This window comes from Prionailurus viverrinus, chromosome E1 (assembly GCF_022837055.1).
Source record: "Prionailurus viverrinus isolate Anna chromosome E1, UM_Priviv_1.0, whole genome shotgun sequence".
NCBI lineage: Eukaryota > Metazoa > Chordata > Mammalia > Carnivora > Felidae > Prionailurus > Prionailurus viverrinus.
Window position 1 is genome coordinate 34,880,669 of NC_062574.1, and position 61,413 is coordinate 34,942,081.

The window sequence follows — 61,413 nt, forward strand, 5'->3', positions numbered from 1 at the left end:
GCACTATCAACAATAGCCAAAGTATGGAAAGAGCCCAAATGCCCATCGATGGATGAATGGATAAAGAAGATGTGGTATATATATATATATATATATATATATATGATGGGGTATTACTCGGCAATCAAAAAGAATGAAATCTTGACATTTGCAACTACGTGGATGGAACTGGAGGGTATTAGGCTACGTGAAATTAGTCAGTCAGAGAAAGACAAAAATCATATGGCTTCACTCATATGAGGACTTTAAGAGACAAAACAGATGAACATAAGGGAAGGGAAACAAAAATAATTTAAAAACAGCTAGGGGGACAAAACAGAAGAGACTCACGGAGAACAAACAGAGGGTTACGGGAAGGGGTGTGGGAGTGGGGATGAGCTAAATGGGTAAGGGGCACTAAGGAATCTACTCCTGAAATCATTGTTGCACTCTATGCTAACTAATTTGGATGCAAATTTTTAAAAATAAAAAAATAAACAAAAAAACAATACACATTACCTCTCAGATCTGGAGGTGGGGGAAGTCCAAGATCAAGGCGCCAGCAGATTCAAGTGTCTGGTGAGGGCCCACTTCCTGGTTTGCAGTCTTCCACCTCCTCTCCAGGTCCTCTGGTGGCGGAAGGAGCAAGAGAGCTCTCTGGGGCCTGTTTTATAAAGGCACTAATCCCATTCATGACTCCCGGCCTTGTCACCATCTGAAGGCCCCACCTCCTAATACCATCACCTTGGGGATTAGGTTTCCACTGTATGAATTCCTGGGGTGGGGGTGGAGGGGGGATAACACAAACACTGACTCTACAGCAGTCCTATTAAAGTCCTTTTCGGGGCGCCTGGGTGGCTCAGTCGGTTAAGCGTCCGACTTCGGCTCAGGTCATGATCTCGCGGTCCTGTGAGTTCGAGCCCCGTGTGGGGCTCTGTCCTGACAGCTCAGAGCCTGGAGCCTGTTTCGGATTCTGTGTCTCCCTCTCTCTCTGACCCTCCTCCATTCATGCTCTGTTTCTCTCTGTCTCAAAAATAAATAAACGTTAAAAATAAATAAATAAATAAATAAATAAATAAATAAATAAAATAAAGTCCTTTTCTTTGCAGAATGTAGTTCTGTCCTAGGAAGTGGGTGGTCTCACTGTTGGAGACTCCACGGGAGGGAGAAGAGACACCCAGTCTAAGCTGCTTGTCTACGATAGCCGCTTCAAGCCTGAGGCGGAGAGGCCTGAAAGAGGTCAGAAATCTGCCTAATTTAGGAGGCAGGTTAATCGACCTGGACCCAGGGTAAGTTTAAAACCACAATGTAACAGAAAGTTCTGGATGTCCAGAAGTGTTATGCCAGGTCTGCTACTTACCACTCATACGACCTGAGATTCAAGACTCTCTCTGAATGTCCCCGTATGTAAAATGGAAATTAAAATACCTGCCCCAGGGGCGCCCGGCTGGTCAGTCGGTACAGCATGGGATTCTTGATCTCAGGGTCTCGAGTTCGAGCCCCACAGTGGGCGTAGAGCTTACTTTAAAAAAGATTAAAACAAAACAAAACAAAACAAAATAAAATAAAACAAATTAAAGGGCACCTGGGTGGCTCAGTCGGTTGAGCATCCGACTTCAGCTCAGGTCATGATCTCACGGTCCATGAGTTCGAGCCCGCATTGGGCTCTGTGCTGTCAGCTCAGAGCCTGGAGCCTGCTTCGGATTCTGTGTCTCCCTCTCTCTCTCTGCCCCTCCCCCACTCATGCTCTGTCTCTCTTTATCAAAAAATGAATCAATGTTAAAAAAAAATTAAAAATAAATAAAATAGAATAATAAAACAAAATAATAAAGTATAAAATAAAATAAATAAAATAGCTGATCTGCCTACTTCACAGTACGGCGGGGGGGGGGGGGGGGGGCGTGGCTCAGTCTCAGGCTTTAAAACTGTAGAGCTCTTGCACGTGGAAAGTTTGGTGCTTCAAGCTGTAACCACACACTCCCACATATTACATTTCCCCAGCTCCTCACATCGCTTCGTCCCCAAAGTGGCTTGTCCTCCCCTTTGGTGTTCGCGTGCTCCCAGTAAGGGGTGGGTGAGGTGTGTGAAAAGATGACAACTCAAATCTCGATTCGGAGGAGGAGGAGAACCCCTCTGATGGCTGAGCCACGGAAGGCCTGGGCTGCAGAGGGAAGGGCCCCACTCCACTTCGTCCCGTCGAGAAGTACCCGTGTCCCCCCCTTGTTCCTCCTGACTCCAGCCTCTCAGGATGGAAGGCACGAGATGCCAGGGCTTCCCAAACTGGCCTGATCGTTTCAAAAGCGAGCTTCCTGGGCTCCACCTCCCAGAGATTCTGATTCACCTGGTGAGGGTGGGACCAGGCTGAGTCACTGAAGGTGATCTGTGCCACCCCCACCTGGTCTTGGTTCCCGTCCAGGCCCTCTGCATGGGCCTCGTGAGGTGCCCCAGCAAGGCAGGGCCCAGACATCTCAGGTGGCAGGAGCCCTGGCAGCTGGGAGAAACCCGAGTGCACCCAGGTTATCTGATGGCTCACCTGCTCCGGCCCTGTGTTCACTTCTTGAATATCAAGATCAGGGGAAGGCTCTGGAAGACAGGCTTCCCCCCACCCCTCGCACAGGTCACCCCGCAAGCCGCCCCAGGGCCAGAGGAGGTAGTGAAAAAATATACTCCCCCTTCCTGCTCCCAGCCCTTCAGAACCAAATGCACTGCAGGCTTCCACAGCCTGCTGGCACATCTTTACAGATAACCCGGGGATTTATCTCTTGACACATCTATCAACAGGCCAGTGAGTTCCTCGAGGGCTGGGACAGGTCTCACTCCTCCCTGCGTGCCCTGCACAGGGCCAAGCGCCCCATTAGCGCGTGCTGAATATTTCACGAATAATGGAGAGGCAGTAACACTAACCATGTTACCACAGGGTCACAGAAGGACTGATATTCACACCCACTGGGCACCCAGGGAATGCACGTGCTCACCTCTGAGGGGTGGAGGGAACCCCAACCTTAGTGCCCCAGCTGGAGGCTGAGCTTCCCCTGCCCGGATCTGCAGCAATAACTAAATTACTTTTGACATCACAGTACCCTTTGATGTGATAAGGTATGAAAGTTACAGAGCCTCTGTACAGGAAAATGCCCCTTTCTCTCTCTCCCTGTCCCCCACCCCTCTCTGCCTGTCACAGGCGCACACGCGCGCGCGCCCACACACACACACACACACACACACACCCTGCATACAACATCTAGGTGAAGAGTTTCAGCCCTTCAAAAACAGGGAAAGCTGGGACGCCTGGGGGGCTCAGTTAGTTAAGCATCTGACTTCAGCTCAGGTCATGATCTCGTGGTTTGTGGGTTCGAGCCCCGTGTCGGGCTCTGTGCTGACAGCTCAGAGCCTGGACCCTGCTTCGGATTCTGTGTCTCCCTCTCTCTCTGCTCCGCCCCCCACTCACACTTTGTGTCTTTCGCTCTCTCTCTCTCTCTCTCAAAAATAAACATTAAAAAGAGAGAGAGAGAGAGAAAGCTCCTTTTTTTTTTTAATTTTTTTTTTTCAACGTTTATTTATTTTTGGGACAGAGAGAGACAGAGCATGAACGGGGGAGGGGCAGAGAGAGAGGGAGACACAGAATCGGAAACAGGCTCCAGGCTCCGAGCCATCAGCCCAGAGCCTGACGCGGGGCTTGAACTCACGGACCGCAAGATCGTGACCTGGCTGAAGTCGGACGCTTAACCGACTGCGCCACCCAGGCGCCCCAAAGCTCCTTTTTTTTAAATAGATGAATGCCAGTTAACGAATGTCGATAGAATGTTAGAGTCAAAAATGAACATTTTGCATCTCCTACTCTAGTCACTGATTTAGGCAAAGGGTCATTAATGAATGCTAAAATCATTGGGGCAATGATTGTCAGAGAACAGGGCATTCATTTGTCTCAAGGTATCACGCTACTGATAAACTATTAACTTCCAAGGTGGGGGGAAATATACTATGGACAGATTGGACATCTGCCACTTTAATCAAGTGGTCAAAATTAGTATTATCGCTAGGGGCCTGACCGGGCATTATGTACCTTGAGCTACACAATATCTGTATGTATTCTTGCCAAAAATATTTCACCCAAACCCAATCATTAGCAAAGAGATACACTCAGAATGTGGGACATTCTACAAGACAAGCGGCTTTGATTCTGAAAAACCCAGTGTCATAAAAATAAGCAAAAAGGAAGGGGTCTTTAAAAAAAAAAAAAAGAAGAAGAACGAGGAGACAGAACAGCGAAAGGAAAGCATAAAACTTTATTGGAGTCTGTGTTCCCCGCACCCGCGCCCACCCCCACCCCCCCCCCCCCCCCCCCCCGGCCTCCAAAGAGAGTTACAACGTTTTGGAGACATTCGGGAACATTTGAAAATGGACCACACAGTATTGCACGAACATACACTTTCTTAGGTTGGTGATATTGCTGTGGCTATATTGGACAATGTTCTTTTTCTTAGGAGATACAAGCTAAAATGTTTGATGTCTACACCCTTCTTTCAAATGGTGCAGCAAAGAAAAAGAAAGAAAGAAAGAGCTAGCTAGCTATTCAAAGGTAAAGTAAATGTGGCCAAAATGTAGCAACCGCAAACTCTACAGGGTGAGCACAAAGTCTGGAAACATGGCTATTTTATTTTTTTACAGGTTGAAGATGTCCTTGATGACATTATGAATCCTTCCTCTTTCCAGACTGTACAGGCACCCTGCAACGAAGGCTATGTAGTTTACATTGAACTATCCTTTTAACTTCCCTGTAGGTTTGAAATCTTTTAAAATGGAATGTACAGTGGGGGAAGGAATCTCGGCTCTAGACTAAGCCTCGAGCCCCCAGATCAGGATTCTACTCTCCAGGGAAGGAACCTAGAAAAAGGAGCTGACGAAGGTCAAGGCGGGCTCCCTCCCTGGGCTTGTTGGGCTGTTTAAATAAAACCAGGCAATCGTTTGTGCAGGTAAAAGGCCAGGGGAAAATTACCAGGCTCTGGGGCTTTCCTGAATTCTTTTCCCCTCCCCTTTCCCTGCTTAGCTCCCTGCGACCTTCACTCTCGTGAGAGAAGGGGAGGGGAGGGGAGCTGGGGACGCAGGAGGGTCTGTGTGGCTCTGGGACCCCAGACATAACCCGGTTGCCAAAAGAGAAAGGGTAAGGCTTGCTCTGATCTTTCCCACTGTCCTCAGAGTCCAGCAGGTGGCTGTACTGGACATGGGCACGGGTCCAGCCGCACAGGTCGGGCCCTCTAAGTCCTGCCCTATGTTGGAGGGGCTAGAAGCCTGAGAGCTAGATTTCTCAGAATCTTCTGCCAGCCAGGATTTCCTTTGGAGCCCACTAGTGAGAGGCACTTGCAGAAACCATTACTCCTTCTCTGGCAGCGGAAGGCAAACTCAATGTCAGTTTGCAAACCAGCAATGTCCTCTCACGCACCTCATGGTAGCCATACCCCCTGGGGATACCAAGGAAGGGCACTGACTGGAGCTGGGACGGCACCTGCCAGTGGAGAGCATCAGTCCGGCCTCCAGAGCCCACCTGGCACTGTCCTGGGATCACAGAAACATCTGGTCATCCCCCTTGCCCAGGGGAGGGGGCTCTCTGCAGCCAGGCCTCTTGGAGTCGGGGCAGGAGGGTCAGCAACAGAGAGTCTAGTACAGCCAGACCCTCCCAGGAACACCGAAGACCCCTGGAAAACCAAGAAGCCTGGATGTGACTGCCTCAGTTTACCAACTTCAATCTTCACCATCCACCGGTACGAACGCCCCAGCCCCCACAGGCCCCTCCTCATGGGTCTTTTGCGTTTTTCCTGGGGCTGTGGATCTGTAGTCAGGGCTCCCGGGGACTCCTGACATGCCCCCCCCCCCCAAACGCACCTGTGATCCAGCAGCAACAGGCCCTGTACCAGCAAGGCCTTCACCTCCTGGCTTGATCCAAACACGTCCCATAGGCTCAGCTGGGATGCAAACCGCTGCCAGTGCTGGGAAACCGGAAGGGTGAGAGGGACAGGGACCGCAGGGTGGGTGGCTGGCTAGTCTGGGCACACGTCTGGGGGTGTGGTGAAGGGCAAGGGAGGGTCCCGTCCGCACAGGGGTCTCTGCAACGGACTCACACACACCTAGAGCTGGGGTGGGGGTGGGGGTACCTGCGGCCCTCGTCCAGGGTTCTCACCACTGCCCCACACTGCCCACCGCTTCTGCCCATCAGGGCTCGGCTGGGCCAAGGCCAACCTCCAGCTGCCAGCCCCAGAGGAACAGATGTGCGTATGTGTGTCTATGTGTGAGCACAGAAGAGACAGTGATTCTGAAAGACCCAGGAGAAGGAAGTGATGTGCCACAGCCCCCCCAACCCTTACCTGGTGAGTGATCCCCACGTCCGTACGTAGCCCCATGGCCAAAACTTCCTCTAGCCTGGGAGAAAAACCATCAAGGTGTCTTGGAGAGGAGACCTGGCCGCACCCCCATTCTTCAAACCCTATACTGGGATGTGTGTACGGGGGCTCGTGAGGCCATGCAGGACAGGGAGGGAGGGGGCAAGGCAAGGCAGGAAATTAAGTTGCGCCGGTAGGGATGGCTCTGGGGGTGCAGGCAAAGCCGGGGTGAACAGCCCTGTGCTCTCAGATGCTCACAGCTCCAGCTCGCCCAAGGGAACGCGCTTCCGGGTGCCGTGGCCAAACAGCGTCACCTCTTTCATCCAGTTGTCGGGCTCCAGGGTCTGGATCCGAGCCTCCCGGGTGTGGCCCCCGGCCCCCTGGGGCACAAATCGCCCGTGGGCCCCTGACGACATCAGCAACCTTTAGTGGCAGCTTAATGCTGTGTGTGCTCACCAGATGTTAAATTGGTGGCTCTCAAAATGCGGTCCCTGGACAATTAGCCTCTAATATGCTGGGAACGTAAATTCTTGGGCCCTACCCCAACCCACCCTGCCCCACCAAACTCCGGATGCGGGGCTCAGCAATCCGAGTTTTAATTCTGATACACACTAACGAGTGAGCACTACAGTGCCACAGCCACGATTTCAAGCATCTCGAAATACATATTCATCAGCTCTACAAAGTATTATTTTTTGCTGCACTTCACGTATAAAGAAACAGAGGCTTTGAGAGGTTAATAAGTGGCCTGAGATCACACAGCCGTGACATTTGCTCCTGAGTCATCCCTTCTATGGTTCTCGGGGGACTCACCGGGCCCAACGCCAAGGTACTGACCGCACTGCCAGTAAGTCCAATTGTGGGTACTAAGCGCCCCCTGTGGGGAAGGAGGGAATAGCCCGCTCAGCGAGAAGAAGGTGGGCCCGCATCTGCTCAGGTAAGGGGCACCTGGCTAGAATGTCCCGTCTCAGGCCTCGAGAGCACCCGGCAGCAACCTCCCACCCCCACAATTCTCCACTCCCGGCTTAGGCTGCCCATCCCCCAACTTCAGCCAGCAGCCCAAGACTTACATTGCGGGCGAAGTTGGAGACCTCATACTGGCGGAAGCCTGCCTCCCGGAGCACCGTCCGTCCCTCCTGATACATCTCAGCAGCCACCTCGGGGTCAGGGGCGGGAAGGGTGCCCCGCTGCACCTGGGTGAAGAGTGCGGTGCCCCGCTCCAGGGTCAGCTGGTAGAGGGAGATGTGGTCGTCACAGTAGCCCAGCAGTTCCTGCAGCTGCCGGAGCCACGGCCCCGACTTCTGTGCCGGAAGCCCCAACATCAGGTCCACAGATACACGTCTGGGAAAGAGACGTCGGGCCTCTGCCAGTGTCTGAAGCGCATCGCTGGCCGAGTGTGTCCGCCCCAGCAGCTGGAGCTCCTTGTCATCTAGGGACTGAGGAGAGAGGGCCAGGTATAACACGGAGGCCAGCTCAGAGGCAGACAGGAACAGGTGACCGACCTTACTGTGGACAGATACACAGGACACAGCAGGGAGCCGCAAGCCAAGGGTACCACGGGCTCCGCCTCACTATGGTTCGCTATGTGCAAAGCATTTTTAAGTACTATCTAATGCATCCTTCTAATCCTCCAACATTAGCTCCATTCTACAGATAAGAAAACGGAGGTTCAGATGTGTTACATAACTTGCTCAAGGCCATACAATGGCAAAGTCAGACCTGGAATTTAGGACTGTCTGACTCCAAAGGCAAGAGTGTTTTTGTTTATTTATCTATTTATATTATTTTAAAAGTTTTTTTATAAACGTATTTTATTTTGAAAGAGATCGAGAGGGTGGGCGGGGGAGGAGCAGAGAGAGAGGCAGAGGGAGAATCCTAAGCGGGCTCCGTGCTGTCAGCGCAGAGCCCCGTGTGGGGTTCAATCTCACGAAGCCAACGTGAGATCATGACCTGAGCCGAAATCAAGAGTTGGGACGCTTAACCGACGGAGCCGCCCAGGTGCCCCCGAGAGTATTTTTAAATTTTACTTTTATTTTATTTTTTAATTTTTTTTTAATGTTTACTTATTTTTGAGACAGAGAGAGACAGAGCACGAACAGGGGAGGGGCAGAGAGAGAAGGAGACACAGAATCTGAAACAGGCTCCAGGCTCTGTCAGCACAGAGCCCGACGCGGGGCTCGAACTCACGGACCGTGAGATCATGACCTGAGCCCAAGTCGGACGCTTAACCGACTGAGCCACCCAGGCGCCCCTTAAATTTTACTTTTAAAGATACTTCAAACTTACAGACCGTTTGAAAGCCAAGTACAATAAACACCTTCATTTAGATTCACCGAAAAACATTTCACCACATCTGCTTTGTCTCTAAATATACGTGTATGTGATTACAATGCTGAGCCACTTGACGGTAAGTTATAGACCAGCACCGACCAAAAGAATTTTCTGGGATGACAGAAGTGTTCTCTGTGTGCACTGTCCAATGCTGTAGACACTAACCACATGTGGCTACTTAATTTCAAGTTAGTTACATTTAAATAATCACATTCCAAGTGTTTACTGACATGTGGTCAGTGGCTACTGTATTATTGGTCACTGCAGATATAGAACCTTTTAGGAGAATATGGTAGCCGCGGACCACATGCTAGAGGGCACTCGCGATGTGGTTGCTTAAATGTAATTAACTTAAACGTTATCCCTCAGTATTCCTAAATACTTAAGTGTGCATTTCCTAAGAACAAGGACATTCTCTTACATAACCACAATCCAATTACAGAGTTCAGGAAATGTAACATTGACACAATGCCATTATCTAATACACAGTCAGAGTCAAACTTGTCCCCATAATATCTATTGGAGTAATTTCCTCTCCCCAGCCAAATCCAGGATCCAACTGGGTCACACATTACATTCAGCCCTCGTTGTCTCTTTCGTCTCTCAGGCTGGATACACCGCCTTTGTCTTTCAGGCCATGACGTTTTTGATGAATACTGGCTGGTTGTTTTTAAAATGTCTCTTAATAAATTCTAGAGACCTGCCGTACGACACTGTGCATATAGTTACCAACACGGATCTGTCCACTAAAAAATATGTTAAGAGGGTAAATGGATCTCAGGTTATCTGTTCTTACCACACACACCAACATTGTTTTTTAAGTTTATTTAGTTATTTCAGTAATCTCTACACTCAAGGTGGGGCCTGAACTCACAACCCCGAGACCAAGAGTTGCACGCTCCACCGACTGAGGCAGCCAGGCACCCCCAAAAAGTCTTTTAAAAAGTTTTTTTTAATGTTTATTCATTTTTGAAAGACAGAGAGAGAGCGCACAAGCAGGGGTGGGGCAGCGAGAGAAGGGGACACAGAATCTGAAGCAGGCTTCAGGCTCCAAGCTGTCGGCACAGAGCCCAGACACGGGGCTCGAACTCACAAACCATGAGATCATGACCTGAGCCGAAGTCAGACGCTCAACTGACTGAGCCACCCAGGCGCCCCCCCCCCCCCCAACCAAAAGTCTTTTAATTTAGATTTTCGTGATGGTTCCTCACAAGTAGATTTAAGATATACATCTGGGGCCAGAATATCTCAGAAATGATGTGTCTCTTTTGGTATATCCCATCGGGACAAAGCCCCAACCCCAAACTGTATGGTTAAGCGGCAGATGTATTAGAAGGATGAACAATACTGGATATGGAAGTACCAGGAGTCAACCGGAAAAGAATATGTTTCTCCCCGACCTAAAAACCTTCAACAAGTCCCTCATCACCACCAGGCAAAACCCCAAACTCCCTTGTGTGATGCTCAAGGCTTTGGGGCCCTATCTTGCAGCCTTGCCTCCAGCCTCTCCAATGGCAAGTGACTCACAGCTCTCCAGAACATACACGGCTCTCCCATTCCTGTGTCTTTTCCTCTCACACCCTCTCTCCTGTGGAACGCCTCCTCCTCAAAGATCACCTCCTCCAGGAAGGTTTCCAGGATTTCATCAGACGGAGACACCCTTCAGGCTGTACTCTGAAAGCTTTTTGCTGCGACTCCCTTAACTGGCAGCCTTTACCATGGTGCAGTGATCTGATGACCCTTCTGCCTCCTCCTAGGTCTCCAATCATGTAACAAAAAATTTTTCTGAGCGTCTGCTATGTGCCATGCACTATGGTGGGTGCTTGGAATACTGTGATTTAAAAAAAAAAAAAAAAAGGTAGGCATGATCCCTGCCTCATGGAGCTTGTGGTCTAGCACAGCAGCAGACATGCCTCCTGGGCCCTGGCACCCAGAGGAGCCCAGTTAATGAGTGTGACCAGAGGAGGGACCGCACGGAGGGTCCGGGTGCCCTGGGATGCGGTGGGTAAGATGGGTTACCTGGAGACCAATGGACAACCTGTTGATCCCTGCTGCCCCAAAAGCTGCCAGCCTAGAGCCTGGGGCCGAAGTCGGGTTGGCCTCCAATGTGACTTCCGAGTCTGCAGGCAGGTGGGCCGACTGGTCCACCGCCTCCAGGACAGCAGCCACAGTGTTGGGACTGGCCAGGCTGGGGGTGCCCCCACCAAAGAACACAGAGTCCACCCTGGGGAGAGAAGATGGAGGAGATGAGACTTGGGGGGAGCCCTCCGGAACGTCTGCACCGGTCCTAGCCGCTCGCCCAATTTCCAAGACCCCGCCTACAGCCCCAGCACCCACCGCCGCACGCCGCTGAGCCCCAGCAGCGTCTGCGCCTCAGTCACCAGACAGCTCCGCATGGCAGCCTCCTCCACGCCGCGGGGGACGTACTTGTTGAAATTGCAGTAGCTACAGCGCTTCTCGCAGTACGGCCACTGGGGGCAGGGGTGGAAGGGCCGGGCGAGGTGTGACCCCAGCGGCTCCAGCCACTTGCAGGGTTCCGTCGCACGCATCCCCACCCCAAGGTCGTCAACAGCGGCTCAGCCATCTAAGCCACACAACTCCCCAAGGAAGGTGGGATGGGGAATATTATGCCCCCTTCGTTAGGAGAAAACTGGGGCTCAGCGGGAAATCACTCGGTCAAGGTCACCGAACTGGTGAGAGCACCAAGAGACTGGTCTCCGGACCAGGACATTTCCTTGCCAGGGCACCGCGTCCTGTCCCAGGCCTCGCCGGGGGACGGGGAGGGACGGCAGGTGGCTTCACGGCGTGACCAGCCGCCACGTGGACCCAGCCCCGCCGCCGCCGCCGCGCCCCGCGAGCCCCGTCCCCGCCCCCGCCCCACTCACGTGCACGTAAAGCGCCGCGCGCGAACTCGGGGGCGCAGGACTCGGGGATCCCTTGGCGCCCTCCGCGTGGCGGCGCCTCTGGGCCATTTTAGTCGCCGCCGCCCAGCCGCGGGCCCGGGCCCCAGGGAGCGCCATGGCGCCCGCTACGGCGGGGAGCGGCCTGGTGCGCGGAGAGATCGGCAGACACGCTCCCGGGACGCACGGGAGTGCGCAGAGCCGCGCCAGCCGGGCCGCCCGGGCCGCCCCGGCAGGAGGAAGAGGGACTGCGTGACCGCGCGCCGCGTCCCCGGACGGGCTGGGAGGGCCCCGGGCCTCGCCTCTGCGGCGCCACCTGCTGGGCCCGGACGCGCTCACCGCGCCCGCCAGTCCTTTCCCGGAGAGGGTTGTGGGCTGAGCCGCTTTGCCTGCCTTTTGGTCCCCTGTCCGAGGGCGAGTTCCCCGCCCCATGCAGGAGCTCTTGGTCCGTTCAGTCCTTCACATTGTATGTGCCTGACTCAAAGCTGGGGACTGGGGACATCTAGATACATAAGATCAGGTCGCAGTACAGGTGCGACAGGAGAGAGACAAACCAACAAGAGACAGCAGGCAATAGATACTAACTCAAAACCTGCTGGGTATCAGGGCAGTGTCCTCTGTGCTGTGTGGCTGGTCTGTTGCAAGGGCCGTGGAGTCAGTGGGGAAGGAGAGGGCACCTTGGGCTGGATGTTGAAGGAGCAGAGATTCCCAAGGACAATTAGCTTGGCCAGCAGAGTAAGCTGTCATCTCCTGGGTCCGGCCCGCCTGGGCACCTGCTGGGAGGAAAGTCACAGACGGTGTCCTTGGGAGGGACGGGGTGCAGGTGAAGGGCTGGGAAAGCAGGCATCTGAAGAACTCTTTGATAAAGTGGAAAGATCCCGGGTTTGGAGCCAGATATCTGGGTTCTAATTCCAGCTGTGTGGCCTTGGGTAAGACTCTGAACTTCTCCGAGTTTGTTTCACCGTTTGTGAAATGGGGCAAGTGCCTATTTGGGAGGGTTGGTGGGAAAATTCCAAGAGAAAATACATATGAAAGCACCTAGCCTAGGGCTGGGCACCCAGAGCACGCTAAACTTCAGTTCGTTTTCTAAAAAGAGGACGCCTCTGCTTCAGGGAGGTAGGTATTCAAAACAGCAGGAAAGTTTCCGCCTCTGTGAACTGGAAAGTGATGTGCCTTTTGGAACACAGCTGTTTTTATTTCTTGGGTCAAGCTACAGCGGCTTGAACTGGCCCAGCCCCTCAAGGAAGCCCCAGCTTCATCTTTTTTTTTTTTAAATCAAAATTGGGTTGGTTTTGGGGGGGGGGGGGAACACAGGATGTGGGATGATTCCTAAAGGGTATGGAGTTTCTTTTTAAGGTGATGAAAATATTTAAAACTGACTTTGGAAAACTCATGTAGCATTTGTGTGTCAACTATATACTTCAATTAAAAAAATCGACTTCAGGGATGACCGCACGTATCTGTGAATATACTATAAACCATCAATAGGACACTTTAAGTGGGTGAATTGAATGGTATGTGAAATTAATTATATACTAGTAAGTCTGTTATCGTTTTAATTTTTTTAAGTATTTTTATTTATTTCAAGGGAGAGAAAGCGCGTGCATGCAAGTGGTGAAGGGGCAGAGAGAGGGAGAGAGAGAGAATCCCAAGCAGGCTCTGTACCACCAGTGCAAAGCCTGATAAGGGGCTCAAACTCACGAACCGCAAGATCATGACCTGAGCGGAAGTCGGATGTGTAACTGACTGAGCCACCCAGGCGCCCCAAGCTGTTACTGTTTAAAAAAAAAAATTTAACATTTATTTTTTGAGGGACAGAGACAGAGCATGAGTGGGAGAGGGGCAGAGAGAGAGAGAGGCAGTCACAGATTCTGAAGCAGGCTCCTGGCTCCACGGTGTTGGCACAGAACCCGACGTAGGGCTTGAACTCACAAACCTCAAGTTCGTGACCTGAGCCAAAGCCGGATGCTTAACCGACTGAGCCACCCAGGCGCCCCAAGCTGTTATTGTTTTAAAAAGGATACTTCTTGCTGGACTAATCTGACAACAAAGTGAAAAAGCAATGATCTGGGTTCATGTCTCAGAGGGATCAAGTGAGGATTAAATGAAATAGATAATGCACACCAAAGTCGGCACCTTCGTGACAAGGAACCAGAGGGTCTGAAAGTGTCCCTCCCTTCTCCATCCCATAGCAGCTGTCAAGTGAGCACACCAGCAAGAGACCAACCAAAGAAAACAGAAGCTCTTTATGCCAAATCACAAAGACAGACAGGGGAATGTGGGAGGAGGGCAGCAAGGGCCTGGGAGGATCCCCCCCCCCACCCCGCCCTTATTCACAGGTTTAGATGTTGTTCCATCTGCTGTCGAAGTTTGAATTTCTGGATCTAGAGGAAAAAGAACAGAGTGAGAGCCAGGCTCAGGGCCTCTGCCAACCATGGTTCCCAGCTGGCTTGGTTTGCCTGGGACTGAGGTGTTTCTTAGGGTAAAGTGGGGAAAGTTTGTGGCAAGCCAGACTCTTTTGCCCATCACGGAGGGAGGCATAGGTCGAGCCACCTGGCCTTCTGTACCTAGGACCCCAGGCCACCCTGCCCCTCTCTGGTCTCCTTTACTCACCTTTCCTGAGACAGTGAGGGGGTAGTTTGTGACAAACACGACGTATCGGGGAATCTTGAAGTGGGAGATCTGCAGACCAGAGGGAGGTAAAGCGTGAGGATGGCGGGGGCAGGAAGGGGGGGAGGAGGAGGGGGCAGTGGGCTGCCTGGCTGGCTGGCAGGGAGAGGGGGTTGAAGCACAAAGCAACATCAGCATGGGGCGGGCTGAGGTTCCCACCTTTCCTTTGCAGAAAGCCTTGATCTCCTCCGCTGTAGTCTTCTCCCCCTTTTTCAGGCGAATGCAGGCACAGATTTCCTCCCCCATCCGGTCATCCTTCACCCCCACCACCTTGCAGCGCCAGAGACAGATGTCAGACATTGCCATGCCCATCCCTGTTTCCTGCTCCTGGGGGGCTCACCTGGGCTTACCTGGGCTGGGTGGCTCACCTGCACTTCCTGCACCTGCGGGTGTGTGTGAAAGAAGTCTTCAAGCTCGGCGGGGTAGATGTTCTCACCGCCCCGGATGATCATATCCTTGGAGCGGCCCACGATCTTGCAGAAGCCCTGATTGTCCATCACGGCGATGTCTCTGTGAGGAAAGCCCAGGGATGACCTCTCACTTCTGCCTCTTCTGACTGGCTTAGCCATCAAACATTTATTGAGCACCTATTGTTTGCCTCATACTGCCCTAGACTCTGGGGGATATGGCATAAATAAGACGTTCTGGATATATGATTTTCGTGGCTAGCTTTTTTTTTCTTTTTTTTTTTTAATCATTCGGGGGTCAGTTTAAACACATCCACCTTTTTTTTTTTTTCAACGTTTATTTATTTTTGGGACAGAGAGAGACAGAGCATGAACGGGGGAGGGGCAGAGAGAGAGGGAGACACAGAATCGGAAACAGGCTCCAGGCTCTGAGCCATCAGCCCAGAGCCTGACGCGGGGCTCGAACTCACGGACTGCGAGATCGTGACCTGGCTGAAGTCGGACGCTTAACCGACTGCGCCACCCAGGCGCCCCAAACACGTCCACCTTAAAGAGGTTTTCTCTGACCCCCCAATCTAAGAGAAGCTCCTGTCTCCACCACTGCTGCTTTCTTTTCTCTGACCCTGTTTTACTGTCTTCCTGGCGTTTATCCATGTCTGAACTGATCTCTTTTGTATCTGTCTTCCTCCCCAAGACGTGTGGAAAGTCAGAGCAGGACCCTGTTCATCTTGCCTTCCCTTGGACCACCAGTGGCCAGAACAGTGCTGGCACATTGGAGGCGCACGATAAGAATTTGTTCACTCGAGGGGCGCCCGGGGGCTCATTCGGGTCCGATTTCAGCTCAAGTCACGATCTCGCGGTTCAGGAGTTTAAGCCCCACTTCGGGCTCTCCGCTGTCAGCGTGGAGCCCGCTTCGGATCCCCTGTTCCCTTCTCTCTCTGCCCCTCCCCAAGCCTATGCTCTCTCTCTCTCTCTCAAAAATAAATAAACGCTAAAAGAAGAAGAAGAAAAAAAGCTTTGAGAAAAAATTGTTTTTCTCAATTGACAGATGAGTCTTGGCTCAGGTTTTACAGACACCCGTATAGCGCCCTGTCCTAGGCGCTCTCCCCCATGCTGTGTTTGATCTTTTTGGGTGCTCTGTGCAGGGAGCACGATCATCCTCATCTGACACATTTTGGAAATGAAGCCTCCAAGATGTGAAGGAGCCCTCTTGACAAACAAGTTCTCTTTGTGTTAGTTTGATGTTTCCAGCTAAGACTCAGGCCCTACCCCCCCCCACCCCCCCCACCCCCCCAGCCTCTCCTCGGCCCCCAGCTGCCTCCTCACCCTGTGTGATACCACTTGTCCTGTCCAATCGCTTCCTCGGTCTTCTGGGGCTCGCCCCAGTAGCCCAGCATGACGCAGTACCCTCGGATGCACAGCTCCCCGGACGTGTTCAGCTCGGCCAGCGTCCCCGTCTTCATGTCCACAATCTGGGCCTGGGACCGGGCAACTTCAGGCTGGGGCCTCCTGCCTGCCCTCTCGCCTCAGGAATGGGGGGGGGGGGGCGCCTCGGGATGGGGGGGGGGCTTCGCCTTTCCAGCCCCTGGCTCTGCCCAGCCCAATCAGTGAGAGCTGCTCTGGGTCAGCCTTCAAGGTGCAAGGGGCCCTCAAAGGGACAGGCTGCCTGGGAAACTAAGTGTTTATGCCAAGCAAAAAGACGGGCTCTGTAGAAGGCAGGGGCGGGGGGTATGGGAGAGAAAAAAACTGTGTAGGAAAAATCTCTGTGCTCTGGCTCCTCTTTGAGGCCATCCTGGCTGCCCCTGAAACAGACAGTGGGGCTTGGCAAAAACACACCTCAGACAGGAAGGGAGGCTGCGGGAGTTCAGCTGGCGGCTGCTCAAGGCCACTGTTCCAGCTCTTTCCTCTCAGGCCTTAGCCTCAGGCTCAGAAAAAGCCCTAGGCCAGGCCTGGGGAGGACCTTGCTGCTGGGGGCTCGGGGTGCTCTGGGCACCTTGAGTGAGCTGTGTGGCTGTCTGATAGAAAGAAATGGGGGTGCCCGGGTGGCTCAGTCAGTTAAGTGTCCGACTTCAGCTCAGGTCATGATCTCACAGCTCGTGGGTTCGAGCCCCATGTCAGGCTCTGTGCTGACAGCTGAGACCCTGGAGCCTGCTTCGGATTCTGTGTCTCCCTCCTTCTCTGCCCCTCCCCTGCTCACGCTCTGTCTCCCTCTCTCAAAAATAAAGATGAAAAAAAATTTAAGAAAAGAAAAGAAAGAAAGCAATAAATGTCCCCAAGGAATGCGCCCCAGTGGAGTGATAGGAGGTGGGGTCCAAAGGTCTCCATCTGGGGCTAACCTCTGTGTGAGGCATAATTCTGCCCACACTTTCTGCCTTCTGTTCCACAGTGTCCTCAGCGAAGTTCATGAAGGTCACGGGACTGTTCTCTGTTGTTCCGTAAGCCACCTAGAGGGTTGGGGGAAGGCGTTTGGAGGGAGCACTGGAGATGCAGTGTGAAGGGTGAGCTACCCTGGGGGAATGTGAAGGAACCCAGGAGAAAGTGGAGGGCAGTGGGTGATGGGAAAAGAGGCACTCCAGCAGAGGGACTAGCTCAACTAGCAGGGGCCCCAGGTCTGAGATAAAATTGAGATCAAGGAACATTCTTTTCTAGCCAGGGCTCTCTGTTTCTTGCTTCCTGGAGCAGCCATGTGTCTGAGCCCATGGTTCCCTGCGTTCCCGACGCCCCAGCCTTCTCTCCTTCCTCCCCAGGCTGTCTCAGCACCCCCTCCCTGATTTCAGGCCGCAACATCCCCTTTCCCTCCCTTCCAAACTGAAGGTCCCATAAACTTGATGAGAAAGCCAGCCTGCATTGGCCCAGCTGGAAACTGCACAGACACAACCCACCCACCCGCCTGAAACCCCGAGATCAATGCCTGGCCTTGTGGTGGGTGACCCCGAAGCTTTGGAGGGTTTCCTGTAAGTGTATTTCCATCACAATTAAAATATAGCCAGAGCAGGGTTTAAAAGCCAGTCACACACACACACCGCCCCCCCCCCCCACTCCCACCCAACACTTCCAGTGGTTGGAACATCCTGAGCAACAGAAAACCAGAAGCCAACCTTGGAGGAACCTAAATACCATCAGAGAATGTTCTGAGCCAACTATGACCCCCGTCTAAGGCAACGGGTGAAAGGGACTTAGGAGAGGGGCTAGGTACCCTGTAATCTAGGCTCCTGATCAACACAGACAACAGACCTTTGTCCATCCTCCACCCCACCCCACCCCACTCCCCACTTCCTCTGTGGTAGCTGGCACACCGCTGGGGCCCCTCCCCTCCCCCTCTCAAACCTAGACAACAGCCTGTACCAGGCAGCCCAGGGCTCCTACCCTGCCTACCTACCCTCCCCTTTCCGCAGGAATCCGGACACCATGGCTGGCAAATGGACACACAGAGACCTGGTCAGCTGGGGGACGGCTGCCCACAGGACCTAAGCTGTCCAGAGCTGATCGCTGGTAGCCAGGACCTGACCCCCCTCTCCCCCCACCTCGCCATAGTCCTGGGGCCACTGCCCAGGTGTGGCCTCTGCCAAGTACACCTTGGCGCCACTCTGGCCGCCACCCTGAGAGACCCCTCAGGGGCAGGTCCTGACCGCTGGCGGTGGGGATGAGGAGATGGAGATATTTTAGGGAAATGAAGGAGGGGGTCGGGGAGAGATGGTGTGACTGTGCTGGTTCAGTTGTCCCCGCTCCGCGTCTGTGGTCTTCAGGTGTGTCTGCGAGTTCTACGGGTCACCACCCCCCCCTCCCGCCCCCCACTCCCCGCCCCTGTTCCCACATTTCTGGTTAGCCTTCAGCAGTGGAAAAACGGGATGGGAGTGCAGGGGACAGAAACTCAAGCCGGGGGCTGGACGAGAGGGGCCAGAGACCACACCCCAAGGGTGGGGAAGGAGGGCCGGTCGCCTTGGGGTTGGCCGGCCGGAAGGGGGAGCCCGACGCCAGCGCGGCTCGCACGCTCGGCCGGCGCCGCACAAGAGTGCTATTAAAGCGCCGCCGGCCGGCCGACCGCGGCGAGACTCGCGTCCGGCTGTCCGGCCCCGCTTCCTCCCTCCCCGGGGCCAGGGCTCCGCGCCGAGCGTGTATTGGGGGGGGGGGGGGGGCGGCTTTCAGGCGCAAACTTGAGCAAACAAATACGTTCGGGAACGCCTCCACTCTCCGGTGTGAACTTGGGGCTCTGGGTGCACTCGTATCCCCCCCCCCCCCCGGAAAGGATGGGGAAAGGAGATGCGGGGCGGGAGGGGGGGGCGGGAAGGGTCGGGAGAGAGGCAGGATCTGAGTGGGCAGGGAGAAAGGGGCCAGGGGCCAGGACTAGGCTCTGGGGTCACGGTCCCAGCCCCCCCCCCCCCACCTCGCACGGTCGCCAGCTGGGGGCAGGGCCCCGCCCCTCCCTGTCGAGGGCGGGGGCGCATCCCTGGGCGGGAGGGAGTTAAGCCCGGTGGCCTGGATGCTCCACGTAGAAGCTGGCTCCGGCTGCAGGCTGCGGTCAGGGCCACCGTATAAATAGGGCGGGAGACCGGAGTGCCCAGGACTTGCCGCTGCCCGCGCCCCGCCGCCGCTGCCCCCCGGCCCCCCGGCCCCCCGGCGTCCGGCCATGGCCCGTCCGTTGCTCTTGCTCAGCCTCGGCCTCCTGGCCGGCCTGCTGCCGGCGCTGGCCGCCTGCCCCCAGAACTGCCATTGCCACGGAGACCTGCAGCACGTCATCTGTGACAAGGTGGGGCTGCAGAAGATCCCCAAGGTGTCAGAGAAGACCAAGCTGCTCAACCTACAACGCAACAACTTCCCGGTGCTGGCCGCCAACTCGTTCCGGGCCATGCCCAACCTCGTGTCGCTGCACCTGCAGCACTGCCAGATCCGCGAGGTGGCCGCCGGCGCCTTCCGAGGCCTCAAGCAGCTCATCTACCTGTACCTGTCCCACAACGACATCCGTGTGCTGCGCGCCGGCGCCTTCGACGACCTGACGGAGCTCACCTACCTCTACCTGGACCACAACAAGGTGACCGAGCTGCCCCGGGGGCTGCTCTCCCCGCTGGTCAACCTCTTCATCCTGCAGCTCAACAACAACAAGATCCGGGAGCTGCGCGCTGGCGCCTTCCAGGGCGCCAAGGACCTGCGCTGGCTCTACCTGTCGGAAAATGCGCTCACTTCGCTGCAGCCCGGCGCTCTGGACGACGTGGAGAACCTCGCCAAGTTCTACCTGGACAGGAACCAGCTGTCCGGCTACCCCTCAGCCGCCCTCAGCAAGCTGCGGGTGGTGGAGGAGCTGAAGCTGTCCCACAACCCCCTGAAAAGCATTCCCGACAATGCCTTCCAGTCTTTCGGCAGATACCTGGAGACCCTCTGGCTGGACAACAGCAACCTGGAGAAGGTGAGCTGCCAGCTGCGGAGCTCTGCCCGGGCTCCTTTTCTGCCTCGAGGCCCAGGGATCCAGGGCCACAGCCGGGCACCGTCCCTTCTCCCCTAAAATTGCTTCTGTCTCTCTGGCTGTCTCCAAGGTGAGGAGCTTTGCCAGCTCCGTCCCTCATCTTGTCACATCCTCACCCCTGACCCTAGTCTCAGCCACCGCCCTCCTAGGATTCCTACTTACGGACAGAGTTGGGGCTGCCCTGGCCCCTTGGTTGGCCCCTGGGAGGCACATCCAGTGCTCCCCAACCCCCTGCTGTGGGCAGGAGCCACCTCTTCCTGTCGGGCCCTTCCATCCCTCCTCTGCTGTTTTTTTCCTGTCTCCAGCAGGCCTACCACCCCATAAAGGAAGGTTTGTTTATTGAGAAGGTTTCCAGAGGAGCTGGGCAAATCAGGCCCACAAAGAGACCCTGTTCTTGGTGGGGGGGGGGAGGGCGGGGGGAGTGCATGTGTGCAAAAGTGGGGTGGGGGGCTGGGGGGGGTGAAGGGAAAGCAAGTAGCTGAGGAAGAAGACCTCCTCCATGCCCCCCAGAGGCCCTGGCGAATGTTCCCCTCCCCACCCCGCCCCACCTCCCAGTTCACACACAGACACACTCCGCTGCGTTCTCAGGTTCATTTCAACGGAGGGGGCCCAGGAACTAGGGGTTTCCCCAGGTCGCAGGGATGGCCCCATGCGCTCTGCCAAGGGACAAAGGCAAGAGCCCCATGACACTGTCAGCCTTTGGCACAGGACTCCGGGTGTCTCCATACAGGGAAGACTGGCTGGGCCGCACTGTCCCCCCAGACCACTGACTGCCCTTTGCCCACCGCAGTCACCAGACCCGTCTCCTGGCTGCATCCTTGCTCAGCCCATCCTCCCCTGTGATACCCAGGTGGGGTTGCCTTGGGTGGCGGTGGAATCTCTCCGTGGGACTGGAAAATCACTCTGGTACAGGGGCTTCGGCCAGGAGGTTTGGGCGAGGACCAAGGCAAGGTGTAGAAGACCGTCATCAGAACAGTCTGGTTACCAGGGAACTTCGCACCCCTCCCTGAGCCACAGAGATGAGGGCAGAATCATACCTGGATGGCAGCCAACTTTGTCTGGGTGGATGCGGCCCGCCCTTCTTCAGCCCCGGCCCCTGCAGACATGAAGTCGGATTTCCCTGTGGGCCACCGGTGCCAGAGTGGCCTTTTAGTGGGTCGCAGAGCAGGGCAGTAGGGGCTGATCTGGGGCGGGGGCGGGGGGGGGGGGGTAGGGGGCGGTGCGGCCAGGCAGGACTGTGATGCCTGGGCCAAGATGCGGGCACCAATAGAATGTTTCCTCTGGAGCCGTCCAGCCTGGCCAAAGGCTCCACCAAGGAGGCTCCACAAATAGCATCTGGCAAGCAGTGAGGGAGCAGTGAGGACAGAGCTGGGGGAAGTCCCAGGACCCTGGGGCTGCGGGGAGCCTGGGCCTACTGCCCATCCCACCAAACACTGACCAGCTTCACCGTGTGCCAACGCAGGCCGCTGGAGCCAAACTCTGGCTGCCTCCCCAGGCCCAGTGTTTGTGCAGGGAGTGTGATGCCAGGGGAAGAGGAGCTGGGTGTGGTCCTGCAGCTACTGTTTACTCTCTAGTGTGACCCTGGGCAAGAGACTTGCCCTCCCCCCACCCCAACAAGCCCAAACCCGCCCCCCCATCTGCATTTTGGAAATAACACCACCTATCTCAATCGGTGGCTGTATGGCTTAGGTCATCTGAGACAGTTTAGCCTCAGGAGCCACCACTGTGGGACCTTAGAGCTGGGAGAGGCTGGACACCGGGGCTGGGGTCCTCACTCACGTCCACCTCACTCCCCAGTTCTCGGACGGTGCTTTCGTGGGTGTGACCACGCTGAAACACATCCACCTGGAGAACAACCGCCTGAACCAGCTGCCCTCCAACTTCCCCTTTGACGGCCTAGAGACCCTCACCCTCACCAACAACCCCTGGAAGTGCACCTGCCAGCTCCGGGGTCTTCGGAGGTGAGAACACCCCCATGCTACCCGCTGTGACCTGCCCTCATGGGATGGAGTGGAGGCACACTGGCCCTGCAGTACGACGTCTGGGGCACATGTCCTAGATCTGCTGCCTAACAGGTGTGGGCCCTAGGAGTTTGTAAGATGAAGGTGACAGTTCCAGGCTATCCTAGAGATAAGTTGATCTTGGCCCCCTGGGTCATTGTCCCCTCCCCCCGCGCCCCCCCCCCGCCCCCTGCCATCTCTCGCCCAATCCCAGCGACTCTCTGTCTCTCTAGGTGGCTGGAAGCCAAGGCTTCCCGCCCTGATGCCACTTGCGCCTCACCCGCCAAGTTCAAAGGCCAGCATATCCGTGACACCGATGCCTTCCGCGGCTGCAAGTTCCCCACTAAGAGGTCCAAGAAAGCCGGCCGCCATTGAACAGGTGGGGCACGGGTGGGCAGCTCCCCTATTCCCCTCTCCGGAGATTCTAGCAAGTGAGGAGGGGGTCCCAGGATACTCTGTGCCCACAGAGGGGCATGCATACTCTCCATTTGTGCGGGGAAGGGAGGGGAGGACTGGGGCTCCCCTCTAAAGGAGAAAATGACGCTGCCTGGGACTCCCACCATTCTCTGCAAGCCTTGTCAAGGCTATCGGGCTTCTGACGCTGAACCTTGCCTCACTGCAGGTCCTGACTCAGCCGGTCCTGGTGACCGGCCTCTGCCTCCAGCTGGAGAAACTACTGACCTTCCCATCTCTGACCCCCACCTCTCCCCACAGCCTCTGCTGATGCACAGAGCTGTTCACACCTAGACACGTCCTGGCAGGGGGACTCGGGCACTCCAGCACGAACCCAGCTCCCCCTGACGGTGAGAGCTCCATCACGCCTGGCCCCACCGCCACGGCTCCTCTCAGAGAAGCTATTGCCAAGACCCCAAGTCCTTCAGAACCAGAACCCGAATCCTCCTTCCCTTTGCTCCCCTGGCCTTGCCCTTTGGAAATGAATACCAGATCTTTGCCCTTCTCCTTTCGTCCAGAAAGGGTCTTGAGTCCATACCCCAACTCCGCCAGCCCCCTGCCTGCCAGGACACTCTAGCGGGATACTGGTGCTTTGCCGCATTACCCTCCCATGCTGCCCTTCTCTTCCAGATTTCCATAAATATAAATTTATGTATGGGTAATATTTACTCCCCTGTCACCTGTTTCTATGACTCGCCAGCTACTGATGAGGTCAGACTGCACTTTCTCACATCTGCTTTCTGGAAGGAGGGCCAACCGAGAGGGTCTTCCTTGGAGATCTGGCCCGAGCTCATCCCTACAGACACCAGTCTGTTCTCACCCCGGGCCTGGCCTGCCCCCTGCCCGCAGCCCCAGCCCAGCTGCCACTCACCACCAGCTCCTTCATGTTTAGCTTGTCGATGATGGCTCGGATCAGCTCTGGGGGTGCGGGGGACCCAGCAATCACACCTGAATCAGAGAGAAGACTGACACAGCTCCCTGCTTCTCCAGGCCCTGTGGACCCCCTTCACCTACGGCTCCTTCTAGAGCAGAACATTCCCCTCTTGCCCTTGACCCTGGACTTGTTCCTACACCTGGCACTTGGCCTTGGGCTGGTGTCCAAGGACACTGGGGATTTGCCTCCCTCCCACCCGCTTTTCTGCAATGTCTTGTTGCCTCCTAAATAAGAGATTGGGCGCATATCCAGCTCATCAGGTCAATCCTGGCTCGGCTACCCTTGGCCCTACCCCACCTCCACACATGGACGAGATGTCGTAACTGGAGAAGTCTGGCTGGTTCAGAATGTCCACGAACATTGTGGGGGTGCCGTACAGGATGGTGCCTCTGTATAAGGTGGGGGGAGTCTCAGAATCAGGCTTGGAAGTGGAAGGGAGCTCCCTCTTCTTACCCACCCCACCCTGAACCCCCCCAGGAAGGGCCAAGGCTGTATATGTGGGAAACAGGAAGGAGAAGCTCTTTGGAGGCAGGAACTCGTCCTCCCCTGGGAGTCCCCCACTACCCCTGTCTCCATTTCTCTGGGCTGAAGCGGGGACACATCTCAGAAAGGGATCAGAGCCCCGGAGTGAGGAATCAGAGGGTCTCATCGGCCCCTGGGGGGCTACCCACTGATGCCCACCTCTCTTTGCTGATGGCCTCCAGCGCCTTCTTGCCATCAAAGGTCGGACAGGGTAGGATAAGGGTAGCACCATACATTAGGCTCACCATCGTGCCCCCCACAGAACCCAGGCAGTGGTACAGGGGGCTGGGCAGGATGATCCGTAAGTCCTCTGACGTCTGGAAGTGGAGGCAGGAAGCTAGTTCTACCCTGGAGCCAGAAGTGCCCCTCCAACCCCCACCCCCAGCCAGTTCCACTAGCCAGCAGGGGGAGCCCAGCAACCCTCACCCCCTGCAGGGCCTGGGCTAGCCCCCTCACCTTTAGGTGCAGCCTCAGCCGATCCCCTATCATGTTGGAGTTGTTGACAATGTTGTAGTGGGAGAGTGTGGCCCCCTTGGGGCTGCCTGTCGTCCCCTGATAAGACAAGCAGGTGACGCTTGGCTCCTGCTCCCCATGTCCTTCCCACCCTGGGCCACCATATGGGAGAGCACCGGACCGGGAGTCAGGAGACCGGGACCAGTGTCCCTGATCCATTCATTCATTGAACGTGTGTTCACAAAGGTCTACCATGTGCCCGCACGGTGCCGGGTGTGAGGATCCAGAAATGTGGGAGATAAGGTCTCTGTTCTTATGCCACTCGTCAAGTGGCTCAGAGAACTCTGTGGCCCAGCGGCGGATTCCCTCTCTGGGCCTCAGTTTCCTCATCTACTAAATGAGGAGGCACATCGGTCAGCTCTGGCCTGACGTGGCCCAGTGCACCTGCCTCCGTGCTGAGGAAGAGAGGGCCGGGGCGGGGGGGGGGGGGGGCATGTGACAAGGACGCCAGTTGGCGATGTTTCCCGGGGCCGAGAGGACAGCTAGGGCCGGCCCCAGAAGAGTGTCCACACCCTGGGCCTCTTCTGTCATCTCCTCATTCTTGGGCAAGGGTCACAGGGGCGGGCAGGGGTTAGCAGGCCAGCCGGGGCTTGGGGCCTGGAGACCGCTGCCCTACCGAGGTGAACTGGATGTTGATGGGGTCGTGGCAGGACAGGAACTGCTGGGTGTACCGCAGCCGGGCCAGATGCTGCTCTGTGCTTCCAGCTGCCACCACCTCATCAAGGAGCAGGGCCCCTGGCAGAGGGTCGTCCACCGAGATGACTGTGGTCAGGTCTGGGAGCCTGCGGGGAGGGAGGGTAGTGAGAATCTGGGAGCCTGCGGGGAGGGAGGGCTGAGGGGAGGCCCAGGGAGACATCAGCCTCATCCCTGGGGGGTGGGAGGGGATCAGGGGGCCAGGGGGCCACACCACGCGCCCCCTTCCCAGTGTGAGAAAGCCCCACCTCTGACTCTTCAAGGCCCCCGGCTGGGCCTTCTCCAACTCTGGGCAGATCTGCTTCAGGATGTTGTAGTATTGCTGGGTCTTGAACTGCTTGGGGAATGTGACGGCTTTGCAGCCTACCTGTGGAGGGGGAGCCCCCCGCCCCCCTGGTCAGCAGGGAGCTCCAGGCAGGGGCTCCGGGCTAGTTCTCACTAACAGTGACTCCTTCTCACACACACACACCACCACCCCGACACACGCGGGTGCCACACACACGCCGGCTCACACGCATATTGCCTCCAACACACCTGTGCTGACCCCGGGACACACACGCCGGCCTTGGGTCTGACCGACCACCCTCTCCTCCCCCTGCTGCAGACCTGAGGACGGACAGACTCTGGGTGTCGCACACCTGTGCGTGCCCTCTCTGACCGCCTCCGCCCCCCCCCCCAATCATCCCCCTGGCTGGCTGGCTGGCCAGCCCCCTCCCCCAGGAGCGGGTTCTACCTTCTTGAGGGCATACTCCAACTCCATAGCCTGGTAGGCTGGGTTCACAGACACCTAGTGGAGACAGCGAGGGCATGTCAGTGAGTGTCTCGGCCAGACCCCGTCCCTCCCACTGCCTCTCCACTCTCAGGAGGCACAGAAACACCATGCCGTCAGAGGCAGTGCCCTACCGTCCAGGCCTCCTTGGGGGGCTTCGGAAGAAAGCACTACGTGATCTGAAACCAGTCAGGCACCCGTTCGGTTTAGGGGCCAAGGAGCTGGGGGACTCCCCGTGAATTCTGCACCCCCTACATACCCAGTTGTTCCCCGCTCACCAGAATGATGCCTGCCTGAGCGGTGGCCAGCTGCATGAGCACCCACGCATAGGAGTTGGGTCCCCACATGCCCAGCCGGTCGCCCTTGCGGAGGCCGATACTCAGGAGCCCAGAAGCCGCTTTGTCCACCTGGTGTAAATAGAGCACAAGGGGTGAGACGTGGGCGAGCCGGAAGGGGCCCTGACTCCCACCTCAGCCCTTGGCCCGGGGGTTGTCACCGGAACCACCTGGGAGCAAGGGACAGGCAGATTCCCAGGCCTCAGTGGGCCTGGATGGGGCCTGGGAATGTGCATTGTGAACAAGCAGCCCAGGAGTGAGTGATGCAGGTGACCTCGGGCCCCTTCTGCCTCAGCCCTGCCCCCTTCTCCTGCCATCCCTTGGGGTTCTCAGGCAGCCCCTCACCCTGCCTCATAGCCAGGTGCTGCCCTGAGGGCTCCACCCAGCCAGTGCAGCCTGGGGGGCTAGCACCTGCTGACTTCGAGGGTTCAAGATCAGGACCCACCTCCTCCTTGAGCTGGGCAAAGGTCAGCCTGATGTTCTCCTGGGGGACGACCAAGGCCTCCCGGTCGGGGACCCTCCGTGCTATGGCTTCCAGGCACTGCCCCACAGTCTTGTTGATAAGACGCTGTCTTGTGAGGCCCTGGATGTAGCTGAGGCCTCCGACGGGCAGGGGGACGGTGCGATCTGCCCCTGCGGAGCTGTGGGGAGAGAGGCGATGGACTCCGCTGTGCCAGGCCAGGCCGCTCTGGCACCAGGGGCTGGCACACCCGGCCGGGAGGTAGGCTGCTCACAGCGTGCACAAGTGCCCGCCCCTGCCCCATCCCCAGGAACCACGACCCGATAGAAAGGCTCAGTTATTCTGCAACTCTAAAGCTGTACTCAAAAAAACTCTGAGCGCCTGGGTGGCTCAGTCGGTTAAATGTGGGAGTGTAACAGGTCTCAGACCCTGTTCCCATCAGAGAGGGTGTGGTGTGGGGCCTGAGGGCCAATGTTGGCCAATTCGGTGCTGCTATGCTAAAAGGACCACGTGTCCCTTTTGTTGATTGACTGCTTGGGTCTTGCAGGGGAGAGTCTGGGGCAAGAACAGGTATGCAGGGCAGAGGGGAGCCACACTGGATTTCCCCATAAATGGGAGAGGAAGTCGCTGCCACCTTGCAGGAGGGTGGGTCACGAGGCAGGCGGACTGGGAAGCTGAGGGGACCCGCTGCAGCTCTGTGGGGAGCAAGGGAGCACTAGGCTGGGATCGGGGGTCTGAGGGCTCCTCCCGAGTACGCTGCTGGCTGGGTGGGCAACCGACACAGTCACCTTTGGTGTCCCATGTCACCTCCACGGAGCATCTCTGCTTTCAGCTACTGGGACAGTTCCTTGGGTTCCTGTCTGCTCAGGGACTTCAGTTCTCTCCCGTTCTGCAGCTGGACAGAGCTGGGAGGCATCTGTACCTTCTCAGAGGTCCTGGTGGGTAAAGCCCTTGTTGCCTTGGCTGTGACTTGAATAAAACACTCTATGCCAGCTTCTCTTCCTGCCTCTTTCTCCTGCCTCCTGCCTCCTAGCATTACAAACAATTGCAGGCCTTGTTCTCAGGGGCATCAGGAAAAGACGCAGGTTTCTCCTCTTTAGGCCTCAGCTTCCCCACCTAGGAGTAGTCTGAGGACTGGATCGGTGGTTATTCTCAAGTGAAAGGGGATACTATGTAAATGACCCAGTTAATCTTATCAAAGGGTTGTGGCCAGCCACGTAGGCCAGGTGGTTCCTGCAGGTGTACTGGGGGCAGAAAACAGCCCAGACAGCAGGGCTGTAAAATCCTATGAGGCCCCACACCCTACTATCCCTAGGTTGACCAACCTAAAATACTCTTGAGCAGGCTCCCAGTGGCCACTATGACACCCCTCAAAAGGGATTACACGCCCCAAATCCCTACGTCACAGGCAAGCAGCGGAGGGCATGCATTTTTGCCCACTGGGAAACAAGTATGCTTTCTTCCTTTGGGTTTGCCAAAAGTGATAGTTGCAAGAACAAGCATGTGGAGAACTTGCTTAAGAAGAAAACGAACACAGGGTTACTAAGTAGGAAGAGAGAGACAGAGACAGGAAGGCACAGTAACAAACTTCATCTTGAGGTTCTGAATCCCTAGGCCCGGCCACAGGTGATGTCTGCCTTCCTCTGGACTTTCCACTGTCAAAGGGCAATAACTTCCCTCTTTAAATTTAAGCCAGTTTCCGGAAGGGGGGGCGGGTGAGGAATGCCAAATTCCATTTGCAACAAGGAGGAAGCTGGAGGACATCATGCTAAGTGAAATAAGCCACACTCAGAAAGGCAAACATTGCCCTATCTCACTTATTCGTGGACTCTAATAAATCAGCAAACAAACCAAAATAAACTTAAGCCAGTCTGAGTTGCGTTTCTGTTGCTTATAACGGATACATCCTAATATACCTACAGTTTTCAGGTTCAGTGGATAACCAGTGCCCTTGAAGGCCTGGCAGGCAGCCTCCCACAGCCCAGCATCGGGATCAGGAGGCAGCCAAGGGAAAATCTCAGGCACTTTAAAGGTTTTGTTGTCAACAAAGCATAACAGGTTTCCTCTTATCCTCAAAGTTGACCACTGTCCTTGGTTCAGAACCCGGGTTTCTACTCATTCAACCATAGATTTCAGACCAGAGAGTGGCCTCCTGGAAATTCTAGTTGGCAGATCAACAGGTTGGTTTATGTGCAAAAAATTCCCCCCAAAACTAGGGCTCCTGGGTGGCTCAGCCGGTTAAGTGGCCGACTTCAGCTCACGTCATGATCTCACGGTCTGTGAGTTCAAGCCCCGAGTCAGACTCAGTGCTGACAGCTCAGAGCTTGGAGCCTGCTTCAGATTCTGTGTCTCCTTCTCTCTCTGCCCCTCCCTCACTTGCACTCTGTCTCTCTCTCTCTCAAAAGTAAATCAACATTAAAAAATTAAAAAAAAAAAACCAAAAAACCAGAAAAATCCATTTCAATTGTCACGTATGTTATATCCTTTATCTTCACAGCAGTGCTGATAGGTACAAAGGCCCCCAATAGATCCTTGTCCTTAAGAAACCACCCTCGGGGAGTTTAGTTGGCCATGGCCATGTGGAATAGAAACCACATTCCCAAGTTTCCCTTGCAGGTGGTCTGGCCCAAAGGTGAAGGTGTGGATTTAAAGAGAGGTACTAGGTGCAACTTCCCTTAAAGGAAAGGGGCATCTTCCCTTTTCCTTTCCCACTGGCTGGAGTGCCATCTGCGACAGGAAGGGAATGGCAGAGACAAAGAGGCTGGAGCCTTGACGGGGGGCCTACTGTGCCGCCGAGCCTCCACAAGGTGGCTGTCACATAGGACGCAGAAAAAGAAACTCCCATCTCCTCAAAGCCACAGTGAGAGTGGGTTTCTCTGACATATGCTAAGCAAATCCTAAAACGTACAGGTGGGAAGCATGAACTGCCATCCTATAGGTAAAGAGAGTGAAATGCACAGAGCCCAAGTAGCTGAGTCTGCAGCGGGTAAGCCAGTGAAACCGCCCCCGGAACACACATCGGGGAGGAAGGAGTGGGTGGGCAATTCTGTTCTTTAGGCTTTGCATGTGTCCCCCCAGACTGTCTAATCTCCATTTTGTTTTTTCCACCACTGTTTACTCATTGAACTCAGGAACCTGGGACCAGAGCAGGGCAGAACAGAGGTGGAAACAGGTGCTCCTCCAGAGGACTTAAGAATTCTAGAAACTCGTATGAATGCAGTTTGCTCATAAAGGTAAGAACCACCCATCCTTTCGAAACTCCAAGCGCAAACAATTGATTCTACTCTCCTCCTTCCTCGAACACACCCCAAGGGCCTTGGGCAAAAAGGGGCAGCCACTTCTTTTTCTTTTATTGTTTTTTCTTTAAGTAGGCTCCACACCCCAGCAGAGCCCAACCCAGGGCTTGAATTCACAAACCGGAGATCAAGACCTGAGCTGAGATCAGGAGTAGGACACTTAACTAACCGAACCCCCAGGCACTCCGTCTTTTTCTGTTCTTCTTCTTCTTCTTTTTTTTAATGTTTATTTATTCTTGAGAGAGAGACAGAGCATGAGTGGGGAGGGCAGAGAGAGAGAGACAGACAGACAGAATCTGAAGCAGGCTCCAGGCTCTGAGCCATCAGCACAGAGCCTGATGCAGGGCTCAAACTCAAGAGCCATGAAATCATGACCTGAGCAGAAGTTGGACGCTTAACCGACTGAGCCACCCAGGCCCCCTTTTCTTTTTCTGTTCTTTTTTTTTTTTTTTTTTAATGTTTATTTATTTCTGAGAGAGAGAGACGGAGCATGGGCAGGGGTGGGGCAAAGAAAGAGCGAGACACAGAATCCGAAGCAGGCTCCAGGCTCCGCGCTGTCAGCACAGAGCCCGACGCGGGGCTCGAACCCACAGACTGTGAGATCATGATCTGAGCCGAAGTCAGACGCTTAACCAACTGAGCCACCCAGACGCCTCTGTTATTAATATTTTTAACGTTTGGGTGGGAAGCTTAATGAGTCAGAGGAGGAGAGCCAGCAGTTCCTGTGGCTTCCAACTCAAAGAACTAAAGTCGAATGGTCTCCCCACCATCTGCAGTTACCCATGGCTAAGCAGGGGATCCCCCTTCTGACATATTGTCAGGTCAGTAGTAGTGTCTCATATTTACATCCTTTTACATCATTTACATCATTTTACCATGTCTCATCATCACAAGAATGGTGAGTACAATACAGGGAGATATTTTGAGAGAGACCATCCACGTAATTTTTATTACAGTATATTGTTATAATTGTTCTTTTATTATTATTGTTGTTAATCTCATACATGCCTAACTTATAAATTAAACCTTACCATAGGTATGTCTCCATAGGAAAAAAAACTTTGTATATGTGTTTTGGTGCTAGCTGTGGTTTTAGGTGTCCACTGCGGGTCTTGGAACATATCCCGCATGGATAAGAAGAAGCTACCGTAAATATTTAGTGAGGCCTTCAGCTACTTGGGTTGGGCGTCCTAAAACACATAAATTAGGCAGGTGGGAGCCGTGAAAAACTGGAGACAAAGCCCCACCTAAAGGTGTCCTTGGAGAGTTGCACTTGAGAATTCAGGTGAGAAGTCAGGAAATGAGGATTTTTCTTTTATTCTCTTGACCTTTTATTGTTGGCAACGAATGTGTTCACTGTTTTATCCCCAAGTGCCTCACAGTGCCTGGAATGTAAGAGGTGTTCAACGGAATGACCAAATGAGTGAATTATAAATAATGCTCCTAACAACCCAACGGAAAAAAAAAAAATGAGTAAAGGACTTGAATGGACGTTTTTCCAAAGAAGATATTTGGCCCACAAGCATGTGAAATGCGAACGAAAAGTGACACACCCTAGGGAGGCGAGAATCAAACAACGCAAAGCAACAAGTGATGGCCAGCATGCGGAGACACTGGAGGCCTTGTGCACAGCTGGTGGGAATGTAAAATGGTGCAGCCAAGGTGCAAACCAGCTGGGTGCTTCTCCAAAAAGTTAACCACAGAATTAGCAGATGACCCAGCAATTCCAGTCCTAGGTATCTACCCGGAAGAATTAAAAACGGGGACTCAAACAAACACTTGTACCTAAATGCTCCCAGCAGCACTATTCACAATCGCCAAGGATGCAAACAACCCATTGGTTCCAGCAACGGGATGAATGGATACACGGAATGTGGACTGTCTACACAATGGAATATTATTTGGCCATAAAAAGGAAACGTATTGATATCCGCTACAACGTGGGTGAACGGTGAAAATATTATAGTAAGCAAAAAAGGCCGGATACAGAAAGCCACATATTGTATAAGTCCGTACATCTGACATGTTGAGGAGGAGGAAAGGCAAATCTACAGAGACAGGAAGTAGATTCAGCGGTTGCTTAGGGCTGACGGGAAGGAACGGTCCAGAGTTGATAGCGAAGGGAATGGGTTTCTCTTTGAGGTGAGGGAAATGTTCTAAAATTGACTGTGGTTGGGGTGCACGTATTCATGACTCTACTAAAAACTGTGGAACTGTATACTTTAAAAAGCAACGTAGAGGGGCGCCTGGGTGGCTCAGTCGGTTAAGCGTCTGACTTCAGCTCGGGTCATGATCTCACGGTCCATGAGTTCGAGCCCCACGTCGGGCTCTGTGCTGACAGCTCAGAGCCTGGAGCCTGCTTCATATTCTGTGTCTCCCTCTGTCTCTGACCCTCCCCCGTTCATGCTCTCTCTCTCTCTGTCTCAAAAATAAATAAACATTAAAAAAAATTTTTTTTAAATAAAAAGCAACGTAGACACTTCCACTCATAAATACGTATTCAGCAGAATTCACTCGTGTGCTCACCAAACGACAGGTCCGAGGATGTTTGCGTTATCTCCAATATGAAAACTACCTAAATACCCACCAGCCGTGGAACAGATACATAAATGCTGATTTCTTATTTGCGATGTTATATAGAAATGACAGCAAATGAACTATGACTATACCCAGTAATGTGGGTGAAACGCATTTAAAAAAGTTAAAGAAGCCAGATAGAAAAAGGTATACACTGTCTGATTCCATTTATCTTTTTTTATATTTTGTAGATATAAATTTTACATTTTATATTTTATATTATATTTTATATTCTTTATATTTATATTATACTTATATATAAATATACAATATTTAATATAGATTTATATGTATTTAATATATTAAATTAAATATATTTAATATATAATATTTATATTGTATTATATTTATATTATGTATTTTATATTATATAAATAGATTTTATATTTACTTACTTTGTGGGCGGGGAGAGAGAATGAGTGGGGGAGGGGCAGAGAGAGAGGGAGAGAAAGAATCCCAAGCAGGCTCTGCACTGGCAGCACGGAGCCCCACTGGGAACTTGAACTCACGAACTGTGAGATTGCGACCTGAGCTGAAATCAAGAGTCGGTCGCTTAACTCACTGAACCACCCTCGTGCCCTGGATTCCACGTATAGGCACAAAACAGGCAAAGCTAATCTAAGCTGCTGGAAATCAGGAGAGCGGCCAAATGGGTGTTGGTTATATGGGTGTGTAGAGTTCATAGAAAATTCGCTAAAGGGAGTGCTTTAAACATGTGTACTTTTCTGAATCTGTGGTATACTTCAATACAAAGTTTGAAAGAAAGCTCTCCTAGGGCTAAAGCTGGTAGTATTGTTATCCTCGTGCTTCATAAACTAAATTTAGTGGCAGACTATGGCATCTCTTTACCATTTTGTCATAAAAATAAAAGCAGCAAAAAAAAAAAAATAAAATAAATAAAATAAAAAATAAATAAATAAATAAATAAATAAATAAAAGGGGCGCCTGGGTGGCTCAGTCGGTTGAGCGGCCGACTTCGGCTCAGGTCACGATCTCGCAGTCCATGAGTTCGAGCCCCGCGTCGGGCTCTGTGCTGACAGCTCGGAGCCTGGAGCCTGTTTCGGATTCTGTGTCTCCCTCTCTCTGACCCTCCCCCGTTCATGCTCTGTCTCTCTCTGTCTCAAAAATAAATAAACATTAAAAAAATTTTTTTAATTAAAAATAAAAAAAATAAAAGCAGCACGTGCAAAACCCATCCATACATTAACAGAAAATGCTGGGCAAGTCAAGCTGACACATGATCTCTGTTCTAGAAATTGCTCCAGCAAAGAGAGAATCTCTGTTTTGAACGCGGCAGGATCTTCCGCCCTGAGAACCCCAGTAGATGGTAAAGCAGTTTAGGTGTCCTCTGTGCCGTTCTTGATACACTGGGGCTCCTGGGCCAACCACCCCGTGACCCACACGGCCGTATGTTCTCCAGGTTCAAGAGCACAGAGCAGCTCGTGACACATTGCTTGCTGTTCAGAAGGTCGCTTACTGGATGCAAAGGCTGTGGAATACTGCTCCAGCGGGAAGCCAGAACCACCGGATGGCTATCTGCTTTACAATGTAATATCCAGGGACGTCTGTAGAGACGTTTAGTGACAAGTCGGGAGTGTGAGGGTCCTGATTCACGGAAGAGGTGGGCGCTGTCCGTGAGGAAGGGCGGAGGTGGGTGAATCTCCTGCAGGGGGGGTGACCCGAAGGCAGGAAGAGAACGTTCAGCATCTCCCCTGCAAGGCCGTCATGTGGGTTTTCTCGGGGGGGGGGGGGGGGGGGGGGGGGGAGAATCGTCCCAAGTGCTTTTGTCCCTGTCTTACAAATGGAGAAATCGAGGGAGAAGTTAAGCGACTTGTCCAAATGCTGCAGTAAAAGTTGATGAAAACGGCCTCATCATTTGATCGCAAACCGCTTTCCGCAAAAACAGACCAAGCAGCGTCGACCCACGAAACGCAATGGGCCACAGACTCGGGGAAGAAGTCGACAAGTGGCGCGCAGGCATAGGGAAAGATGTCCGCTATGTTGCCCGAGTCAGGGCAAAACAACCGTGAGGCACGTGTTTCCCAAGAGATCAGCAAAGGTGGGAAATACTGATGTCACAACGTCTGCAACTTATTTTCAAGTGGTGCCAAGAACTGTGAGGTGTGTGTGTGTGCGTGTGCATGTGCGTGGTGTGGTGCATGCGTGTGTGATGCGTGTGTGTGTGGTGTGGTGTGGCACATGCATGTATGTGCAAAGAGAGACAGGGCACGTATGGAGGGAGAGACGTACTCCCGACACTTTAGCAGCTGGTATTTCAAATTCGGTCTTTTCGGCCATTCATCTGGGTTATGGCAGCACCGGACCCAAAAAGCTGTTCTCCCAAAAATCATATATACGTGTATGTATGTATGTATATATGTATGTGTGTATATATGTATGTATATATGTACATATCTTGAAAGTGATTCAGTCTGTTTGATTCTGTAATAAATGAAAAGTCGTTACAGGGGAAAATGTAACAAATCAGTAATCCTCTGCCCAAAGCAAAGAGTGCTGTCTTTCTAGAGGAGTCTAAGTTTAATTTCAAAATTCCCCACAAGGTGTTCTTGCCAAAGAGTCCTCACAGGCAACACTGGAAAGCATTTTCAGCTCAATGAGAGTTCAGGGTACCCCTGGATACCCAGTCTGTGGCATCCTCGGCTTTGTGCAACCATTATGTGAGCTTATCCCAGGATAGGGAGAAGGACTCAGCAGAGAGCCCACGGATTACAACACTGCCCTCAATATTGCCAAAATAAAGCTCCCCAATTAGAGAAGATTAATAACATGGCTATTAATCTCAACATAAAAACAAGAATGACTGATGACACAGACTGTTGGCAAGGATGTGAAGAAATGGGCCTAAGTGTAAATTGGTACAAGATTTTAACAGGGCAGTGAAGACAGCAGCCATGATGCTGCTTATGCGTCAGGACCCCCCGCCCCACCTCCCAGAGCCGGAACTTCCTGGAAACTCAAGAGGGAGGCTGATTGCAAATTAAGAAACATTTATATGTTGGCGTGCCCGGGTGGCTCGGTTGGTTAAATGTCTGACTCCTGATTTTGGTTCAGGTCATGATCCCATGGTTGGTGAGATCGAGCCCCATGATGGGCTCTGTGCTGACAGCTCGGAGCCTGCTTGGGATTCTGTCTCCCTCTCCCTCTGCCCCTAACCCCGCCCAGCCCCCAATAAATAAATAAACTTAAGAAAAAAAGAAGCATTTATATGTCAGCATTTCTGGCAAACAGCATAAGAAATCTCATGAGGACCTGAATATTCAAGGCCCCAGCAATTCCTGTGTAGCAAATTCTTTTCTTATGTTAATAGTCAATTTGCATTCAATTTGGTTTTTATAAAGACGCATCCAAAATTGTATAAACTTCAGGACCTCCAAATCGGAATCCCTTCTGATTTAGTACTATCTGTTAACATTTGAATACGCATGCCCTTTGGCCAGCCTTTCTACTTTTAGGAATATATCCTAAAAAACAAGCAACAACAACAACAACAACGACAAACTAGCAAATGCCTAAAAGTATGATTAATTGCTGCTTAGCAAAGAATTGAGAAAAACACTTTATTTCTATAAGTAAGGGATTAGATCAGCACATCATGGGGCATCTGTATAATGGAAACCTATGCCATTAAAAAAAAAATGAAGACATTCTATATTTAACGATATGGAAAATGTCTAATACATTTTAGGTGAAAAAGCACATTTCAGAATAATGTGAACAGACATTTACTGATGTGTCCTCATGCTGGTCCTCTTCTAAATACTCCATTATGTTTGATCTCTTATAATCTTCTTAACTGCTCCCTGAGGCAAGATTCATACCTACTTCCACATGGGAACGAAGCCCAAAGAAATGCCAATGAGTAACCAGGCTGGGATTCAAACCCAGGACTTTCAAGGCCTCCATACAATACAAAGTGAATTTATGGCTAAGAGTGGGCTTCCCCATGTGTGTTACATGAACATCAGTCTTGCACCATCTATAACAAGGATTATTCTTCTTTATTAATGAAGAAGAAAGAGGTTGGTTTTCTTAGGGTTCCAAATCCGGTGGGTGGCAACTTTGGATCCCTTTCTATGTGTATTGCTCTTTAAACGGCAGCCTGTCCACAGCCTCCTCTGGGGGCCCCTATGGGGTCTGGAGCAGCGAACCTGAGGCTGACGGGGCCCTAGGAATGCCACCAGCCCATTGAGAAATATCTCCACTCGGCCCCTACCTCCCAGACCTTCAGCACACACTGGTCTTTTTCTGGGATTTACTTGTGGAAACTGATTTACCTTCACTGCCTCTGATCTCATTGTCCCGTTCTCATGTTCCGGCTCACCTCTCCTAGCACCAACCACAGTGGCTTTGCCCCATAACTGCATAGCCAGTTCCCCCATTACACCAAGATGGTAAGCCTTGTGCCCCAGTGCTGGCCCTGCCCGGTCCGGCCTGGCCTTCCAGCAGGACCTAGACTGAAAAGAGGGGGCTGGCTGGTTTGGGGAGGTCCCGTGGCATTCTGGACATTCCAGGGCTGGCGGCTAAAGTCAGGGCTGGAGGCCACCATGGGGGTGAAGCATCCCACAGTCCTGACAGGGGCAGAACTGAGCCTGGAAGGAGTCAAGGGAGGCAGGGACCGTCATGACACCTGAGAAAACAGGTCTGTACTGTCTGCTTGGATTAGAAACTCTTTTGACTCTTGCTACACATTACCTGCTGGGAGGAGGCGCTCGGGACAGGGGCCAGAGGCTTGCAGGTGGATCCTGCCCTTGCTGGGGGTTGAAATTACTTAGGCCAAAGCTCTTAATCCTTTCAGAAGCCACCAGGCAGGGAGGGTGGCTGGATGCGAGGGCCCCCCCGGGAACTGCAGGAATACACCCCATGCTGAGGCAGGCCACTGCTCCCCTGGGCAAGGTGCCATGCCAGCCACCAGCAAGAAGGCTTTAGAAACGAAATTGAAAGCAACAGACTGTTTTGGTTCCAAGTCATGGACTGGCCTCTGCCCTTCCCCCGCCACAGGCATTTGATCCCAGGCTGGTTGGTCCCCGGGCCCTAAGAAAAACATAAATCATCAACACAGCTAAAAGACAAGTAACTGCCTGGGTTTACAAATTTCACTCTACACGTAAGAGACCAAGGATTCGTATTTCGCCTGTATTTAAAACAAACTCACGCATCAATAAGGACAAGGAACCCAACGTAAGAAATGGGCAAAGATTATGAATAGAGATTCACAGAAGACATTTCAAAAGAGCCCGATCTCCCTGCTAATCAGGGAAAGGTCCATTCAGACCACAGTGAGATATGCTTGGGCCCTTTCTGGAGGGGCAAGCATTTCAACGTTCATTAGGCAATACAAAGCATTTGCAAGAATGCGTGCACACGGGACTCGGGGTTTCTTCTGGTGGTCACAGCAGCAAAGCCTCTCCAGGGCTATTTCCAGAAAAGCTGGAAATGCCCACCCTTTAATAGAGCAATTGCACTGCTAGAGGCACAGTCATAAAATGGAAAAAGAATAATCCAGATCTATAGCGTCCGTGGAAATAGATCTTAGAAACCTACTGTTGAGAGAAAAAAAGAATGGCACTCTGGTGCAGCTTGTGCTGAAATTATAAAAGCCTAAGCACTGTTTATGAAAACAAAAAATAGGGAAACTGAAAGCACTGATTACCAGCTCGATACGATTCAAAGTGCTTTCCACGGAATACAATATACTGTTTATGGATTCAGAGACATATTAAAAGCAAAAAACTCACTCTGACATGACATGCATTCGAACTATAGCTCTCAATGATGGACGGGTTGGAGGACGGCTACGAAAGGGACTTGAACTTGATCCATAACGTTTTATTTCTTTCATTTATAAATTTCTTTATCAAGCATAGCTCTATGTTCATTTGGAGTGGTAGGTACACAGGTGTTTGTTATTTTAGCTTGTGATCGTGGTTAATTTTTTTTTTTTTCTATATGAAATATTTAAGAAGGAGAATACCAGAGGTTGATAAACTCCCCAGAAGGGGCACCTAAAACGTTCAAAAGACGGAGCAACTTCCTGGCGTGGAAGGCGTGAGACGCACCGGCCCTGTCATGTGAAGGGCCATGGGCCAGGGCAACGTTAATGAAAGAGAAAGAGCCCCAGTCTGTGCATGAAGTTCACGTGCCGTACTCACGGGCAAGCCTCAGTCCTCAGTCAACACACTCACTCTTGTGGGAGGCACAGTTGTAGCTAAAAGTGCCAGCATGCCTCCTAGTTCGTGGCAGAGAAGAGGCAGATTCTCCTCTTCTCCTATCCCGCTTGGATACGACCCCGAGATTCATGCCCCTGGACGACACACTGATCCCACCATGGGGCTGTGTCCTGTCCTCCCCCTAAGTTGTACAAAGACACCAGGCTGCTGGTTGACCTGGGAGTGGCACTCGATACGGGAGTAGAGACAGCAGATGCCTGGGCAGGAGGGGACCACGTGGAGCCTGTAATAGCTGTTTCACCCTGAAATAAAGTTCTAGTTGTCATGTATCTGCGTAGATGGGCGACACATTTACGGCAGCGACAACATACAGCTTTGTTCAAGATAAAGGACGGTGCTGCTGTGACAAAATCCAAACAAGACCACGACTGAATGGTCGTTTTCTTAATTGATAGCACAGAATGACTGATGTGAAAAAGGGCCTCAGCAAGAAAGAAAAAAAAAAGGAATTTTTACTTAAGTCTCTTAGGAAAAAAAAAACAAACCTCAGACTAAATCAGTCTTACATGTAAAACATAAAACTTAAAAAACATGGAAGAAAATCTTCAGGATCTAGGGCTAGGCAAAAAGTTTATAGGCTCGATACCACAAGCATGACCCATCAAATTGATAACTGGGCCCCATCAAAATTAAATTTTGGTTAAGAAGATGGAACGATGAGGGGCGTCTGGGTGGCTCAAGCATCCGACTCTTGATTTTGGCTCAGGTCATGATCTCACGGTTTGTGCGATCGAGCCCCACGTTAGGCTCTCTGCTGACAGTGCGGAGCCTGCTTGGGATACTCTCTCTCTCCCTCTCTCTCTGCCCCTCTCATGCACCCTCTCATTCTCTCTCTCTCAAAATTAATAAATAAACATAAAAAAAAAAGAAGATAAAAAGATGAGGGGCGCCTGGGTGGCTCAGTCGGTTGAGCGTCCGACTCCGGCTCAGGTCATGACCTCACGGTTCGTGGGTTCGAGCCTCGCATCAGGCTCTGTGTTGACAGCTTGCTCAGAACCTGGAGCCTGCTTCGGATTCTGTGTCTCCTTCTCTCGTCGCCCCTCCCCCGCTCACGCTCTGTCTCACTCTGTTTCTCAAAAATAAATAAATGTAAAAAAAAAAAAAAAGATAAAAAGATGAGCTCCAGGGTGGGAGAAAATATTCACGAAACACGTATCCGACAAAGAACAGGTATCTAGAATACATAAGGCATACTGAAAACTCAATGGTTAAAAATAATCCAACTACAAAATGGGCAAAAGACACAGAGAGACATTTTGCCAAAGAGGACATACAAATGGCAAATAAAGCACATGGAAAGATATTCGACATCATTGGCCATTAGGGAAATTCATATTAGAGCTGCCATATCATGACATACGTATCAGAATGGCAAAAATAAACAATAGTGACCATAGCAAATGCTGGCGAGGATGCTGATCACTCACACACGGTTGGTGGCATCATTAAATGGTAATGGGCATCCTGGAAAACAGACAGTTTCTTTAAAACCAAACATGCAACTACCATACGAGCCAGCAATTACACATTAGGGGCAATTATCCCAGGTAAAGAATTCTACTCCCAGAGAAACAAAGGTTTATGTTCACCCAAAAATCTGTACACAAATGCTTATAGCAGCCTTATTTGAAAAAACTGGAAACAATCCAAATGTCTTTCAGTGGTGAGTGGGTAAGCCAACTGTAACATTCATATCAAGGAATGTTCTTCTTTTTTAATGTTTTATTGCTTTTTGAGAGAGAGAGAGAGCGACCATGCGGGCGTGCAAGTGGGGGGCGGTGCAAAGAGAGAGAGGGACAGAGGATCTCAAGCGGGCTCCGGGCTGAGAGCAGAGAGCCCGATGTGGGGCTCAAACTCACGAACCTGTGCAATCACGATCTGAGCCAAAGTCAGATGCTCAACCCACTGAGCCAACCGGGCGCCCCTTAAGGACTACTCTTTAGCAATACAAAGAAAGGAACTATTGGTACGCAAAGAAACCTGGATGAATCTCCAGAGAATTATGTGGAGTGAAAAAATCAGTATCAAAGGTAGCATATGGTATGACTCTATCTACATAATACCTTGAAATTACACAATCACGTAAATTGAGAACCAATACCAGATTGCTAGAGATTAAGCAGGGGCTGGAACTGGAAGAGAATTGGGTGTGGTTATGAAAAGATCCTTGTGCAGATGGAAATGTTCTGTATCTTGACTATATCAATGTCAGTATCCTGGCTGTGATATTGTGCTAGCTTTGCAAAAGGTTACAATTAGGGGAAACTGACTAAAGGGTATATGGGATCTGTTTGCACTATTTCTTTTTTCTTTTTTTTTTTTTTTTAATGTTTATTTATTATTGAGAGACAGAGATGGAGACAGAGCATGAGCATGGGAAATGGCAGAGAGAGAGGGAGACACAGAATCCGAAGCAGGCTCCAGGCTCCGAGCTGTCAGCACAGAGCCCGACGCGGGGCTCAAACTCACGCACCGCGAGATCATGACCTGAGCCGAAGTCAGACGCTTAACCGACTGAGCCACCCCGGTGCCCCCATTTGCACTATTTTTTACAACTGCATGTGAATGTATAATTATCTCAAAATAAAAAGGTTAACTTAGATTACATAATATTGGGGACCACAAGGTATAACCAGGCTACCCAGTTCAGTGGGTCCAGAAGCCACAGTGTCCCCACCACTCCCTGCTGGGACGGCCCCTTGACACATCTGAGGCCCCATTTCTCAGTTTGCCTTTCTGTTGTCACACGCAAGAGGTAAAATATAGGGCAGATGAGATCATGTCTGTTTCCCTAGGGTTATCAAGGAAAGCTAACTATTTAAGCTGTTTAATGCATAATACACACATTTTCAAGATTTTTTGTCAAGGTTAACAGGTCCCTCCTCCCAAAAGCACCCCTTGGTTTTTGAGCAAAAGAAGGCAGACACAGGAGCATATAGTCTAAGATTCAAGAATAGGCCAAATTAACCTATGGAGATTAGAAATCAGAACAGTGGTAGCCTCTGGTGAGGGAAGGAGATTGACTGGAAATGAGCAGAAAGTTCTAGAGCTATGCTGTCTATACGGTAACTGCTAGTCACATGTGGCTGTGGAACACTTAAAATGTGGCTAGTCTGAATGAAGGTGTTCTGTAAGTGTTAAGTATACATCAGATTGAGGGGCACCTGAGTGGCTCAGGTCATGACCTCACAGTTCATGGGTTCGAGCCCCACGTCGGGCTCTGTGCTGACAGCTCAGAGCCTGGAGCCTGCTTCAGAGTCTGTGTCCCCTCTCTGTCTCTCTGCCGCTCCCCTGCTCGTGCTCTGTCTCTCAAAAAATAAATAAACATTAAAAAAAATGTTTAATATACAACAGATTTGAAAGACTTTCTTTTTAAAAAAAGGTAAAACATTTTATGAGAAAGTTTTAAAAGGTTGGTTACCTGCTGAAATGACATTTTGGCTATACTAAGTTACAGAAAATACACCATTAAAATTAATGTCACATATTTCTCATTATCTTGTTGATATGGCTACTAGAAAATTTAAAAGTCCACATGGGGCTCATATATCGATTGAAGAGCACTGTGTTACAGTGATAGGCAAGTCCTGTATCTTGGGGGGTTGAGTATATACACACATTTGTTAAAGTGCGTCAAACTGTACAAAGTTTGTGCATTGTAATTATACCACAAAGCTTCCTGATTTTTCCGCCACCCAACATAACCTTCCCGAAGGGGTCTACAGCTTACAAAGGACACAGACTACAAAGAACTCCAGAGTGGCAGGGGCGCCTGGGTGGCTCAGTCGGTTGAACATCCAACTTCGGCTCAGGTCACAATCTCACAGCTCGGGAGTTCGAGCCCCGCGTCGGGCTCTGTGCTGACAGCTCAGAGCCTGGAGCCTGTTTCAGATTCTGTGTCTCCCGCTCTCTGACCCTCCCCCGTTCATGCTCTGTGTCTCTCTGTCTCAAAAATAAATAAACGTTAAAAAAAAAAAGATGTGAGCAAGATACCCTGTATTGGTGGAAGCTTCCATTTTTAGTATCTTGACTAAAACCACTGGCACGTGTGTGTTTACACGTATATAGAAACAGGCAGGAAGTTATTATTTGACTCTAGCAAACCCAAGAAGATGTTTCTGAAAGCCTGAAATTCTCGGCTTCATGCTGTAAGTCTGTGAAGCTTACGTACTGTATGTGAGGCATTCGTACTGTAAGTCTTCCCCTGGGTCACTTGTACAGAGCGGGGGCTGATTCAGAACACTTGCTCCTTGATGGGGTCGCCGAGGTACAGACGAGGCGAGCTTACGACCTTAGATATCTAACAAAACCCTCAATGTTTTCTGTTCACTTGGAGGACCAGAGAGAGTCACAGAGTGTCAGGAGGTTAGGAGGAATTCACTAGGGTTCCCACTTCACCCACAGCCCTCTTGAATTAGGGGACTGGGCTCAAAGCCGAGCCTCCTTAGGAATCACGGAATGTCTCCAGAAATGTAGAGTGCTTCTTGTCCAAGTGGCCTATTTTACAAACAAGGTGCAGGGAGATAGAGTGGCTTGTCCAACACGACACTGAGTTGGAAGTGACAGGGCTGGGACCTGCTCTCCTGTCATCGAACTCCCAAACTGAGAAACACACACACGCCAGCAAGGTCCACAAAACAGGATTTGTGAGCTGGAGACACAACTCGTTTATTTATGTAGGGAGAGGCACCTGGCAGAATTATTGGTACCTGTCATTTATTAGGACACTCCCCTAGCAAGGCCTGCTCAAGACATGAAATTACATCCTGTACTGTACTTTGGTTTGCTCAACATATGACACCTCCCCTACCCCTCCCCCCCCCCACAGAAAGTGTGAGCATGGGCCTGTTATATACCCCGAGCAGCCCAGCTTGGTTTAGGCAGTCGCCCTACCAGAACTGTCTCCCTCTTAACTCTTCAGACAGTTACTAAACTGTGGAACTGTGGGCCTTGAGATTATTATAGGAATGTACTAACCCACTGTTACCAAGCACATTACTTGTATAAGAGCTCATCAGTGCAATGGGTTGGAGATGTCTTTAGCATCAGGCTGTGAGTTAAGAATTTTCTCTTCTTTTTTTTTTTTTTTTAAGTTTTTAAATTTATTTTGAGAGAAAGAGAAAGAGAGGGAGGGGGCGGGGGCAGAGGGAGAGAGGGAGAGAGAGAATCCCAAGCAGGCTTCTCACACTCAGCACAGAGCTCAACTCGGGGCTCAAACCCATGGACCTCAAGATCATGACCTGAGCCGAAATCAAGAGTTGGACGCTCAGCCAACTGAGCCACCCAGGTGCCCCAAGAATTTTCTTCACGTGACCTTCTTTAACTCTCAGACAACATTATTTACACATGAGAAAGATCAAGTTCAACTTCGTCCCAAAGCAACCAGCTAAAATGGTTCATTTGAACCCAGATATGCCTGGCTTCAAAGTTTCTGCCTATAGAAATGTGGGGGGTGTTAGGAGAGCTTCATACCCAGGATTCAAAAGAGTTCAAGCACAGGCAAGATTTCACATGAGTATATAGGCTTCATGCTTCGAACTACAGCCCTATCGCCGGAGGGATCAATTTCAAACTTCAGCCTGCCAGCAAGGCTTCCTCGGTCCCGTTCCCACCAATCAGATTGTTTCCTGCTTTGATCGGCATCTTCCAAGGAACAGCACCCTTTCTGCCTTGAATCGGGGGGGGGTCTATGGTCTTCCCCTGTAGATCCCTTTTAGGCAAAAAGAACTCGGTGAAAACAAGTTCATCTCTATACTCTCTCTGCACCTTCCACAGTAGATAGCACCTCTCTCTACTGCATGCCAGGCCCAAAAGGGTAACCAAAGCTGATGTGTACCACTCACTGGTTACAACGTCCAAGTTCGTAGTTTATTTTCTATTGTTACATTTAGAATGGAGGATCCCCAGTGGAATGTGTAGGGAAATCATTACTAGATCACTTGTTAATCATCTTTGGGGAACTATGGGAAGAGTCTAATTTTTTCAACCATTATGGTTTCCAACCAAAACACTTCCTGACTTAATATATAGGGATGCCTCATATAGGGATGGCATTTTATAGTTGCTGTTACTGGTCCCACCTGATAACAGCCATCCCCCTAGAGGGTAGTCCATGAAGCTCACGTACCCCTCTGCTCTACTACCAGCATCAAGTCACTGCGGCCCCGACTCTGAACATCGTTCCCAATTCTGAGAGGCGTAAGTCAATGTTCTTTCTGCTTTTCTCAGCTCCGAGTGACCCCAGATGCAACCGCCCCACAGGCAACCCCAGGCCAGCTTTAGAGGTCTGTCTGGAGGAAACCTGCTCATCTCAGGTTCATCAAGGAACCTTCCCTCCAAGGCTCCCTGAAGCCCCAGACTAGCCCATCCATTTTCCTCGGGGGAAGGGGATGTGTGGACAAGGGGAAGGAGCTGGTGGTTCAGGAGATCTGGAGAGCAATGGACTGCTCCCTCTTTCCTTCTGGGGAAAAAGGCTCTGAACAACCCCGATTTTGATGGACAGGGAGCGTCTGGCAGATCCAAGGGCTGGACTTGTGGCTGGGCAGAGACTACCATCTTGGCAACTGGCAGAAGGAAGAACCAGGTGCAAGAAAGAGGTCACTGATCCCCCCCCGCCCTGCCACTTTTAAGTCAGTTGGAATTCCTACCCAGATATCATTTGAAGGTCTCAGGGACCAGACCGGTAGCATTAACACAAACTCACCAGGCTCAGAGGTTAGGTAATGCACTCAACGTCACGCAGTGAGTAGGTGAAGGAGCCAGGACTGTAACCCAAGGCAGTCTGGCTTCAAAGTTCTTGCTCTTTCCTGACAGGCAAAGCTGGGGATCTGATAAGTAATAGGCCTGGGTGGGTGGTGGGTGGACAGCAGAAAAGCAGGTTTTATGTGTAACTGGGAAGAGCAGAGAATAGAACTCCAGGAGCTTTCCACATATCATTACACCGGAACACTGAGTAGTGATCACCTGACTTAGCTTTTTCCCCACTAAACTGCAACATTCCTGGGAGTCCGGGGTTTTTTTGGCTTCTGTATCCACAGCACCCACCAGGTGCTTGACAAGACATGACGTATGTACTCAGCAATATCTATTGAATGCTTGAGACTCCTGAGGGTTTCTTTAGGGGAAAGTGGGAGTGAACTTAGGCCAAATCATCATAGTCAACAGAAAACAAGGCAGGGAAGGGATGGGAAGGAATTAGACCAAATGCTCAGGAAACCTTCTCTCTCTGGACAAAGGATCTCCTCCAGGTGCAGGGTCAGAATTTCTCTGAGGCCTGGTGCCCCTACCCTGAGATGGTAGGCCTGGACCAGGTAAGGGTCCTGCTTTGTTTACACACAAAAACATCAAAGGTCAGCAATGTTGCCATGGGAGCAGAAGTGGCCTGATTCAGCATCGTGAAACATGTACACTTTGGGGGGTAACTTTCCATAGGGTCCTCATATCCTAAGAGGGCACCCAGGAGTCCAGAGGTGGGGCTTGGAGGCTAGGGGTGTCGATGACAGAATTTGCCTAGGGAGGCACGGTGAGAAAACCCAGCTGTTTTCCTCACAATCCCATCTACCGAGCAGCCTTGAGCCACCGGGTTTTCCTGGAAAACTAGGCATAGCCATCTTAGAGCATGGCGTGATTTCTAGTTGTCGGAACCAGCAAGTGCGAGAGGTTTTGATCTTGAAGTTTCAGCCCAAAGAGGAATTTGCCTCTCCTTCCAATCCCCTCCGCCCCCATCCGATTTTTGTGAAGCAAACAGTTCTCTCAGAGGAGAAGTTCCACTGTTCTCTTCCCTCTTCTTCCCCGAACTTAGTTCTTGGCCCTCCTGGGAGGCAGGGCAGGCTCGGTGGCGCCCAGGCCTCCCGCTTCTGGGTGCTGAAGACAACCACCACCGATAACATCAGTTGGAGCCCAGCTCTGCTTAAGCAGCCAACGCGCGCTCAAACTTCGATCTTACAGGAAAATGGCACGAATTCCTACACGGCTTTGGAGGCAGTGGAGCCACTAGGAGTGGGAACCTGCCAGCCCCCATCCCACCTTTGCACGGAGGACATGAGCAGACAGGCCCAGGAGGCGGTAAGGTGCAAAACCGGTGTTTGTCAGCACCGCAGGAGGAGTGGGGACGCGGCTGAGCATAGCGGTCCCAAAGCCCCCCCCCCCCACCCAAGTTTATCCCTAAAGGGGGTCCAGCTCGGAGACAGCGTTCTGAAGACAGAGCCCTGCCCCTGCCCCTCCTTCTCAGGCTAGATCGCCTAAGGCCCACACGCCTGGCCCTCTGTGCTCACGAACGGAAACAACCTAGAGTCCTGGACCAGAACTCAGTCAGTGCAGGGTCGCTGGCAGCCACCAGCCGCAGCCCGGGTCTGCGCGGGCCAGGCCAGCATTTCCTGTTGCCTAGGCGCTGAGCGCGGGCTACCTGCTCCCCAGCGGGTGCCATCCAGAGGTGCGGCAGCCCAGCCGCGGGCCTGCCAGCCGGGGTGGGCTCGGCCCCCCAGAAAAGCCCTGCAGGAACCCCCAATCTCCCTCCCTCCCGGGGGCTCGTGCCGCCCCCTTCTCCCCCAGCCCCCCCTTCCCCCCCTCCCCCCAGGGGCCGAGTACCTGAGGGGGCGGGCGCCCTGCAGTCTCGCTTCCTGCCATGCCCGGGCGAGGACGGCCCGGGTCCCCGGCACCCCCGGGCTCCCGGCGCACAGCCTCCCGAGGCGCAGCCCCCAGGGGTAGATGGCCATGGCTCTCTGCGCCCGCGTCCCGGCCCCAGGAAACTTTTAAAGTGAGCCGAGGCGGGGCGAGCGCGGAGCGGGCGGGGAGGCGGGGAGGGTCGCCTCTGCCTATGGGGCGCGGAGGACTCGGTCCCGCCGGGGCGGGGGGCGGGGCGAGGCGTGGAGGAAGCTGCGCCGCGCGGGGCCACCTTCCCCTCGGACCCGCGGCCCTCCCCGCCCACCTCGAAGACGTGCCCGGGTTTCCCTGCGGATCCCAAGGCCCCGGCCACAGCCCGAGGCCAGGCTCCCCTGCCGACCACCGGGGGCCTAAGTTTGGGGGCTCAAGAGCTTGTTGATTTTGTAGAGGGGGAGCCCGCGGGGCGCGAGTGTGGGCCGGGCGGCGAGGCCGAGACGCGTCCGTGCCCCCACCCCGCCCCAGCCCGGTTTAGAGAGCGGGTCATAGGCTGCCAGCTCCCCTCCGGGGTGCGAGCCAGAGGCGCCTCCGAGAAGCGCCCCGAGGAGTGCCAGCTGGAGCAGAGGGCTCGCGGGGGTGGGTTGCTGGGGGGGGGGGGGGGGTGGAGGGAAGTGGCCCGGACAAAGGGTGCCGTGGGCGATCCCCCTCTCGGTCGACTGCAGGTGGAAGCCAGAAGTCAGCTTCAGAACGGACACCAGTTGGAACCCCCTTCTCCCACGGGCAGCCTCCCACCCTGGGCCTCTGCCTCGACTCCCCACGCCCCGGCTCGCAGTGCACCGTGTAAGGTGGCGTCAGGGATTGAAACCTGGGCTTCTCACCGCCATCTGCCAACCCCAGCTCGGGCCCAGGGCCCCATTCCGTGCCCTGTGAATGGAAAGCAGCAGTGGACAGAGGTTCAGCCCACCGCACCTGTTCCATCTCCGGTCCTGGCTGGGAAAGGCAGCACCGGGCACCCGAGTGGCACAAGTGCCAGGTCCACACTGTCTTGACCCTTTCTCCAGAGGAGGAGGACAGCAATGGGGGAAAGGCCCTGGCAGGGTGACCTCCCCGCTCCTGCCCCAGAGGGGGCAGTGAAAATCTGGGCCAAGCAGAAAGGTTAGTGAGGGGTGGGGCCTGGCCTGAGAAGACCTTTGCCCTTATCTGGGGACTTGGCCTCCGACTGAGGTCCTGAGGAGTCTATGCTGCATCCGTCCTCATGAAGGGAGTGGCCTCAGATCCTCCCGAAACCCTGGCTCCTGGGGGACGGTCTCCACACTTCAGAGTGCGTGGGGATGGGGCAGGAAGACAGGGGAGCAGAGAAATTACGACCAGTTGAGCTGGCAAGGACACACCTTTCTTTTTTATTTTTTTAATTTTTTTTTTCAACGTTTTATTCATTTTTTTTGGGACAGAGAGAGACAGAGCATGAACGGGGGAGGGGCAGAGAGAGAGGGAGACACAGAATCGGAAACAGGCTCCAGGCTCCGAGCCATCAGCCCAGAGCCCGACGCGGGGCTCGAACTCACGGACGGCGAGATCGTGACCTGGCTGAAGTCGGACGCTTAACCGACTGCGCCACCCAGGCGCCCCAAGGACACACCTTTCTAATGACACTAACTCTCCGACTCCGACAGCCTGGCCCAGGGACGGAGTGCCCCGGGGCATAGCCCAAGTCCAGGGTATCAGCTCTGCCGGTAACTGGCTGTGTGGTCCTGGTAGTTACCTTGCTAGTTTGAGGGTAGCCCTGGGGCAAGAGAAGGATTGGTTCCTCCTCGAACTTTGCTCCAGCCTCAGCTCTCCATCCGCAGGCTTTTCTGACTTCCCGGACACGAGTGCCATGGAATAACAGTCACCGATTTCAGGATACCTTCCTCAAGCCATACTCTTAAGAGACATTATCTCCCTTCACAATCACCCCGCAAGGAACAGACATGCCTTGGAATATGTCTCTGGTGTTATGGATGAAGAAACTGAAAGACGCCTGGCTGGCTCAGTTACTAACGCACGTGACTCTTGATCTTGGGGTTGTAAGTTCGAGCCCCACACTGGGAGCAGAGATTGCTTACAAATAAAATCTTTACAAAAATAGAAGAAAGAAAAAGAAACCGAGCCCCAGGGAGGTTCCGCTACTTGCCCAAGGTCAAGGTGAGCACAGTGAGTGCAGGCCAGGGCTCAGCCTGTACTCACTTGGTGGCTTTGGACAAGTCACAGGGCCTCTCCGGGCCTCAAGTCGTTATGTTTAAAATTGAGATAATAGGGGCACCTGGGCGGTTCAGTCAGTTAAACGTCTGACTCTTGATTTCGGCTCAGGTCATGATCCCAGGGTGGTGAGGTTGAGCTCTGCGTTGAGCCCCAAGTTGGGCTCCCAGTTGAGTCCCGCATCCGGCTCTGGCTCCACGCTGACAGTGCACAGCCTGCTTGGGATTCTCTCTCTCTCCCTCTCTCTCTGGCCCTCCCCTGCTTGTACTCTTGCGCATGCGCTCTCTTTCAACATAAATAATATAATAAAATGGGGAAGAGGCACTTGAGTGGCTTAGTCGTTAAGCGTCCGACTTCAGCTCAGTGATTCGTGAGTGATTCATGATCTCATGATCTCATGATTCATGAGTTCAAGCCCCATATCGGGCTCTGCACTGTCAGCACGGAGTCTGCCTGGGATTCTCTCTCTCCCTATCTCTGCCCACCCCCCACCCCCCACTTGTTCTCCCTCTCTCTCTCTCTTTCTCTCAAAACTTAAAAAAAACCTGAAGATAACACCAGCCTCATGCAGAGGGTTGGGGTAAGGATTGGGTGTGGTGGCACAGACCTAGCACTTGACCCTTTGTCAGTGATTGTTACTTTCTCTCTCTATCCTCTCCTGTCTCCTGTTGTCTACACTCTGAGACTTTCCTCTGTGTTCAGTGTTGCAAACCTTTTTTTTTTTTTTTTCAACATTTATTTATTTTTGGGACAGAGAGAGACAGAGCATGAACGGGGGAGGGGCAGAGAGAGAGGGAGACACAGAATCCGAAACAGGCTCCAGGCTCTGAGCCATCAGCCCAGAGCCCGACGCGGGGGTCGAACTCACGGACCGCGAGATCGTGACCTGGCTGAAGTCGGACGCTTAACCGACTGCGCCACCCAGGCGCCCCTGCAAACCTTTTTTTAGCAGGAGGAATTGTTTTTCATCTCTGCAAAGCCTTGAAAGATGTGGTAGGCACTGGTTCTGTAAAAGGGGAGAACGGTTGGGAGGAAAGAAAATGCTAGTGCCTAATGAGGGAGCCCCTGAGTCTGTTGACCAGAATTCTTGGGTCTCTTTGAGGGAGTGGTGAGCAGGGCATATTGCCACCCAGTCCCTGCAACCAACTCAGTTCCTCACGGCTTCCCAAGGGACTTTGTGCCCGAGCCCAGCATGCCTGCTGAGTGCTGCACCTGACTTGCCTTGCCTTGGTTTTGCTCAGGCCCCTGGCGACCCTGAGAAAGCCCTTAGTCCGTCCCCTTTGCCAAAATCCTTCCCTTTGTGCTTCAGAACTGGGCTCAAAATGTAAACGTCACTCGGGCGCCCGGGTGGCTCAGACGGCTGAGCGTCCGACTCTTGATTTCAGCTCAGGTCATGATCTTGCGGTTCGTGAGTTCAAGCCCCACGTGGGGGCTCGGTGCCGACAGCTCGGAGCCTGGAGCCTGCTTCGGATTCTGTGTCTCCTTCTCTCTCTGCCCCTCTGTCTTGGTCTCTGTCTCTCTCTCAAAAAATAAACATAAAAAAAAATAAATAAAGTTGCACAGGCAACCAGTCTGTGTTCGAAAATAACAATACAACTGTATTAGGAGGATTTGGGGAGGAGACACGGCAGCGAGTACAAATCCTCCCCTGTCAAACAGAAGATCAAGAAATGGCTGTATAAGTATAATATTTCGAGGCAAATAACAGAAGATAAAACGCACGTGGTTAAAATAGTTCAGATCTGAGAAGACATTTCTTTTATTTATTTATTTATTTAAAAAAATTTTTTCACGTTTATTTTTGAGAGACAGAGAGACAGTGTGAGCTGGGGAGGGGCAGAGAGAGAGGGAGACACAAAATCCGAAGCAGACTCCAGGCTCCGGGCTGTCAGCACAGAGCCCGACTCCGGGCTTGAACTCACAGCCCGAGAGATTATGACCTGAGCCGAAGTTGGCCGCTTAACTGGCTGAGCCACCCAGACGCCCCTGAACAGACATTTCTCCAAAGAAGGCATACAATGGCCAATAAGCACATGAAAACGATACTCGGTACAAAAATACAGGCATAAAGGTGGTCAACATCAGTAGTCATTGGGGAAACGCAAATCAAAACCACAAGCTACCACCTCACACCCGTGAGGGTGGCTAGGACAAAAAATAAATAAAATAAAACAGAAAACGCTAAGTGTTGGTGAGGAGGCGGAGAAATTGGAAGCCACGTGTGCTGCGGTGGGAATGTAAAATGGAATGGAAGCCATTCCATTCCAAAATGGAAGCCATTGTGGAAAACAGCATGGCAGCTCCTCAAACAGTTAAAAGCAATCACCCCATGATCTAGTAACGCCACTTCCGGGTTTGTGCCCAAAAGAAGTGCAGGTAGGAACCTGGACAGACATTTGTACACACAGGTTCATAGCAGCATTCTTCACAATCGTCAAAAGGCAGAAACAACCCAAATGCCCATTGGCGGGTGGTTGAGTGGATAAGACGTTGTGGTATGTCCATACAATGGAATATTATTCAGGCTTCTAAAGGAGGGAAACTCTCACCCGTGCTGCCTTGAGGACATTGTGCTGAGTAAAAGAAGCCAAACGCAGAAGAACAGACACTGACCTGAGGTACCTAAGGTGGTCAAAGTCCTCAGGAATTAGAACGGTAGTTGCCAGGGGCAGGGGATTGGGGGAGTGAGGAATTAGCGTTCAATGGGTATAGAGTTTTAGTTGGGGAAGATGGAAAAGTTCTGGAGATGGATGGTGGGGATGGTTGCACGACAGCGTGATTGTACCTAATGCCACTGGACCGTCCACTTCAAAATGGTAACTGGTGTATTTTATTTATGTCGATTTTGCTACTAATAAAACAAAGTTCTCTTTGGAGCATGGGACTAGAAGGAGGGGTGGGACAGAAAACCGATGCTTATTTGTTCAAAAGCCTTTTTCTCATTTTATTTTCCTAAAACATCTTTCTAGGTTTTCTTTTTTTTTTTTTTAATTTTTTTCTTTTTTTTCTTCAACGTTTATTTATTTTTGGGAGACAGAGCATGAACGGGGGAGGGGCAGAGAGAGAGGGAGACACAGAATCGGAAACAGGCTCCAGGCTCCGAGCCATCAGCCCAGAGCCCTACGCGGGCCTCGAACTCACAGACCGCGAGATCGTGACCTGGCTGAAATTGGACGCTTAACCGACTGCGCCACCCAGGCGCCCCTCTAGGTTTTATTTTCAAGTAATCTCTACACCCAACGTGGGGCTCGAACTTACAACCCCGCGATCAACATGCTCTACCAACTGAGCCAGCCAGGCGCCTCCTACATGTTTTATCTTTAATATATATATATTTTTTACTAGCAGGCCAAGGAAGGCTTCTTGATGAGTGCCATTGATCACGTACAGGGACTAGCATGTCTGGTGAGATTTTTCACTGGACGCCAATGAGTGCAAAGGGGTTGCTCCGGCTCGTCGTCAGCCTCAGAGTCAGATCTGGGAAGAAATCCAGCTCTACTGCCTTTTTTCTCAATGACCTTGGACAAAATTTCTTTCCTCTGGGGTAATTTTTCATCGCTCTCTGTTGTAATCGCCTGCTTCCAAGGAGTATATGAATGACGTCCCCTTTAAAGAATCTTCTTCGCAGCATGTCTGGTTAGGAATGCAGTGCTCTAGTGAAGGAGAGGTGGGAAGTCGAGAGGCTGGCGACGCCGGTGGAGAAAAAGGGAGACAAGGGTGAGGAAGAGCGCTCATGAAAGACGAGACGACGGTGCCCTGGGACACCATAATGCTCACACTCTGCCCATCAGACCTGGTAGCCAGCACCGAAGATAAAAGAACAAGGCTGATAACAATGGTTCTAGGAATGGCTGTGTCTGACATTCAAACTGAAAGTGAAATTTGGGAACTTGTTCCAAACTGCTCTGAAGAGCAAACTTATTTTGGTCACAACTAATAGTTGATAGCGGACACAGGCAGATATGACCTTAAAACATTCCCTGTTTTCTTGCCCACAGCTCAAAATTGGAAAAACCAAACAAGCCGCAATCCTAGCAGCTGCCAAAAGTTGTGAAAGCCTTGCTTTTGTAAAGAGTTTAGGGCGAAAATCTTTTTTGGGTGATGTAATTGTTAACTTTTCCTGGGTCAAAGTCAGAGGAAGGTCAGCTGGGAAGTCTTGGGTAAAGACCCAGTGTTATTAGATCAAATCAAAGTTATCTTCCTTTACTCACTCATTGGCTCTGCAGACATTCATTGAGTCCTTTTTTGGTCCCAGGCACAGCCTTGGGTCCTCAGGCTGGAGATATGAATAAGACAGGACATCTGCCTTCAGAGAACTCACTGTCTAGCAAAGAACACTCACCCTGAGACAGACGCTGGCATGCGATGTGGCCAGTGCTGTGGGAAAGGGGGCACAGGGGACAGGCACCTACCCTGGGCATGTCGCAGAAGGTCTCCTAGATATCCGAGCTGAGTCCTTGAAAAACGAGTGTGTGCTTGTTTCCTATTAGTGCTGGAATTAATTACACAAATGTGGTGGCTTCAGAACAACAGAACCATATTCTCTTACATTTCTGGAGGCCAGAAGTCTGAGGTGAGTCTTATGGGACTAAAATCAAGGTAATCGGGGGGCTGGTTCCATGATAGGAAAAGATAGGATTCAGGAGGCAGAGAGGGAAAGGGGAAAGGTTAGGACCTGAGGTCCCTGTGTTGAGGGAGCCTAGGGACAAGCTGAAGGCAAAGTACAGGCTAACCTCAGTAATAAATGGCATTTTCCTAACACAGCTAGCCCCTCAAGGTCCTGGAAACCTTGCTTCCAAAATTCCTTAGAGACTTGAGCTGGCCCTGAGCCCCTCCCAATCTGAGGGTATATAATCAGTTACCCGTCACCACCCCAGTGCAACTCTATCTGTCCACAGGCCCTGTCCCTGTGCTTTAATAAAATCACCTATTTGCGCCAAGACCTTTCCTAGAATTCTTTCTTGGCTATCGGCTCCAAACCCCACCATCACCCCGAAACCCCATCACCTGGGCTGGGGGAAAACACATATTTTGGAACAATGCCGGGAGTGTCTGACCATAGCAACCCCCCCTCGGGCATAAGGTTCCTCTTAAGAACGTAACACTTGGGGCGCTTGGGTGGCTCAGTCGGTTAAGCATCTGACTTCAGCTCAGGTCATGATCTCGCAGTTTGTGAGTTCGAGCCCCACGACGGGCTCTGTGCTGACAGCTCGGAGCCTGGAGCCTGCTTTGGATTCTGTGTCTCCCTCTCCCCCTCACATTCTGTCTCTTTCTCTCAAAAATAAATAAGCATTAAAAAAAAAAAAAAAAAAGAGGGGCGCCTGGGTGGCGCAGTCGGTTAAGCGTCCGACTTCAGCCAGGTCATGATCTCGCGGTCCGGGAGTTCGAGCCCCGCGTCGGGCTCTGGGCTGATGGCTCAGAGCCTGGAACCTGTTTCCGATTCTGTGTCTCCCTCTCTCTCTGCCCCTCCCCCGTTCATGCTCTGTCTCTCTCTGTCCCAAAAATAAAATAAACGTTGGAAAAAAAAAATTAAAAAAAAAAAAAAAAAGGAGCTGTAACAGACACCACCTACTCCCCTCAGATTTTCCTCGGGAATTTGAAAGAAGACCTAACGATATGGTAGTAGACTGACCATGAAACACATGACCCACAAGAAATGATACGGCCATAGATCACCCCTCGTACAATGGAATCGAGCCAATCAAGAATGGACAACCCAGCACCCAGAGCTATCAAGCCAGTAAGGGCAGAACCTGAGAAGGAACGAGGGGGAAGAGAAGGGAGGGTGATGATCAGAACCTTATAAAGCAAAGGCTCGTGCCTGGAGACGGGGGCATTCACTTCCGCAGGTCCCCTCTCTGTAAAGAGAGCTTTCGTACTATTCTTCCTTTCTAATCTTCTATTCGAAGATTATAGAGTATAATGCTGGTCATTTTGTGTCTGCCTTTTCATTCTTCGAAGAGGCGAGAGAAGGAATTCTGGGTGTTGAGGTAAAAAAGTCTTGCAACGGTTCTTGCTAGAGGCTCCAGGGGAGAATTGTTCCTTGTCTCTTCCAGCTTCTGGTGGCTCCAGGCCGTCCTTGCTTGTGGCCGTGTCACTCTCATCTCTGCCCCCTCCTCCTGTATGTCCAATCCCTTTCTGCCTCTCTTATAAGGACCCTTGTGATTACATCGAGGGCCCACCCGGATGATTCCAGATAATCTCTCCATCTGAAGGTCCTTAACTTGATCACATTTGAAAAGTCGCTCTTGCCATGGAAAGTAACATATTCCCAGGTTCTGGGGATTAGGGTGTGGACATCACCGCGGACCATCATGCAGCCACCACAGGCAGGTTGGGAGGAGAAACTGTGGACAGCCAATGGGATGTTCTAGGGGGAATACATATGAAGGGAATAGGGAGGAAATGTATGTATGTGAAGACAGAGAGCATGTGCGCTTTGGAAGTTGCTAGTGGTTTTGTTAGGGGAGCAAAGAGTGCTTTTTTGGGAGGAGTGAGAGATAAGGTAAAGTCTTATGGGAGAGACAGTCAGGGCATATATTACAATGATTGTGGATTTTATTCCCAGGGAGCCCGTAGCTAGAGTGTGGCATGTGATAGGTATTCAATGTACTTCTGCTGATTTGGGTCAAATGAATGACTCAGACAAATAACATTCATAGAATGCCTCCTGTACATTTGTTGGAGGTGGAAATATACAAAGGATCTCCAGGGATACCTGGCTGGTGCAGCCAGTAGATCATGTGATGCTTGATCTCAAGGCTGGTTGGGAGTTCAAGCCCCACATTGGGCTTACTTAAAAAAAATAAAATAGGGGCGCCTGGGTGGCTTGGTCGGTTAAGCGTCCGACTTCGGCTCAGGTCATGATCTCACGGTCCATGAGTTCGAGCCCCGCGTCGGGCTCTGTGCTGACGGCTCAGAGCCTGGAGCCTGTTTCAGATTCTGTGTCTCCCTCTCTCTCTGCCCCTCCTCTGTTCATGCTCTGTCTCTCTGTCTCAAAAATAAATAAACGTTAAAAAAAAATTTTTTTTAATTAAAAAAAAAAATCAAATCGGGGCGCCTGGGTGGCGCAGTCGGTTAAGCGTCCGACTTCAGCCAGGTCACGATCTCGCGGTCCGGGAGTTCGAGCCCCGCGTCGGGCTCTGGGCTGATGGCTCGGAGCCTGGAGCCTGTTTCCGATTCTGTGTCTCCCTCTCTCTCTGCCCCTCCCCCGTTCATGCTCTGTCTCTCTCTGTCCCAAAAATAAAAATAAAACGTTGAAAAAAAAAATCAAATCAAATAAAAAGGATCCCCTTTGGTGGGATTCAAACCCTATGATCAAGAAGTGAGGCCTTTCAGGCCTTCGTCATTGTGTCGGGATGCTTCCAGAGCTGGTACAATGACCCGAGCTAACCCTTCTTGCCACTTTGCTATTTTCGGTGTGCAGGTAGTGTCTTTCCTTACGGTTTCAAGATGGCAGTTCCAGGCATCACACAAGAAAGAACCAGCAAATAGGCATGGCAGCCTTTGATGAGCAAGGAAGGCCTCTCCCTAGGGCCACCCACCATGCTCCCCTGGGGTTCCATTGCCATCATCGTTATTCCTACGAACAACACCAGTGCAAAGCAAGCCACAGTACCGTGGGCACGGGGTAGCCATTGAACATCTGCAGAAACGGCTCACTTCTGGTAATCAGGGGAGTGTTTCTGGAGGAGGTGGCATCTAGATTGGGCCTTGGAGGATGAAAGGATGGTGACCCTTCCAGGAAAGGGCATTCTAAGCAGAATGGCGTGGCACAGAGGAGAAGGTGGGAACACACGAGATATTTCAGCAGATTTACAGGAATCACTTTTAAAACATTTTTTTAATGTTTATTTATTTTTTTTAATTTTTTTTTTAATTTTTTAACGTTTATTTATTTTTGAGACAGAGAGAGACAGAGCATGCACGGGGAAGGGGCAGAGAGAGAGGGAGACACAGAATCGGAAGCAGGCTCCAGGCTCTGAGCCATCAGCCCAGAGCCCGACGCGGGGCTTGAACTCACGGACCGTGAGATTGTGACCTGAGCTGAAGTCAGACGCTCAACCGACTGAGCCACCCAGGCGCCCCTTAAAAGAATTTTTTTTAATGTTTATTTATTTTTTGAGAGAGAGAGACAGAGAGAGAGAGAGACAGAGTGTGAGCGGGAGAGGGGCAGAGAGAGAGAGAGAGGGAGACACAGAATGTGAAGCAGGCTCCAGGCTCCCAGCTATCAGCACAGAGCCGGACGTGGGGCTCGAACCCACAAGCTGTGAGATCATGACCTGAGCCAAAGTCAGACACTTAACTGACTGAGCCACCCAGGTGCCCCTTATCTTTTTAAAAAATTTTTAATGTTTATTTATTTTTGAAACAGAGAGAGACAGAGCATGAACGGGGGAGGGGCAGAGAGCGAGGGAGACAGAATTGGAAGCAGGAGCCATCAGCCCAGAGCCCGACGCGGGGCTTGAACTCACGGACTGTGAGATCATGACCTGAGCGGAGTTCGGACGCTTAACCGACTGAGCCACCCAGGCGCCCCAGTTTCTACATTAATATATTACAAAAGTAATACCTGCACCTTGTGGCAAATACTCAACCCACATTAAAAGGATAGATATTCTTTCAAACCTTTCCTAGGCTCATACAAACATGTAGACATACATATAAGTGTTTCTCCAATGCCCTCCCTTTATATGTATTTTTTTCCAAAAAATGAGACCATGTTGGACATTTGATGAAATGTGAATTAAGTCCATGGATTATATAGTAGTATTGATCTGTGTTAATTCGTTGACTTTTATAATTGTCCTGTAGTTATATAAGAGATTTCCTCATACTTGGGAGACAACACACTGATGTGTTTACAAATAAAGAGGCATCATGTCTGCAGCATACTTCTATTTTGCAATTTTATTTTATTTTATTTTTTTATTTTTTGAGAGAGAGTACGAGTCGGGGGAGAGGGGGCAGAGGGAGAGAGAGAATCTAAAGCAGGTTCCACGCCAAACGCGGAGCCCGATGTGGGGCTTGATTTCATGCACCACGAGATCATGACCTGAGCTGAAATCGAGAGTCAGATGCTTAACCAACGGAGCCACCCAGGCGCCCCTCCAGCATACTCTTAAATAGATTAGAAATATACATATGTTTCTGTAGCAAAATGTTGACAGTTGGCAAATCTGGGTAGAAGGTATCCAAGAATTCTTTCTTCTATCCTTGCAACTTTTCTGGAAGTCTGAAATAATGTCAAAGTCAATTTTTTTTTTTTTTTTTTTTTGAGGAGAGAGAAAGAGGCAGAGGGAGAAGGAGAGAGGGAATCTCAAGCAGGCTCCAAGCCTAGAGCAAAGCCTGACACGGGCTCGATCTCATGACCCTGAGATCATGACCTGAGCTGAAATCAAGTTTTGGATGCTTAACTGACTGAGCTACCCCGGTGCCCCTAAAAAAAAAAAATTTTTTTTTTAAATTTTTTTTTAACGTTTATTTATTTTTGAGACAGAGAGAGACAGAGCATGAACGGGGGAGGAGCAGAGAGAGAGGGAGACACAGAATCGGAAGCAGGCTCCAGGCTCTGAGCCGTCAGCCCAGAGCCCGACGCGGGGCTCGAACTCACGGACCGCGAGATCGTGACCTGAGCTGAAGTCGGACACTCAACCGACTGAGCCACCCAGGCGCCCCTAAAAAAAATTTTTTTTAAATGAGATCGTGCCTTGCATCTATCTTACTCAGTGACTTGCATCTTTTTACTTGACCATATACAACATTTTTTTTGCAGGTCAACACATATAGTTCTACTCATTCTCTTTCATGCTGCAGAATGTTGTGCAGTAATGTTCCATTGCATGAATGCACTCTGCTTTATTCAACCACTCCCCTTTTGATGGCTTTGACTTTAAATGTGATCTCAGTTATATATTAAGGACCTATATGCATTTGTATTTGTTTCCAGATTCTCTATGCTGTTCCACTGGTACCTGCCCATGACCATGTTATACTCTTTTGAGCTTTACTACGAGGTCTACCGTCTGGTTGGCAGGATCCTTGTGGCTTTTTTTTTTTTTTTTTTTTTTTTTATTCCACGAAGTGTTCTTGGCAATTCTTGTACGTCCATCCCTCCAGATGAATTTGATCTACAGTGAACATGGCATACCTCTCTATTTGCGGAAGTGTTTAAAGCAAGTCTATGTAAAGAAATAAACCATAGAGAGAGATCACTTGCATTAAAAAGTACTTTGGGGGGGCGCCTGGGTGGCGCAGTCGGTTAAGCGTCCGACTTCAGCCAGGTCACGATCTCATGGTCCGTGAGTTCGAGCCCCGCGTCAGGCTCTGGGCTGATGGCTCGGAGCCTGGAGCCTGTTTCGGATTCTGTGTCTCCCTCTCTCTCTGCCCCTCCCCCGTTCATGCTCTGTCTCTCTCTGTCCCAAAAATAAATAAACGTTGAAAAAAAAATTTAAAAAAAAAAGTACTTTGGGGGCTCCCATCCTCAAAGGCTATTTGAGTCTCTTTTTTTCAAAGAAGAAATTTGTGGGGACAAGCTGCTGTCATAGTGCTCGCTCTTCCGCCCTGCTTTGCCTGTTTGAGCCTGACCCATTCTTCCAAGCCTCCTCCTCTGTGGTGCCTTTTCTGCTGTCTTCCCTTCCTCCAGGCTCCTGTCCCCCTCTGCGCTGGGCATGACCCACCTTCCTCCGAATACATTCACTGACTTGCTGTGACTGTCCTTCGATAGCTAAGTAGTTGACTTGTCTGAGCCTCAATTACTGTCTTTGGAAAACGGAAAGAGTATCTGCCGTTGTGAGTTAAAAGAAATAATGTATGAAAATCATGGTCATAGTCACACAGAATGCCCTCAAATACTTTAGTCTGATGTTATCACGCTCTAACACGTACCCGCACAGCTCTGCACCTCTCCACAGATTTTATCCGTATGTATTAGGGCCCTTATCCTTTCTACCTTCTAGAATAATTATTTGCGTAGACTGTAGGCTCCTTGGGGATAGGCATGATAGGGTGGAGTGAAAAGAAACAGGATTTGGAATCAAAAGATTTGGGTCTGCCCCTAAGTGACTGAGGACCAGTTGCTTCTCCCCGAGTTTCTTCCTTAAGAAGAGAGAGAGAATGGGGCGCCTGGGTGGTGCAGTCGGTTAAGCGTCCGACTTCAGCCAGGTCACGATCTCGCGGTCCGGGAGTTCAAGCCCCGCGTCAGGCTCAGGGCTGATGGCTCAGAGCCTGGAGCCTGTTTCCGATTCTGTGTCTCCCTCTCTCTCTGCCCCTCCCCCGTTCATGCTCTGTCTCTCTCTGTCCCAAAAATAAATAAACGTTGAAAAAAAAATTAAAAAAAAAAAGAGAGAGAGAACAACAAAACGTGCCCTATCATCTCTTCGTGTACTTGATCAGAATGAGATAATGGATGCTCAACGGCTTTAGAGATTGCCGAGTGCTAATGTATTCTTATCCAATTGTCCTGCCTAGCTCCCAGAAGCCCAGCACAGCGCCTTGTTGGGGGTAGGAGGCGTGTGCGCAAGGATTTGCACACGGACTTCACCTGGTCGTCACAGTTGCCCTCTGAGATAAGCTTTAGCATCCCCACTTCCAAGATGAGCAAACGGAGGTGTGAAGCGGGTGAAGCGCTTCACTCGTTCACTCATTCATTCAGCCACCTTT

The 61,413-nt window shown here is 51.7% G+C and overlaps 3 protein-coding genes, 1 long non-coding RNA gene and 1 other non-coding gene across 13 annotated transcripts; 2 read left to right on the forward strand and 3 right to left on the reverse strand.

The window, feature by feature from the left end:
- Positions 1-4,343: 4,343 nt before the first annotated feature.
- RSAD1 (radical S-adenosyl methionine domain containing 1) lies at positions 4,344-12,712 on the reverse strand. 5 transcript variants are annotated; one of them, XM_047833890.1, is made up of 10 exons: positions 11,567-12,712; positions 11,109-11,152; positions 10,701-10,905; positions 7,421-7,786; positions 7,164-7,227; positions 6,665-6,756; positions 6,336-6,390; positions 5,857-5,960; positions 5,519-5,669; positions 4,344-4,703 (listed from the first exon to the last, which is right to left on the reverse strand). In XM_047833890.1, exons 1-10 carry the CDS (start codon positions 12,011-12,013, stop codon positions 4,639-4,641), a joined length of 1,593 nt encoding a protein of 530 aa, XP_047689846.1. In that variant the 5' UTR covers positions 12,014-12,712; the 3' UTR covers positions 4,344-4,638. The 5 variants fall into 5 exon arrangements, 4 of the variants coding, with proteins under 4 accessions (XP_047689846.1, XP_047689843.1, XP_047689845.1 ...); XM_047833887.1 differs by having other exon boundaries at positions 11,019-11,152; positions 11,567-12,710; XM_047833889.1 differs by having other exon boundaries at positions 6,609-6,756; positions 11,019-11,152; positions 11,567-12,705.
- A 763-nt stretch (positions 12,713-13,475) lies between these two features.
- Positions 13,476-47,760, reverse strand: ACSF2 (acyl-CoA synthetase family member 2). Of its 4 annotated transcripts, XM_047833467.1 has the most exons (17): positions 47,503-47,755; positions 26,781-26,976; positions 26,279-26,407; positions 25,965-26,018; positions 25,480-25,598; positions 25,155-25,320; positions 24,482-24,577; positions 24,271-24,342; positions 23,801-23,892; positions 23,441-23,517; positions 21,154-21,212; positions 16,995-17,102; positions 15,985-16,136; positions 14,620-14,761; positions 14,411-14,521; positions 14,195-14,263; positions 13,476-13,965 (listed from the first exon to the last, which is right to left on the reverse strand). In XM_047833467.1, the coding sequence occupies exons 1-17, from the start codon at positions 47,628-47,630 to the stop codon at positions 13,915-13,917; spliced, it is 1,821 nt and encodes a 606-aa protein (XP_047689423.1). In that variant the 5' UTR covers positions 47,631-47,755; the 3' UTR covers positions 13,476-13,914. The 4 variants fall into 4 exon arrangements, with proteins under 4 accessions (XP_047689423.1, XP_047689424.1, XP_047689422.1 ...); XM_047833468.1 differs by lacking the exon at positions 23,801-23,892 and having other exon boundaries at positions 24,185-24,342; XM_047833466.1 differs by lacking the exon at positions 21,154-21,212 and having other exon boundaries at positions 24,185-24,342; positions 47,503-47,753.
- CHAD (chondroadherin) lies at positions 19,286-23,192 on the forward strand. 2 transcript variants are annotated; one of them, XM_047833471.1, is made up of 4 exons: positions 19,286-20,059; positions 21,914-22,077; positions 22,350-22,506; positions 22,739-23,192. In XM_047833471.1, the coding sequence occupies exons 1-3, from the start codon at positions 19,286-19,288 to the stop codon at positions 22,489-22,491; spliced, it is 1,080 nt and encodes a 359-aa protein (XP_047689427.1). In that variant the 3' UTR covers positions 22,492-22,506; positions 22,739-23,192. The 2 variants fall into 2 exon arrangements, with proteins under 2 accessions (XP_047689427.1, XP_047689426.1); XM_047833470.1 differs by having other exon boundaries at positions 22,350-22,495.
- TRNAQ-UUG (transfer RNA glutamine (anticodon UUG)) lies at positions 40,751-40,836 on the reverse strand. Its single transcript has one exon. It is a non-coding gene; the product is annotated as a tRNA-Gln (tRNA).
- Positions 46,734-49,567, forward strand: LOC125151927 (uncharacterized). Its single transcript, XR_007146985.1, has 3 exons — positions 46,734-46,980; positions 48,237-48,669; positions 49,362-49,567. It is a non-coding gene; the product is annotated as an uncharacterized LOC125151927 (long non-coding RNA).
- Positions 49,568-61,413: the final 11,846 nt, after the last annotated feature.

What these genes read in the sequence shown, in the direction of transcription:
- CHAD (XM_047833471.1), top strand. Translation starts at nt 19,286, where the DNA reads ATGGCCCGTCCGTTGCTCTTGCTCAGCCTCGGCCTCCTGGCCGGCCTG. An exon ending in ACAACAGCAACCTGGAGAAG is followed by an intron (nt 20,060 to 21,913) that starts GTGAGCTGCCAG and finishes CTCACTCCCCAG; the next exon opens with TTCTCGGACGGTGCTTTCGT. An exon ending in CAGCTCCGGGGTCTTCGGAG is followed by an intron (nt 22,078 to 22,349) that starts GTGAGAACACCC and finishes CTGTCTCTCTAG; the next exon opens with GTGGCTGGAAGCCAAGGCTT.
- RSAD1 (XM_047833887.1), bottom strand. Translation starts at nt 12,013, where the DNA reads ATGGGGCGGGGAACTCGCCCTCGGACAGGGGACCAAAAGGCAGGCAAA. An exon ending in GGGCTCAGCGGCGTGCGGCG is followed by an intron (nt 10,906 to 11,018) that starts GTGGGTGCTGGG and finishes TTCTCTCCCCAG; the next exon opens with GGTGGACTCTGTGTTCTTTG. An exon ending in TGATCCCAGGACAGTGCCAG is followed by an intron (nt 4,704 to 5,518) that starts GTGGGCTCTGGA and finishes CCTTCGTTGCAG; the next exon opens with GGTGCCTGTACAGTCTGGAA.
- ACSF2 (XM_047833466.1), bottom strand. Translation starts at nt 47,630, where the DNA reads ATGGCCATCTACCCCTGGGGGCTGCGCCTCGGGAGGCTGTGCGCCGGG. An exon ending in CTCAGGCAGGCATCATTCTG is followed by an intron (nt 26,019 to 26,278) that starts GTGAGCGGGGAA and finishes TGTCTCCACTAG; the next exon opens with GTGTCTGTGAACCCAGCCTA. An exon ending in TCAACATCCAGTTCACCTCG is followed by an intron (nt 24,578 to 25,154) that starts GTAGGGCAGCGG and finishes TTGTCTTATCAG; the next exon opens with GGGACGACAGGCAGCCCCAA.